The sequence below is a fragment of the Amblyomma americanum genome, chromosome 10 (assembly GCF_052857255.1).
Source record: "Amblyomma americanum isolate KBUSLIRL-KWMA chromosome 10, ASM5285725v1, whole genome shotgun sequence".
In the NCBI taxonomy this organism is placed as follows: domain Eukaryota; kingdom Metazoa; phylum Arthropoda; class Arachnida; order Ixodida; family Ixodidae; genus Amblyomma; species Amblyomma americanum.
Genome location: NC_135506.1, coordinates 64,392,502 through 64,445,808, shown reverse-complemented (window position 1 = coordinate 64,445,808; position 53,307 = coordinate 64,392,502). Strand labels below are relative to the sequence as shown.

The 53,307-nt window shown below is 47.3% G+C and overlaps 1 protein-coding gene across 1 annotated transcript; it reads right to left on the bottom strand.

The window, feature by feature from the left end:
* Nucleotides 1-25,356: 25,356 nt before the first annotated feature.
* Nucleotides 25,357-37,606, bottom strand: LOC144106858 (uncharacterized). The gene is made up of 3 exons (XM_077639809.1): nucleotides 37,240-37,606; nucleotides 26,873-27,075; nucleotides 25,357-26,359 (listed from the first exon to the last, which is right to left on the bottom strand). The coding sequence occupies exons 2-3, from the start codon at nucleotides 27,028-27,030 to the stop codon at nucleotides 25,933-25,935; spliced, it is 585 nt and encodes a 194-aa protein (XP_077495935.1). The 5' UTR covers nucleotides 27,031-27,075; nucleotides 37,240-37,606; the 3' UTR covers nucleotides 25,357-25,932.
* Between the last annotated feature and the right edge of the window lie 15,701 nt (nucleotides 37,607-53,307).

Below are 53,307 nucleotides of genomic sequence, written 5' to 3'. Positions count from 1 at the left end.
GCAACAGTAAGAGAGTTTCGCAAGTTAAAAAACAATTGCCCACCAGATAAATGCGAACGCATCACGTAGTACGGGTGAAAAGTACAGAAGGCACTTAAGACTAAGTTACTTGCTTTGAAGGTGAAAGCGTGAATAATTTTTTATTTATATTTGTTTTATTCATTCCTAGTGGCGCACCTACTGTTTTCCATACAGTCGTAAACAGCGTATGTAGTATGGACCTCCTTCACCCCGCGACGTCACGAAGATGCGGTGGCGCTGATGTCAGCAGCGACTTCCGCGTGGCAGGCAAAACAGCTACGGCCAGCCGGTGCCTACCGCAGCTGCTGCAGCTACCGGCGGCTACATATCATGCCTGCGCACTGCAGAAGCCGCGTGTATTGACCAGCTGCGTCACTGTTCGATCCACGTAGTGGCATAAAAGGAAATTTAAATTAGCCCCGATAGGCTCCTCGCGATAAATACCGCATTAGTAAACTGGCTAACGGGGAATGGGCCGCGGTACTAAAGCGCGAAGTCTGGGAGTCGATCGGCACTGCCACTCAATGTACTTAATAGCATGTAAGTTACCGCTTTCATTCACCTGAACATCAGCATAGTACGCTTATAACTGCGCGAGGAAAAAAAGCACGTATCTAGCTGCGCACGCATTTATCACCTTGAGCCGGTGTGCACGGGGCCCCCGCCGGCAGGTTCACTCGCCCCCAAGGAATGCGTTCTTTTGTTAATAGCACAGCATGTTTTAATGGCACGTTTTATGGCATTTGATATTTACTAGAAAGTGTTTCCTAATATGGCACGTAATTATTTGATTCGAGTAGAAAGAAATCTGGTAAGTTCATGCGCGGTCACGTTGGCTTGCTTAGAATAGCGTAACTTAAGTGTGCTAAAAGCCACATGCTTTTTCATTGCATCATGCATGTGTCATGTTTCATGATGCAGTCCATGACCGCGAAGCTTGTTTGGAAAGAAGCAGCCGCAGGCGTGCTACTAACAGACGTGTCGAAATTGAGAGGGGGCGCGGCAATGAAAAGTATTTTCGTTATTTATGCACGCGATATGAAACTAAATTTGGTGCAAATATGAAATTGCTACGCTAGTTTCGGTAATGCCTTTTATTTTTAGCTATACCTGGTGCAGTTCTTGGGTAACTATAATTAACACCCTCGTCAAGTCACCTCAAGGTCCTAACTAATTGAGTAGAAAGTGCGCAAATTTTTTACGCCAGTATGTTTACAAAGCCTTGTTCTGTATAGGACGCTATTACTTCTTTTTTTAGATGATCATGTACTTATGCATACATAGCTATGTGAAAACGTTTCTTACAAAAATAACGGACATAATACTGCACCTATAGGAAAAAAAATCGAGAGAAATTACATTCCTCAACGTCTCAGGAATCGTTTGCGACAAATAGAATCATTCTATTTTCATGCGTTACGAAATTACGAAGGTGTGAGTGATGCCAATCGCATAAAGTGTGAAAGGTCAGAAAACAAACCTTATAATTAACGTTTATTTCCTCGTTTTTGGCCTCTTCGCTTGCGCTTTGGTCAAAGAAATGCCGCCCTGAACACAAAGAAAGCCTCAAAGGAATTACCTCACAATTTTCGACGACCCCGCATCTCGAAAGCGTACTTTAATATTTTGCTATAATTTTTCGTCACGAAACAACACCCCAGGGCTAAGAAAGAAAATAATTCCATAAATAAAAATTTTTCACCAAATCGACCAGTTTAACAAGGGGAGAAGTCGGCCTGGCTGGTGCGTGATCCTGCGGATAAAAACAGCGCTTAAGCGGGACAGCTAGAGGAGAATAAGTACACGACGCTGTCCCCACTTTTCGCACAGCATGACACCTACGTATGTCAGCAGACGGTGAGCGCACGTCTGCTCCGCCGAAATATCGCCAGCACATCCTCTCACTACTGTCCCGAAGCAAAATCATTCTGGCTAGAGCAGAGTGCCAAAAACTTCCTATTTTATTCAATGCCTAGCGTAGAAATCAACGGCAGAAACGCTTTCTGTTTACTACTAACCATATATACGATACACAGTGGCGAACTATTTCTCTGAATACGCCGCACGTGGCCAACCCGAGCTCGTGTACTTTAAGAAATTACTAAGCTGTAAACATCAACCATTGATGTGATTCGCAGAAACTGAAAACGCGCCTACAAGCCTTGAAAACCCGCGCTCAACACCTCTCCGCGACGACACTCCCTGGCCTTTTGCCTACCACGAGCTCGCTAGCGACTGCAGCGCCACCTTGTTTGTTTACAAACATGCAGGAGGTCTATACAGTAGGATTCAACAAGAACGAAGCGACTTTTCCCCCTAAAGGGTCCAGCCAATGGCGTCGGCCGTTTCTCATGAAGGTGCTAGAGTGACAATAAAAGGAGCGGTGTGACAATGCAGGGTGGGCCCTCTCCCCTTTTATGGGCCTAGGAATGAAATCATTAGGAATAAAATCAAGATACCCCCGCTCTAAAAAAACAAAAAACATGCCCCCTGTGCATCAAGAGGATAGGATAAAAGGCAGGGTTGAAGCACTTCGGTCAAGATTTGAAAGAAGAAAAGACGTGCTTTACGTTGACGCGGTCGAATTCGAAACAGGGAGCGACGTGGTATTGGTGCCATCCGACGAGAACAAGAAAGTAGACACGCCTGCTGCGCGGTCAGGAATAGTTCCATAGTAGCGGCAGAAGTGGCCATTGCACTAGCAACCACCTCGAAACACGCCAAGGTCATAGTAAGCGACTCCAAGAGCTAAATTAACAATTACAACTGGAGGCAGCAAAAATCCTGGAGGAAAACCAAGTAGGGGGTTAAATCCTCCTTATCTGGGCTCCCGAGCTCTAGGCTTGGCTCCAAAGGACCAACGAACTGGCTCGAGGTCTCACTTTCCGAGCTTGTTCCCATCCGCACTCACAGACACACAACCCGGACAAAGACAGGCTGATAGGATACGGGGATATAGTTCAGCATTATCGACTAAACCGGAAGCTATACCCGGAAGCTTACCGCAAGGTCAGCAAAAAGAAGGAAGCAGTTTGGAGGTGGTTAAAGACGGGCATATATCCGAATTCGCACATATTAAGCAAATGGAACCAGGGGCAATATGAAGCTAAGGGTAGACAGCTGGGCTAGTTGGTTGTTTGCATTATGGAACACGGTACCAGCGCAAGAGACAAGGTCCTTGTCTCCATGTTCCATAATGCAATATGAAGGTAAATGCAAACTTTGCAAGGAACAGGCAAACATAACCCACATGATATGGACATGCACGCACTTAGAAAACAATTCAGGAGCCATTAGAAATGAAAGATAGGAAGATGTGAGGCTCAGCCCGGACCCAGAAAAGTAAAAAAAAAAGAAGCCATCAATGAAGCCAAGGCAGCCGCCGGGTCCCAAGAGATCATGGCCGACTCCAAGCCTTAGCGAAAACTGGGAAGCGGCCCTGCTCAGCTGTAAAGACCTCAAGACCCACAAGGCCTGGGTTCAACGGATTTGGGCGGCGTTGACTGCCAATGGGGCCCCGTAATAGGCGCTCCACCTAGTATTTAGAGGGGAAGGGGCCAATAGGGCCCCTACCCAATCGCCCCTCTGCAAACAGTTAATGGTCAATAAATGCTTTTCACCACCACCACCTTGAATTTGATTAAAGAAATAAAGTTTTCTCTCTCTCTGTCTAGTGACTGTTACGTTGCTCCTCCCGAACAACCTGTCGCGACGAATTATTAATTTGGCTGCCACCTGCCACGGAGTGCAGTTCGCCCACAATCCTGTGGGGAGGTTTCGATGACGTCACAAGGTAATGTGACCGTTAGCCATCCCGCCGTTACCGCCGACGACGATGGTGGGTTTTTCGCTGGACGGGGCCCTGAACGCTCTCGCATTAAAACAGTACGGTTCCGCAGCTCTAACTCCAAGAACCCAGCCCCAGTCCGCGCAGCAGCTGGTGTGTCGAGGCAGCCGCGCAGCGCGTTCCCACCGACGAGTGCATTCCTGACAAGACGCTCGCGCAACTCGCCAGCCGGCCCGTCCGACACGTGCGGAGAAGACCTCGGTGTCGCCCACCTGCGCCCCTCGTGCGCAGGGCGTTTCTACGTACCGCCAAGTGTTTTATTCGTCTAGGCGCTTCTTGCTCCGGGAGCTTGCCTGCCGTTCCGCGGCTTCTTGGGTGGCCCGCCTTGACAGAGTTTGTCCCTGGCGGCCGGTTTCGCGGACGGAGATCCCAAAGAGAACAAGACGCCGTCGCAAAGCCAAGCGCGTACGCGCTTGCGGCTTGAATTCTTTTTCTGCCATTGTAAATGTGTTCCGGCGTTGGAAGGCGGAGTCACGACCGAGTGACCTGAATAGCTGCGGACGGTCGCGGGTTTCGAAATGCGCACATTTGGAGTGTGGCGCACGGCCTTACGCCTGCGGAATACAGCGCGCTGTATGTTGCACCAGTCCAACCTAGACGATTCTCCCGACTCGACGGAAGTGCCACTCGTCATGCTGCCACCGTTATATATGAAACGGTGTGGTGCACGGTACTGTATGAAATGCCACGACGTGAGCAAACGTTTCAGAGGCGGAAATGTATTTTTAGGCTGGGATTTCTCTGCAGCATAAGTCGCCGTTAATGCGGCACATACTCTGACGTTTATATCATTGGAAAAAACTTATGTCCCTTTAATAATAATAATAATAATAATAATAATAATAATAATAATAATAATAATAATAATAATAATAATAATAATAATAATAATAATAATAATAATTGGTTTTGGGGAAAAGTAAATTGCGCAGTATCTGTCTCATATATCGTTACACACTTGAACCGCGCCGTAAGGGAAGAGATAAAGGAGGGAGTGAAAGAAGAAAGAGGTGCCGTAATGGAGGGCTCCGGAATAATTTCGACCACCTTGAGATCTTTAACGTGCACTGACATTGCACAGCACACGGGCGCCTTAGCGTTTTTCCTCCATAAAAACGCAGCCGCCGCGGTCGGGTTCGAACCCGGAAGCTACTGATCCGGAGTTCCCGGGTTCGAACCCGACCGCAGCGGCTTCCGTCTTCCTCCTTGCCTGCACATCTGTCGCGCCGCTGCGTGTTAATATTTGTCCCGCGTAACGTAACTTGATCTAAACTCCTTTGCAGAGCGCCGAGATGAGAGCATGCAGGTTTGAGTGTGGCACCGCTGATCGCACTGAGCAAGTCAGAGTATGCTTATATTGTGCCTAGTAAAGTAATAAGTGAACGTAAATAGATCAACTCGTCCTGTTCAATTGAGGTGAAAATATCAAATTGGACGGTTTTAGAGCGTCCTGAAAAATGATTCACTACCCTTTGTATATTTAGTGTAGGTGGCCGTGACGTAAGGAAAGGAGAGCGGGGACCTGGAACATAACCCGCCGCTGTGGCTCAGTGGTTAGGGCGCTCGACTACTGATCCGGAGTTCTCGGGTTCGAACCCGTGCGCGGCGGCTGCGTTTTTATGGAGGAAAAACGCTAAGGCGCCGGTGTGCTGTGCGATGTCAGTGCACGTTAAATATCCCCAGGTGGTCTAAATTATTCCCGAGCCCTCCACTACGGCACCTCTCTCTTCCTTTCTTCTTTCACTCCCTCCGTTATCCCTTCCCTTACGGCGCCGATATATGAGCGCAGATACTGCGCAATTTGGTTTCCCCAAAAACCAATCATTATTATTATTATTATTAATAAAAAATAAAATACAAAAGAAATAGAAAATAGAAATAAACCAACAGTAAAAAAGAAAAAAATTAAGATTAAAAAATGAAGGAAGAAAGAGAGGAAAGGGACAGGCTTTCGCATTTCCGCTATTACGCATACTGAAGTGCAATCCTGTAATTTTTTTTCGCCCGCTGGTGGTGGTAGTGGTTTTATTAAAAATAATAATACAAAAGGAAGAAAAATATTTTTGCTAGCCCCGGCATCTGCCATCGATACTGAAGCACCTGAGCTGGGGCAGCGGAAATAAAGGATAGCAGGCAGAAGGAGAAATGAAATGAAAGAGGTGAGGGGACGGGAAGAGAGTATAGGGGGAGAAGTAATATGTACAAACTATTTATACAATAAGAAATGTGTCCAGGTTCGCCCGCTCCATTCCTCGCTTTTAATCTTTTAATTCTCGCTTCTTCTTTCCTCGCTTCTATGCTATTGCTTGCTTCGAACTGAGTTATTATTTCGTAACTGCTGCAATGTTTGCAATCTTACTTTCTGGCTATCTGTCATGCATGGAATGGGTTATTTCCAGCTCTTACCCCATAACTGTGCAATGCCATTTTTTTGTGGCGCTCCCAGAATTGGCATAACAAATAAACAAATTGACATCTGTTTCAATTTTGAAGTGCACCATATATAGCCGAGGCCTCCCGATTAATTTCCACCCCTGACGGTTCTTCAGCGATCGCCCAACTCTTCGTGCATGAGCGTTGGTGGCGTTCGTCCCACTCCATGTGCGGCTGTGGCCGTCTCCTGTCGAACCCGCGACCTCGTGCTCAGAAGCAGAGCGGCCATCAAAAAGCGAAACACCAGACATCACAAAGGTGCCAAAGTAATAATAATAATAATAATTGGTATTTGGTGGAAAGGAAATGGCGCAGTATCTGTCTCATGTATCGTTGGACACCTGAACCGTGCCGTAAGGGAAGGGATGAAAGAGGGCGAGAAAGAAGAAAGCAAGAAAGAGGTGCCGTAGTAGACGGCTCCGGAATAATTTCGACCACCTGGGGATCTTTAACGTGCACTGACATCGCACAGCACACGGGCGCCTTAGCGTTTTTCCTCCATAAAAACGCAGCCGCCGCGGTCGGGTTCGAACCCGGGAACTCCGGATCAGTAGTCGAGCGCCCTAACCACTGAGCCACCGCGGCGGGGCATAAAAGGTGCCAAAGAGAAACAGATTCTGCTGTGACTGGCAAGTGGCGACACCTGTCACTCACAGCAAAAGTTTTTTCGTCGCTGCAGTCGGTGTCGTCGTGGGCAGTTTACGGTGTTCTCGGCGAACGGCACAGGGTAGCGGTCAAACAAAAGTCACACTGTATATTGCTGCGTGGATAGGTGCCGCATGATTCGTTAAGCAACGGACTATCATCTAATAGGGGTAAAATAGTCACATTAACAGGTACTTCTTAAAGAACGCCAATATTGCGCATTCAAAAACTTCCGTCCGCTCAGAACCAGACGATTAATTATTGTATTTCTGCTGGGTCACAATATGTCCACATCCTAACTCTGCACTGCTTTAAGGGTTTGCGCTGCAAGGAGTCGTGTTGAAAACAAATCAGCATATTTTAGACCCTTTTTGAAGTACTTGCAGAATAGCAATACTATCTAGCTGTTGCATATTCTTCCAACGCAAGCAAACGGAACCACGCAGTCGCCGGAGCAATACAGAAAGCACCGTAAGACGCGAAAGCGTCTATATAAAAAACGAGTTTCTGCGCTGGTTCGCTTGGAGAAACTACTAGTGTCAAAAGAAAGGAAATGGCGCAGTATCTGTCTCCTATATCGGCAGACACCTGAACCGTGCCGTAAGGGAAGGGATGAAAGAGGGCGAGAAAGAAGAAAGCAAGAAAGAGGTGCCGTAGTAGACGGCTCCGGAATAATTTCGACCACCTGGGGATCTTTAACGTGCACTGACATCGCACAGCACGCGGGCGCTTTACCGTTTTGCCTCCATAAAAACGCAGCTGCCGCGGCCGGGTTCGAACCCGGGAACTCCGGATCAGCAGCCGAGCGCCCGGACCAATGAGCCACCGCGGCCGGTATGGAACCCCTCTGTTTCGGGTCAGCAGCCGGGTGCCATAACCACTGAGCCACTGCGGTGGCTAAGACCCTGAAGAAAAACACCGCTTGTGCGATAAGCAATAAGAATCGCTTCCTAGAATGCATGGAGAGCGCTTTGTGGTCGATTCCCTTGATATACAAGGATGCATATGACGATGCATATATATCGGTCAGACTGGTAGGTGCGCCAATGAGAGGCTAAAGGAACTAAAGGAACAGCATTACGATGTATACGAAACATTTAGAGGCAACTTGATGCTTCGTTATCGAGAATGCGGCCGCCTATCGAAATCTACATAATATGCGCCGGAATGCATATGCTGCACAACCTTTAACTGGCTCAGAGAAAGTTTCGTGCATGAGATAACCAAAGGAGCTAAAATTTCGAGAAACCGATAGTCACTGCGTGAGCACTCTTTCTCTCGCGCTCACAAGGAAAGCTCATGGTTTTATTCGGTTCATAATATTGGTTTTTATTTTCATTCCTCACTTTCACATATCTTCGTTGTGGCTATGATAATCAGCCTTTTGATTTTGTTTATTTAAAGGCAGCCCGTGCAGCTTAAAGCTGACGTGCTTTCCAATAAACCTCGTTGAAAGTAAGTGCCCCCCTGTGTAGTCCAGTTCTTTTCTTCCTCCGTGCCTTTTCTAAGCGATATCGTCGACAAATAAGTCTCACCGGGCAGACCCGAAAAGTGGTCAGCTGGCAAGAAGGCCGTCTGGGACTCGCCCTCTCCTGTTCCCAACGCTCGCCGTCTGGTTTTGAGCATCTAGATTTCCCCGGCACAAGTGGCTAGTGGTATAACAGCACTAGTAAGCAAGGTCCGCTTCCCACGGGGTTGCCAGCTGTCACGAACGCAGGGTTCTTACCACTCCTGCTCCCACCCGAACAGCAGCTGCCGGTGCTTCTGGCCTGGACAGCGGGCCGCCGTCTTTGCATTGTCGGCATGCTTGTGCCACCCCTGCCGCTGACAACTCACGCGCATTCCTCCACTCCTGATGTCCTGCTTAGAAACCATAGCGAGGGTGTTTCACGGGGGAGAGAGAAAAAAAAACTTTATTGGCGCCAAAAATTGGTCGATTCAGCGGAACCCGGGTGTCTTCATGTTGAAGTTCCGAGTCTTCCAGGGGTGGTGCCCTTATTCCAGTGCCCCACTGAGTCTTGCTACCTCATACGCATGCTGGACCAGTCCTTTTTGGACCGCCAGCACGCTGCTGGTGAGCAGGCTCTCCCACTGTTCCGCATTGGGCTCTTTTAGTTTATGGAATGAATAATTGTTTTCACGGGAACAAACAAGACATGCAGGATGGTTCAGTTTCTTTATTTTCATGGTTAGTACTGACACGCTGCAGATTTCTGTCGGATCAAGTGCAAGGCATGTCCCAACTGGTGTAACACTTGTTCACAAAAGACACTCTAGCAATCATTTTTGAAAATTAGGGGTTACTTAATTGTCCCTACGTTCGAGAAACCTACGCGCGGTGGACAGTTGCCTTCAGGGTTGCCCGTGGGTGACAGATGAGCCTTCGAATTAGTATAGTGGTTTGCTGCGCTTTTCTCGCTCACTAGCCTTTAAGTTCCGCTCACCCTCTGTAATTAAAAAAAATATTTGAACTGAGGCTATTTTTTTTAAGTGTGAGGTTGAAAGAGAATGAATTATGACTAGCATCGTGGTCCGCACGCTCTTCCCTTAATAATGAGTGGCTTTGACGAAAGTAAATGGCGCAGTACCAGTCTCACCTTTCAGCGGACACCTCAACGGCGCCGTATGGAAAGGGGGAAGGATGGAGTGAAAGAAGAAAGGAAGAAAGAGGTGTCGTAGTGGAGGGCTCCGGGATTATTTCGACCACCTGGGGATCTTTTGTGTTTCTCCCCCATCGAAACGCAGCCGCCGCGACAGGGTTCGGACCTGGACACTCTGGCTCAGTAACCGAACGCGCTAACCACTGAGCTACCTCTGCGTGCTCCGCTTTTGAGTGTGCAGATCACTGGATGCAAACGAGGTCTGCTGACGAGGGTTTTTGTTTTGAGGAAAAGCTCGTGGAGAAGCGCACCTAAAGAGTTTTACACATTGTCTTGATGATTGATAATGGCCTAAACTATAATTTGGCCACAGGTGTGTATTCATCAATCTGACGATTTCACAAAGCTTCCAAACGTGTCCCTTTCCTCTGGGCGGCAAGACGAAAATGAAAGCGGTTAATTGAGTTAAACGTCAGAGGGATCAAGGGAAGCATACTTAATATTAAAAGCATTGCAAAAAAGGGAAACGGACATTCCCTCCTTTATCCCTTCCCTTACGGCGCGGTTCAGGTGTCCAACGATATATGAGACAGATACTGCGCCATTTCCTTTCCCCGAAAAACAATTATTATTATTATTATTATGATTACTATTATTATTATTAATATTGATATGGAGATGAACAACGTGAGGATGGCAGATGCGAATTTGTGGCCTGAGCCCAGATTGAACGCCATTTTTGGGCGACAGCAAAACCAATATAAGGAAAATATATAAACATACAGGGCGCATCAGAGTGTGGAACGGCCCGGAACTTGGAAGGTGGTGTATGAGTTACTTTTGACCACGATAGTGCGTGTTCAAACATTGCTATTACGAATATAAGTATAGAGATGGAATTGGCGGAGCAGACACAGGCGTCCTAAAGAGGAAGGTTGGCGGGCCATAAAATAAAAAGAAACAATTCATCAATTGATGTAATAAACCTGCGTGGTTATCGCAAGAATGCCGCGAAGTATGCATGGGCATGCGCCGGTTCACTTGACAAGCTCTGGCTAAACTAAAGATGTGGCCCATATGCTCCTGCCTTTCAACCCTGGCCACTGCAATCTATCCCGAGGAAACTGTAGAATAGTGCACAACGTTTTCTTCAGGCAGTTAGCAAGTAAAAAATTTAATTAAAGACAATTGGACAAGAAAGTGAGGAAGACTTCGGTTTAGTTCAGGGCTAAGTACAACTATAGTTACAGGGACCGCTTTGATTGCAGTGCACCAGTGTCGCACCGCTGCGCTGGTCACACTTTACAGAGCGCCTATTGCTCGGTTCTCACAAATAAGTTGCCATCGCATGTCCAACATTCAGGAAAAAAGTTTTGAATACTGAAAAGTTGTAAGGTACTGTTATTGAATTACTGAAGTTAATGGTCCATTATTCTTACGCGCGACAACAACCTTTCTTTTAATGTGTTTCCAACGATCGCACTGAGCAGTTTAGACTGCCATTAGAAAACCGATAGGGAGGAACGCTTTTGACGATAGCAAAAAAACAAAAAAAAACAAAAACAAAATGCAACACTGGCGTCGGGTGGTCTGCGGATATATTGATTGTATTATTGAAATCTTGCATTATCTGCAAAAAAATTGCGTGCACAAGTTCATAAACAGTTTCCCGCTCAAAAATGCTTTCGTATAGAAATGTTGGGTATGGGTAGGTAACTAGTTTTCAGCTACACATACGCCAGCCGTGACGACACCTAATACCAATATATAAATCTCTTTACAACTCTGTGCGGCTGCAAAACGCCTAATCACCGCCAAATACGGGTCGCGTGCCTATTTGCAATGTTGCATCTCTTGGAAAGCGGGAGCCCAGGCGCATGATATCAAGGTAACAAACGAACGTTGCGCATCGCCAATAAGAAGGTATCAGCACCTGGCCGAATATTCTCGCTCGTCTGCGGGACAAACAACGCCCTGCGCTAGACACGAATAACGCAAAAACACGCGATAACTTCCAGCACGACGCGCATGCGGACACGTCGTTCGCAGATGGCGCTGCCTCGCCTGGGAAACTGCGTGTCGAATTTCTCCGCCGCCGTCAGTCGGGCGTGCATTTGCGAGTGCTCGCGCGTGCACGTGTTCGCGGCACCTGCGGACGAGGCCCTCGGACGCGCACCTGACAGCCAGGTGCGTCGCTGAGAGCCGTGCGTCTCACGCCGACCCGGACCGAACGACCCTTCTCCGTCGGGCGGGAGACGTGCAAGAGGCTCTGCGGCATCGCTCGCATTTCGGGCGCCATCTGGAGAGCGCAACGCGCAACTACTGCCGCCGCCGCGTGGGAAGTCCGCGCGCGAAGGCGGATCTCGAGCAGGTGTCGTCGAGGCAGATCCATCGCAGGGCGCCGAATGCTCTGGCGGCAATAAGTGCACGAAAGCGGCACCGAGCGCCCTTTTCTTTTCTTGCTTTACGTTTCCTTTCAAATGGTGTGGGGTGCCGCGCCGGAGCATTCCGAGGAGCTGCTCGCATTTTTGTCCGCTGCGTCCGCATCTTTTTTTTTTTTCTAGCTGACAGGAACATAGCGCTAGTTTGCTTTCGTATTTCGTTATGTGCAGTGAGCGGTCATATGGTATGGGTGTATTTCAGCGGGAATACAGTGTTTTTTAGCTCCTATTACGGTCGAATTCCGGCGAACATTGTCTCGAAACAGAACAGAACCCATGCCAAACATTCTTCGAGAAAAATGGGAGAGCTGCGATGTACTGTTATGAATATAGCAAAATCTTTCTTTTAACGTTTTTCCATCGTTCGCATCCCGCGTTTAAGTCTGCCTTAGAAAATCAACGGGGAACGCAAAATTTTTAGCAAAAACGATAATATCGAAGAAAAAATGCATGCCCCGCCGAGATGGCTCAGTGGTTAGCGCGCTCGGCTACTGATCCGGAGTACCCGGGTTCGAACCAGGCCGCGGCGGTGCGATGTTAGTGCACGTTAAAGATCCCCAGGTGGTCGAAATTATTCCAGAGCCCTCCACTACAGCACTTCTTTCTTACTTTCTTCTATCAGTCCCTCCTTTCTCCTTTCCCTAACGGCAGGGCACGGTTCAGGTGTCCGCCGAAATGTGAGACAGATACTGCGCTATTTCCTTTCCCCAAAAACCAACCAACAACCAACGGAAGATCTGCGTATATATTGGTTGTTATAGTGAAAACTTACTATCTATGGAAAATTGCGTTATTAAACTCTTTTTCCGTCAAAATATGCTTTTGTCCAGAATCGTTGGGTATGTCAGGCCGAACATGAGGACAACCCCTTCTTTGTGCTCGTGTTTGTTCCGGCTTGCCCGTTTTCTTAAACCTTTTAGGGACCATCGTACTTTTTAAAGTAAAGTTAAATTTTGAAAGATTTCGAAACGAAAAATTGAATGCTTCTTTTCAAAGGGCTCATACATTGGTCACCAGGGTGTAGGCCGACTTCCCTTAACCATATGAGGGTGCGTTTCTTGTCCTAAATGTGCCATATCTTCATTGAGCAAGCTCAGGATAGTTGTTTTGCAGCACCTACAGCGGTAATCACTTGCTTTTATTTTTCCTGAGGCCGGGTTTATGTACATATCATCCTAGTTTTGAGTATACAGCAGCACGAAAGATAAAAAATTAAATAGTGGATGCTTTGAATTTCCCCCATCTTTCAGTTCTTTTGGTCAATAAAGTATATGCTGCTGCACATTTTATAGTAGGCTGGGTCTTCGTGTGTGCGCAATGGTGCAGTCTCTTCCAATTCATACATCTTATGGCTCCTTCCAAATTTTTGTAAAGAAACGATTTCGTTTGCCAAGCGAGGCCGTAGTGCTTGTTGTACTTGTCGCTAGTTATCCTTGATATCACGTTGATGTGGTTTTAATTGATTGTAATAAAGAATTCGCTATAATAATCGGATGTGGTGCAGTACGAATGGTTACTGTTATGCATCTGACACATACTGTAGAAAGTCCTCGAGTTCAGTAAAGAAACCTTTGGAAGCGCGTGTTCTCCTAGCATTGCCTGAGGCCATTTCAACGCTTAGTGACCATTTCGTCTTTCTGGGAAACTTTTTACCAGTAAAGACAATCTAACGCAAGGGATTTTGTGCTACAGTAACCATTCGCCGAAACTGGTTTAGGAAGCGCCCATTCTGCCGAAAGATAAAATGAAATAGAAACAGCGAGCTGAAATTGGCTCTTGTTTCAATCGCGTAGGTTACGTATTTTTACTAAAGTGTAACCCAGGTGGTCGAAATTATTCCGGAGCCCTCCACTACGGCACCTCATTCTTCCTTTCTTCTTTCACTCCCTTCTTTATCCCTTCCCTTACGGCGCGGTTCAGGTGTCCAACGATATATGAGACAGATACTGCGCCATTTCCTTTCCCCCAAAACCAATTTTTATTATTATTATTACTAAAGTGTAAGGACAACAGTGCAGTCACTATGACCAGCAAATATGACAGCATTGAGCCAACAAGTTTTGAGAAGCGGTGGTTCCCTACAGCGCACGAGAAACTGCACTTTTGGCGGCCAAATATTTTCTTTACTTTTGACAATACTTGCAAGGCAGGCGTCGCATTACCGGATGAAACTGTGAGCTGCTAATACATTGGCATCACGGCCAAAAGTTGTGGTGGTTATTGTAGACATGAAAGCTTAACTTTGCAAATGTGGACGCCTAGACAATCAACCAAATTGCTAGAGACGAGCATGCTGACCATTGTTGCTATCGTAAGAAGGGTTTCTCGTCATTATCTACGTCTCGACATGCAGCAACCAGCCGTTCGTAGACAATCTGGCTCACTCATCTCTCATGATTTTTTGACAAAGGAGAAAATTTCGCGCTAAAATTAGAGAAACAACAGCGGTGCCAGTAGAGTAAGAAAAGAACCATGAGGTGCCTGCGAGACGTCTTATATCACGCTGTGCGAAAATCACGGATATTGAAAAAAATAATACCGCGAAGTAGGAGTGGAGCGAAATACACACTTGTGCTATGGCGAGGACCCAGCATAGTATAAAAAGTACACCTCCGTAGTTACACGCAGTGACCGAACGCTCCGCGAGTTCTACCTTGAACGATTAATAACTGGACGCCCCACTCCAGTTGAAACCAACACAGTGCTGTGCGCGTGTGTGATTTAATTCCTCTAAAATGAACTAATCACGCGCACAACCTGGACACACTTCTTATTGTGTGAATAGTTTGTACATATTACTTCTTCCCCCTATCCTCTCTTCCTGTCCCCTCACCTCTTTCATTTCATTTCTCCATTCTGCCTGCTATCCTTTATTTCCGCTGCCCCAGCTCAGGTGCTTCAGTATCGAAGGCAGATGCCGGGGCTAGCAAAAATCTTTTCTTTCCTTTTTGCTATTATTTTAATAAACAACCACTACCACCACCGCCTCCATTTACAAGTTCAGAGGAGGAGAGGAACTGCAGGTGCCACCCTAAGTGTTCCTCGAACGAAGTTCATGCCGCGGCACGCGCCTGCGATGAGGAAAACACCTGTGGCTAGCTTACGTTGCACGAGCCTCCACGTTAGCAAACGAACCGCTTGGTGCGTTCGTTTAGTCAACGAATCAAGATCCTGTATAACCACCGCTACGAAGACTATTATTAAAGAATTTAAATAAGTGTGTACGAACCAGTCTCTACTCATCAGTCGTGACGGCGGCTCGACGGTGACAGTTGCAAACCTGTAGTTTGGCTTGATGCCCACGCTGCCGATTACTCAGCGCTTGGACATACCCTACTATACCAGCCGCCTCAGCCCTCAAAAGCATCGCAAGCTGTGTGGGGTTGAGTTCGCTAAAGTGCAGGCCGCAGTTCTTGGCGAGAACTTCGCTGTCGGGATCGAGTACGGGATCCATCGTAACGCTGGTGCAAACGTAAACGATGCGATGATAACGACATCTGACGGAGGCTTTCAACGTCCAGCTTGCGGCAGTTCTCTACGGCTGCTACCAGGCTGCACCGCTCCCGCCAGCAATCACGGAGCCCACGTTTACGACAGTCTACATCGCTTTTCGGCTATTTCATGATTAGAGAGTCCCGAGTTAAAATCGTGGTGGTGGGAAAAAGGTTTGCAACTTCGAATCCAAATTCTTAGCAATAAATGCTTCTTTCGCCGCCGGACAAACGGCAACAGAGCCACGAAATGTCAAACTATCGCATTTTTCTAACAAAAAAAGAAATACAGCAGTCCGCAGTGTCCCTTCAATCCTTGCTCCATGCACGTTCACGCTGCTCTTGCTGAACTGCGCATCTCTGTAGGCAAATTCTGCAAGCGTGTAGTTGTTTTAACGCGAGAGCATTATTATCCTGATGTTAAAAAAAAAAAACCCGGCGTTGGCGTTGGCCACCTTTTGAAACGGAGGCCGGTGCAACCGGCAGCTCCGGCAGCCTAAGTGGACCACCAGGTGGTCAGGTGATCTTGTGGTGGCACTAAAACCTACCCACCAGATTCTGAACAAACTGACCACTGTGCCAGGTGGCAGTTAAATTAATCAGGAAGAGCAATTAACCTGGGTCTCGCAATGCCCACTAGTGGCAGCACCTGCGATCGCTAGTCAGTGGCGGTTCGCTTAACGGCTGCACTGCTACGCCAGGAGCGGTGTGAGGACTCCCAGGGATCTATGAATGTGGAGCGGAGAATTACGAATTCTGCACATATGGGCATTAACCAACAACGCCATCGCGTCACTCCGTTAAGGGGCAGCTAAGTGTCCCCTCCAGTTTTTTCCGACTTTAAGGCCACTGTCTTCTTCAGGCTGTACAAGCAATGGCTCCTCATAAACTACAAATGGTAAAGGGATTGCTATTCTTTGCCGTAACGAAGCACCTCCGGACTTCTTACCCACCTCTTTGCCCGAGCGAATAAAGTGATAGCAGGTATAATTTTACTACGCTACCCTTCAGACCACTCCCCTTCCTCGCTTACTCGTAAGCCCACGCATCAGCCATGCCCACCTGGTAGATCACGTGACGCCACGGAGCACGCACTCAAGATCACCCACTCTCCCGCCCACCTGGAGAACATTCTGACTGGCCAAAAAGTAAAAAATAGAGTATTCGTCATTGGGTGGGTTATTTTTCACTTCCTGAACGCTATCTAACGAGCATACCTCTTTTATACAGCTGTCTTCGCAAAAGGAATTGAAAGCTCACTCTATGCCCTAAGGGAGGAACAGATGGAATAAAAAGAAAGCAGTCTCACTCGGTACCAAGAACCAGCAGCAACACAGAAAGCATGGTGTAAGTCATGGATAGCGACTCGGCAGCACATGAGACTAAAATCAAATTGAAAATCACGCTGTGTATCAACTTCTTCCTCCGTCTGAAATGAAATGGTGTTGTTCTTATAGATGTCTGGAAAAGGCCAATGTTATTAGCTGTACTGCGAGTCCCAAATGGACCCTTATCAACCTCGATTCGTGCCTGGCCTGCAATGAACTGATTTGACGCTTCTGAAAAACGTGCTCGAAATTACTTATGCGCATAAGGTACTAATTGAGTCTTAAAAAAGGGCTCTTTTTTAAGATTAGATTATCACATGCAATAGAATTCTGTTCATAAAGTGCACTTCTATCTAAAATGTGCCGTGGTATAGAATATCTTTCCAAAGGTTTCCGCTTGTTCGCCGTTCTTTTGCATGAGCGACGGTTGTCTTCTTAATTCCTCCTTCAGGCCAACTGATGGTGGTCCCGATAACGTCCCATAGACGTCTCCATTCAGAGTGTAGGGTTTCTCTGGCGCCGAGTCAAAAAAAGGGAAACTGATAACTTTTGGTCCTCGGAGGAAACATGACCGTTTTTCAAGGAAGCACCTTCGAATGAAATAAAAACCACCTGGTAAGCAGACATCGTGTAGCATGTAAAATTAGAAATACGCAAGCGTAAGGACTACTGCGCTTCGAAATGGGTGAGGTTCTCTTTTATAAATGCTGTGCACGAAGGCATAAGCCCCGTCAGAGGAGACAATTTTGTACCTTCCACGATCCCTCCTCTCTGCGTTTTTTTTTTTTTGGGACACCCCGCTACACTCTGAACAAAAAGGAGCAAATATGAAGTAAGTTGTCTTCTAGCGTTGAGCTGGAAGACAGCTTACTCCCATTTTCCTACCATATAGACGTATTAGTGTACAGAGTGTAATTCCGATTCTTCCAAGCTTTTGTACCCAGTAACACTTTTTTGCCCAGCTAGGAATTTTTTGGAAAGCTTCGGAGATTTTTGTTGGTTCAGTATGCTTTCTATTTAGGGGCCCATCTTCGCCAAAGAGAGCTCCCCTCTGTAAGGTTTCGAACCCTTGAGGGTTTGTTTGCATTATGACTTATGGGGGTTTTTACATCCCAAAGCGACTCAGGCTATGAGGGAACGTCTCCAAAAATTTCGACCACATGGGGATCTTTAGCGTGTACTGACTGACATCGCACAGTACATGAACCTCTAGAATTTCGCCTCCATCGAAATTCGACCACCGCGGCCGGGACCGAACCCGCGTCTTTCAGGTCAGCAGCCAAGCGCCATAACCAAGCGTAACCAGCATGAAAACTTACTTTTTTTACAGCCTTTAGCTTGCAGCAGAAAAATAATTCGTCTCAGTCTTTTTCATAAATTGTACCATCCTTCCACACCACAGAACGCACTCATTGCTCCTCCCCACTATGTTTCAAGCCGCACTGATCATCGCCACAAGGTTGGAATTTAAACATTTAACAGCTTATCAGCATTTCATTCCTTCTTCCCTTGTGCTTCACGTGAATGGAACCACCTTTCTGCTGAAATTATCAGCATCAATGATAACCAGCATTTTCGAATCGCAATAGCTAACATTTTATAAATAGCAGAAATTTCTTGTAATACTCATTTCTTTGTCTATGTATTTTTTGTATCCACTCCCCTCTTTAATGCCTCTGGCCCTGAATGTTAAATAAATCAAATGAAATTAAATTAAATTAAACCACAGAGCCACCGCGGCGGCCCCTGAGGGTATGTATAAAGGAATAATTACACATCTGTATCTAGATACTTTCCGTAGGATAAATGGGGCTGACGGCGTCTGCTTCGCAACTCAGAACGATATCTTTCAGCTGCTAACCAGTAATGTTGGTACCCAGGTCTGCCATGTCAGGCCTGGTTCATTTGTGCCAAGTGATCCGCGAAGTCCAGAATGTCCGGACGCTGGGGTGGTAGCGACGTGCCTTCGAGATTTCTTTTTCTCCATGAAAAGCGCATCAGTAACGTTATGCAGCCGGTTTTACACCGCTGTAGTGAAGGAGCTTGTAGAAATAGCCTAACTTGAGGGGGTCAAGAAGGCAGCGGCAAATCGTCCTCAAAGGAATCCCTCCAACCAATAAGGTCGACCTACTTATCGGCCTCGTATCTGAGATCGACCTGTACCAACTCTGCGGTAGCTGGAAAAGAGACAGTTTGCCAGAGTCCGGGCCCTCCAGGTCACAGCCTGGACCCAAATGACCTCATAATGACCCGTGTATTTTTATGCAAAAAAACTCGGGTCTGTGTTCGGGTCTCCTTCCTGAAAGAGCTGGTTATGGCGCCTTTGACGGCACCATCGACACATTTTTTTTACTAGGTCCACTGAATTCTGTGCTGCTGTCTGGCGCATATTCAAAGAATCCCCCCGAAACCGAGCTCGGAACAATGCTCTTGTTGGTTATCCATGCGCTGCACAGTGCACATTCCAACCTGTCGCAGCAATTACATTGAGCTTTTCCAGAAAAAATAATCCTGGCTACGGACGCGGTTCTATTGTTTCTCGAATCCAAGTGTACATTGGAAAGAGTTCGTTCAAAAGGTGGTGGATGGCATGGGGGTAGCAAACTGCGCCCTTCTTCAATTGCATACCTTGTCTGCTCGAACCCATCGTATAATTTATCACATGGTTCGCTCGTCTAAGCCTTACGCGCATATCACACCTTTGAGGACATCATTGCCATCAGCCTAACTAAACTCTATAAACGAGTTGTATTACTTCAGGGTGTCGATAGGCAACGGTGTGATGAAGGATGCAGTAATGATGAAAACTAAGCTCCTTTAGACATAGGACAAAGACCTCTCCCGTATCTCTCCAATTAAACCGGTCTTGTGCGAGCTGCGGCCATACTTGCTGCAAATTTCGTCCAACGCAGCAGGCGTACGATGTGACATTTAACAGTGAACTTGCATTATAAAAATTCATTTTATCTTTCCCTTGTTAGCTTCCTCCGCCTCCTATCTTTGCGTGTGCGCTTCCCTGAAGTCGGCGCAATTTTCACCCGTCCGCCTCTCCGCGGTCGAACGGGATTTCAGGATAACAATGAAGCGGTCACCTGGATACCAATACGTTGCGCAGACGTTTTTAAATGTGCCCACTGTATATGCACGGCCACGTAAACAGCGTACACTGCACAAGTTCCTGCGTGAGTATGAGGACAGGCTATCCATGTTACATCCCAGTGATATTTAGAGAAGATGAGGAGCATAGTGGCCCCCTACATAACAGTACAGTTTTAAGCTCCCCTCTACAACAAAGGAGCAGTAGCGTATTCATAAGCATGCATTGCGGGCACAGATACGGGTAGCGAACGCTGCACACCTGGCCGCATAGGCAAGACGCGCGCTATAGGTTATCCATTTCATCCAGGTCAGCTTGGAAGAAGATTAACTACTAGACGAAGGCATATATATTCTTGAGGGATGTATGAGCCTTTATGAAATATCTCGTAAGTGAAGCGCAACCCTATCGCACAAAGGAGTCACTCTATTTCATGCATAGTGCTTAATCCTTTTTCACTCTTGTGCGAGCATTTCTCATTACTATGCTCTCTTGAGCGTCTAAATCGCATCTGAACAATGTACTTCTTGTGTTTAATGCTAATCCATCTATTTTCCACCAGGGAGCCGCCGCTGTAGCATTCGTCGTAAACTTCGGCTGCGTCTCGATTGCACCATCTAGGTCGTTATATGTGCACACACTACCTGTCGCGATTGCATCTGTCCTCCCCACGGGACACTTGTGTCGTGTATAAAAAAAATGGCGGGATGCTACCGTGTTACGCGACAAGCGCACAGAGCATAGGTGAGCTATAATGCTTTATGTTTCTCTCCGAGGGCCGAGGAACAGCCTCGGGGCTTCGTACTGGCGCTTGCACCTGCCTTGCTACAGCGCGGAGGAAAACCAGCTCCGTCGTAACCCGACCCCCAGCATGCAGTCCGTATCGCGACGTGCGCGTACCGACTGCTAATCGCGGATGCCGGACACCACGCGAGGACGGGGTCTTCGGTTACGCTCGCCAGTACTCGTGGCCATATGTTTCAGAGCTGGGCCGCGGCGCTGGATTCTAGGCAGACGAAAGTTTGCAGGCTGGCTCGAGCAACGCCCGGACTATAACCCTCTTCTACATGCGCTCGCTGGACTGTTGTGCTCAACTGTTCACTGGACTGTCATGCTCAGCTGTTCGCTTCACTTTCATGTCCAACATTTTCGGACAAAAATTGCTAAAATTGGAAAATGTAAGGTATTGTTATGGAAATATTGAAGGTAATTGTCCATTCTTCTGATACATAACAAGATATCTCTTTTAAAATGTTTCCATCGATCACGTCGAACAGTTGAGACTCGCATATTGAACCAATGGGGAAGGCTTTTGAGAATAACAAAAACGATAACAAAAAAATTCAAGACTGCCGTCGGGTAATCTCCGGATATATTGATTCTTATATTGAAATCTTACAATACATGCCGTCGCCTATCGTTTTGTGTCAGTACCATGTAATAATTAACAAAAAACGATGACAAACTCCAAATTTGTGGCAGCGCTCCCGTATGCAGGAATCTGAGCGTTTGTAAACAAACCCTGCATCTGATAATCATAGTGACATCCGATAACGCTTCTTGATTCTAGGTGCTGCTTTTGAATTTGGGTGAGTGCCGATGAGACCATGCTTCAGGTGTTTATGTTTCCTATGTTCATCACCTGCTTGCAACGTCGAGCGAATCTTACAAGCATCTTACAATCTTACAAGCAAACCAGAAGTATATAATAGGGATATAACTGTGACCACGTGAAGGTGGCACATTGTAATGCTGACGGCAAGGCTGCCTGTCCTTATAGGCCAGCGTCGCTTGTGTGCCGTGAGGCCAAATTTTAACGCTGAGTGCACTGAAAGCTTCATGTCCGCTGTTTTCCAGCAGGAATTTAAAAATTAAAAAGGTTCGCATTTCTAGCCCTTACAATAACAACAAAAAAATGCACATAGGGCTTCGTGATTGGTATCCCAGTAAAGTTAAAGTTTTGTCAAAATCCAAAGATACAATTTTCAAGGCGCTAACTGCAGTTTCCCTACATGAACCGGTTAATTAGGACGCGCTGGTGTGCCATATTTTAAGATCCAGCTACATGACATATATAAGCTGGTGAACACGTGGTGAACATTCACGACAAAGCCAGTCAGTCCCCTGCGCCTTTTGTTCAGCCTTGTTCCTGCAACGTTTGCCACGTGCAGTACCATGAGAGTGGAGTTCCCTATTAAAAAATCCCTAACGGGCGTTATGGAGCTTGCTACACCACAGCAGCAAGTGCGCTTGGGGTTATAACTGCTGTCAGTATGCTATCATAGTCATTCAATGCTTTGCTACTAAAAACGAGCCATTCAAAATTTCTCGTCGAAACTCAATTTGTCTCCCTGCCGCACACATCCTCCGCTGCTGCACTCTCGACCGCACTGTAAGCTTAGTGTGGGTACCTGCGCACGTGGGGAACTTTGGGAACGAAGGGGTTGACCGTTTTGCCCGAAGCCTAACCAACCGGGCAGCCGGCCCCTCAAACCCGGATGCTCTCGCCGAGGCCCCCTTATCTTATGCGGAAATCATCAACTTCTACAAGGAGACAAGACGCGTGAATCCGCTTCCCTACTCCGACCTCGACCGAGCGCAAGCCACCATGTTTCGCAGACAACCAATTCCATTCTTCGTCATTCTAGATACGACCCCGTCTGTCCAAATTGCGACCCCGGAGTGTTTGCCACTCAGGCACACATCCTCTGGTGATGCGAGGGTAACCCGGCAACACTAACATTACTGCCAGCTCCCTCCTTGGAGGGTTGGATCAAACTTCTTGCGACACCAGGCAAAGAGACACAACTCGCACTCGTCTCGTGGGCTCATGACGTCGCCCCCACCTGGGGGCCACACTCGCCCCACCTGCCTTAACTCGTAATCCTCAAGTGGCTAATAAAGTTGGTCTCTCTCTTACTAAAAATGGCACGAGACGACTTTAAAGCGCCTGCACGCCAAAAGAACTGTGTGCCTTGATAGAAAATTGAAAATAGACCGCCAGGCGAGTTCCTATCCTCCCTTCACTCATTTCTCTTCTTCCCCTCCCGATTCAGCCAGACCACATGAAAACTTCAGATTATACGGTGCCGAATTTATTGACATCTACTTACAGTTGAGGTCAGAGCTTTGCTGTCAGGATGCAGCCTCTCTGCACGGTGTCCAAAACCGTTATCTTCTGTCCCTCCGGCCGTGTCCTCCTCAGCCTTTTCTTCATACAGCTCTTGGCCGCTCTCTCCTGGTTCCCGGAACCCTGCGGCTGTTACCGAGGCGCCCGCAGCTCCCAAGCGCAGACCGCGGCGAGGTCGGATGACACCCTGTCCGGGGCGGCGTGCCTCGCAGAGCCCAGCGTCCCTCCGCGGCTGCGAGCCGCCTCTGCGGCGCCAACTTGGCGCCACCTCGGACAGTGCATACGGCTGGTTCTGTGGCACGCAGAATCGGCCCGCGCGCGCACACACACCCACGATGCCCTCGTAACTGCTGTTGAGAATGTTGCTCGCAATGGAGAAATAACAACAGCCAGTGGAATGCGAGCAGACGACATTTGTAATGAACTTTCTGGAACGTCTCATGTACCAACAGCATGTCTGAATGCTGAAATGGACTACATCTCATTGAAATCACAGCCGCCTCAATGTACATGGGACTGCACCGGACAAAAAGAAGCGCAAGGTCTGAGGAAATCACAACAGTGAAGAATGAGCTGAAAGTTACCGAAGAACAACTCCGACATGCTCATGTGGAACTTCGAAGAGCAAAACAAGAAGCAATAGAAAAGAAAGAAGAAATAAAATCAGTAAAAGGAATGCTGTTTCGTACCAGCAGAGAACTGGAGCTCACCAAAGCAACAGCAGAGAAGCTTGAGAAGAAATTTGAAAGAGAGTTTTCTATTGACCGATTCAAGCACAGTGATGATGGCATGAGATTTTATACCGGTCTGCCATCGTATGGAATCTTTAAAACAATTTTACATTTCTGTAATCCAGGGGAACAGGAAGAAAACAGACTCACAAGCACACCCATCGCAGGCAGGTAGGTCAAGAAGCCTCACAGTCGAAAACGAGTTTTTCCTTTTTCTTGTAAGAATGCACCTTGGAATTTTTGAAAATGACCTTGCTGACAGGTTCTACGTGTCAACTGCCACGGTATCAAGAATCTGTATTACCTGGGCCAGTTTTGCTTTCACTAAACTAACACAGACACCTCTGTGGATGTCAAAGTAACATGTTCAAAAGGAAATGCCTGTTTCCTTCCAAGGAAAGTATTGTGCAACACGAGCCATCCTGGATGCAACAGAAATTAAATGTCAGGCAGCCAGCTCACTTGCACTGCAGTCGGCAACATACTTATCGTAAAAATCAGCGAACACCTTCAAAGGACTGATTGGCATCTCACTCGATGGAACAGCGACCTTTGTCTCCGATTTGTTTCCCGGCTCCATTTCTGACAAAGAATGTGTGAGCAAGAGTGGTTTCTTGGCACTTCCTTTCAATGATGGTGATGTTGTCATGGCGGACAAAGGTTTCAAGATTGAAGAAATGCTCGAAACAATCAACGTGGCTTTGAACAATCCGCCTTTCCTCAGAAGAGGTCAGTTTAGTGAACAGGAGATAAAAGAAACGGAAGAAATAGCATCCCTGAGGATACATGTTGAGCGACGCATACAGCGCATCAAAAGTTTTCATATCTTTGATAGGCTTGCACCGCTTTCTCTGGGCCCCTTCATAAACTAAATGTGGATTGTATGTGCTATACTAACTTCCAGTCTCCACTGGTGCAACCATCTGATGAGTGAATATTTGACAAATCTGCTCCTGTCATAATAAAAGGCATGCTTTGCTCTCCCTTTTCTGACAGCAAATAAGCGATGCTTGAAAACTGACAATGAACTATGTTTATAGGGTAGTTGTACAGCCCATTACCCGTTTCCACACAACCATGACATTCTTTATTTACACAGACATGAAAGAGGAAGACAAAGGCTACAGGATGCAACGTTCAGAATACAATGTGTATGCCAGAAAATCTGAGTTATCAGTAAATGCACCATGCACTCAATACACATTACAAATTGACGCAAGAACGGAGCAATATAAATGTCAGTGCTCGACTTGGTTATTCCCTCAGGTAAAACAATAAGGTCTGAGTGGTCTTCATCCCTTGTGGCTTGGTTACCAGAGAAGCACACTAAAGAAGTACGGTATGAAAAACCCAATTTGGCACACTAGAAGCTTTACGACATAACAGTGCAACAATAAGCAAGAACAAATAGAAGGATAAAACTGTATAGACAGGCATATGAAGGTTGAGGTCTCAACTGCTACAAAGAGAGACATGAATGTCAGCAGTGACTTGTACACTCCAAGCTGGTTGCTGGACATCCATTGAACCGACAGAACAAGTATTTGTGCAGGCACGGGTCACAAATGATTATTTGGAGTGATTCCCACGTAATTTCCAGAGTTTATTAAATATTGTGACATGCTTGTCATCTCCTTTACATAACAAAAACTATTCTATTCTCTGTCACATCAGACATGCCCCAAAAGAGTACAGACACCAAACTTTAGTTGCTAGGTTTTCTTCATGGTTGGTACCGCACTAGTAAACGCAGATCACCATGTGGTACTCGCCAACTCTTTCTGGCTGTTGAGGCAGGCTAGCTTATGTGTTACAGAGAATGAAGATGGCAAAGCAATTATACTGAAGTTTTCATGTCTCACAAGAGCTATCTTAACTCACACATGACGGAGCAAAAAAACATGTAAAAATTTGGTGTCTACATTCCTTTAATTATATTGATACGGGGTGGCAAACCAAAGAACAGTACAACAAAATGGCCGAAGAAATACAATTTTAATGGCCGTGGGACTAGTGCGATCCTTCCGGCCCGTGCCACTGGGCGCTTTTTCGTTGTCGTCTTCGTAACATTATTGAGAGCAGAATAGTTAGTTTGAAGGCATTTTGCATTTTTAAGGGAGTCTCAAGGCCATGTATGGCAGCAGCAAAGATAAAAAGAAATTGTCAAGTTACTGTCTTGCAACAGCCCATTCTTGAGCACAAACCTTGACGCGGTCAATGATCAAGAATTGATCAGAAACAACAACAAAATTGGTCCAGGATAAACCAGATAAAGCCATCTGCCCAAGGAGCTGGTAGTAGTACTCATGGCTGCGGTCCAGCATAAACACACCCATGCGGTCCTGCTTGAGGCACTGCCCTTCCCCCATATCGTCGGGAGTTTTTCCCTTCCAGCTGTATGGGCACTTCACCTCCAGAAGCCCATGTGAAGGAGTTTCGCACGAGTCGAAGATTAGCCTGTCCGGTGAAGCTCCCAGCCACGGACACGAAGGGTCCACAACGAATCCACTCCGAAGGGCTTCGACATCATGGCCCCTGGCTTTCATCACAGCCATGTACCGCTGCACAACCGACTGCTCATTCGTAATGCCGTACCTGAAATAACAGCATAAAAAAGACAGGCCAACATTGCTCGCCTGGTCTACAGCAAATAAAGAACCGTTCGCATTGTTTTGTAGGGCAGTCGGCTAATCAAATAATGAAGATAAAGGAAAGAACAAATGCTGCTCTGAACCTGACTTGGTGCATAGCCACAGGAAAGAAGCAAATCTGGCGACACACTTCGACCTCTTTTTGAAAAGGTCTATAAAGGGCAACAACGCTTTCTGTTTTCAGACGTCCACATATTTTGCTGAAATTATGATGAGCTCTCCAGGCAACCATCTGCATGCCATGTCATATGCTCCATACCTGTTGATATTCATTCTTTATTTTCTGAAGGAAAAAAATTTGACCTTTATTCATTTCAAATAAACAGTGATTAAATTTACCGCTTGTGGTCACCTGTTGAGCTATCCGACGTGCACATAGGAGGCATCACAGCACTACCCATGACGCCATGTGTTTGAAATTCATTTTCCGTACTTAGTAAAGCAAGACCTCACTTACTGAACAGCCCTGACATGGGAAAGTTCTTTGTCTGCGGCCAGGTTCTGCAGGCCTTTTTCTCTCCACGTAAGGCGCTTGACCACAACCCCAAATGACGAAGCAGTCAATCGATGGACGCGGGCTTTCTTCCACATCTCACTGCCAGACTGCTGCCTCATGTTTTTTTCAAGGTCGACGGGCTCCTGGCAGGACACTTGAAATCCCTGGGAAGAAAACATATTTTAGATAGTTATTGATATGACAGCTGCTCACCTGTGTAACCTGTAACCTCACACTTATATTGGCAGTGCTGTTGCTATGGCTCTACCAATTTGTGTAAATAGCTTGAAAATATTTCTCTGAAAAAAGGGACAACTTTTTCAGGCCACTTTTGCGCAAAGTGGTCTAGCAATCACACATCAAACTTTTTCTCACCACCGAGGCAGTGGCTTGTATAAACAATTCGTTCAAAATCTGAGAGACTATAATGATGCTTGAAGTCAATGTTACTGTTCTGTAACTGAAATAATGAAATCGTTATAATGGACACCTGCTACTTAAACTACCAGCTGCTAGTTGTTGCTTTTTGTGTTTTTTGTCATTCATGTGTGACCATCTACTTTTATTTCTTTCAGCAGTTGCGAAACAGACTGCTGTGCGGTTTGGTGCAGCTAGGTTCTCAAGACGCAAGGTATGAAAGAAACACCACAACATGGAAGCCGCACTACAGTCGGATACAACTCAAGAAAAAAAGCGGCATTTCCCCTCAAATGATCCCACACCAGCCAATGGTGTCGACCGATTTTCATTGCACCGCGGTCAATCTGATTAAGTCATTGTTAACTGCCTTCCATTTGCCAAATCTTGCAGTGACATTGAGCGAATGCCACCCAGTGCGTCCTCGGCCTCATTGAGACATGCACGAGGTGGATCAGCAGACCATTTACTCGGTTATTTCCAGCCTCCAGGTAAAACGTGCACACACCTTAAGGATGGCTGCTTCAGCGGCAGTGAAATCCCCATCTTGTATGTGCCACTTGCGACGCGACTCAAACAGTCGTGGTGGAGTCGGCATTTCTGCAGTGCCAGCAAATGTGCACACTATTTATGGTGCCACATGCACTTGAAATCCATGTGGAACGAGAGGCATCAAATACTTTAAAGGACTGTCAACTGGTGTCGGCCCAATTTTTGAAGACGTTTCAAAGAGTTGAATGCTTTTAAGGTGTCTTGAAAATAACGGACACAATTCACTAATGCCTGTCCCAAGTGTCCTTATTGTTGAAGAAAGGTCCTCAAATGGCTGGGTGTGCTGTATTGCATCATAAAACCTGGTGCTGACCGGCTTTGAAAGGCCACCTTGTCGCAAACTCCTCCAGTCCACAAACTGCAAATGTAGCGGTGCAAGTGGGCTCCTACGAGGGCGCCTCCCCTGCTGAGGCAGCTCGGTGCACGCTACCTCTGGTGGAGGTTCCTTATAGCAATTGCTCTTAAGTAGCAACACTAGCTTTAATGCGGCTACACTGTGGCTACACACTTCACAGGCACCAGCTGGGCAATCGCATCTTGCAGACGCCACACGTCCACAGCAACAGAGAAATAAGGGGAAAAATTGGCTGTTGGGGAAAGGAAATGGCGCATTATCTGTCTCAAGTGTCGTCGGACGTCTGAAAGGCGCCGTAAGGGTAGGGATAAAGGAGGGACTGAGAGAAGAAAGGGAGAAAGAGGTGCCGTAGTGTAGGGCTCCGGGATAATTTCGACCGCCTGGGGATCTTCAACTTGCACTGACATCGCACAGCACATGGGTGCCTTAGCGTTTCGCCTCCATCGAAAACCGGCCGCCGCGGCCGGATTCGAGCCCGGGAAGAAATAAGGGACATTCCTCGTACCTAACGCGGTGGCTCAGTCGTTAGGGCGCTCGGATACTGATCCGAAGTACCCGGATTCGAACCCGACCGCGGCGGCCGCGTTTCGATAGAGGCGAAGCGCAAAGGCGCCCGTGTGCTGTGAGATGTCAGTGCACGTTAAAGATCCCCAGGTGGTCGAAATGATTCCCGAGCTCTCCACTACGGCCCCTCTTCCTTGCTTTTTCTCTCAGTCTCTCCTTTATCTCTTCCCTTACGGCGCGGTTCAGGTGTCTGCCGAGATGCGAGACAGATACTGCGCCATTTCCTTTCCACAAAAACCAATTTTTGCATACCTTGTGTCTGTTCCTGGTTGGGCCCAATTTTCTTGCGCTACGCAAGTATTCGCAACCTAAATGCTTTGTGCCGCACGCCAAGAGTTACCGCGAAAGATTCCTGCACTGCGATTGATGGCTAAAATTTTTGGTAAGAATTTTGCGCATTCAATGAAAACGTTTGCAGATGTGGGACAGATGAAGCTGATGCGGGTGATTACGGAAAAGATAATGGTTGTTGCATCGTGCCAAGCGGTGCAGCCTTGCATGCTATACATCATGACATGCGAGCACTGATGCGTTATTGTTGTGGATATCAAGCGCTGTGCTTTCGGGTCTGGTTTTATATTGGGAATCGATAGATGGAGCTGCATTTTAACCAATAAAAAGGAAAGTGTCAGCGAGGGTGAGGTGACCCTCATCGTGCTTATTGCCGTTAGCCCCTCCCCCCCCCCCAAGAAAAAAATTATTATTAATTAAATAGGTCATCGTGTTTGTTGCCGCTACACCCCGGCCCGCCCAAGAAAAAAACAAAATATCCGCCAACACATCCTCAGTGTTCGACTTAGGAGCGTTAGCTACAGCAACTTCAAGTGTTTACATCGGTGTGATCAGCAAACGTGGAGAAGAGCAAATCCAAACACCCGCGGATGTTCCGTACAAATGTCCGCGACGAAAAACCCACACTATATCGCATCACATGGGCCTGTCAAAACATAGTCGTGGTCCCCAAAATGCAAAACCAAAGTGCGGAGCAATGGGAGACCCTGCTGTCCAGTGACCGCTGTGAAGACCAACAAGATCTTTTACAGCGAGCTCAACGGGCGGCAGTGGCCAGTGGTGCCCTGGACTGAGTACAACCGACCATCGAAAAAAATTGGACGAGCTCGACAGAGAAGACTCCTGGGGCTACAGCCAAGGAGAGAACATCTTTGAAGATGCCTCAAAACCACAGAGTACAATAAAGTTCTCTCCTCCTCCTCCTCCTCCTGCGCAAACATCGCTTCTAAGAAACAAGCAGCACTATCTACCTCATGGATATGTCCGAGATGTGTCCAAGATGGACATATCTCGGTGGACTGCCCAACCGCGCCGTAACGGAAGGGATGAAGGAAAGAGTAAAATCACGGTATCTAATAAGGCAGTGTTTTGTAAAACACAGTGATTATGCGCCATCTTTACCCGCCGCGGTGGCTCATTGTTTAGGGCGCTCGGCTACTGGTCCGGAGTACTCGAGTTCGAACCTGACCGCGGCGGCAGCGTTTCGGTGGAGGCGAAACGCAAAGGCGCCCGTGTGCTATGCGATGTCAGTGCTCGTTAAAGATCCCCAGGTGGTCGGAATTATTGCGGAGCCCTCGACTACGGCACCTGTTTCTACCTTTGCTCTTGAACTCCCTCCTTTATCCTTCCCTTACAGCGCGGTTCAGGTGTCCGCCGAGATGCGAGACAGATACTGCGCCATTTCCTTTCCTCAACAACGTATTTGTTAGGCCCAATCTTTCGCTATAGGCCTCGTAGGTTTGCGGTAGCCTCATTTAATAATAATAATTGGTTTTTGGGGAAAGGAAATGGCGCAGTATCTGTCTCATATATCGTTGGACACCTGAACCGCGCCATAAGGGAAGGGATAAAGGAGGGAGTGAAAGAAGAAAGGAATAAATAGGTGCCGTAGTGGAGGGCTCTGGAATAATTTCGACCACCTGGGGATCTTTAACGTGCACTGACATCGCACAGCACACGGGCGCTTATCGTTTTTCCTCCATAAAAACGCCGCCGCCGCTCGTTGCGAAAAATTTTAAATTGGTTTTTGCGGAAATGAAATGGCGCAGTATCTGTCTCACACCTCAGTGGATACTTGAACCGCGCAGTAAGGGAAGGGATAAAGAAGGGAGTGAAAGAAGAAAGAGGTACCATGGTGGAGGGGTCCGGAATAATTTTTACCACCTGGGGATCTTTAACGTGCACTGGCATCGCATAGCACACGGGCGCCTTAGCGTTTTGCCTCCATCGAAACGCGGCCGACGTGGTCGGGTTCGAACCCGGGTAACCCGGATCAGTAGCCGATCGCTCTAACCACTGAACCACCGCGCGGGTATATTTGCTTGCGGCTGGATAAGAATCCGACATCTAATACGAGGCAGTTTTTTGAACAGTGAAGTTTATTTTTCATAAAAATAAAAAGTTAGAAGTTGTTTTCGAATAGCTTCGAATACACTTTAGAGGCTTCGCATTTTTTTCGTGTTTATTTATAGCATGTCATGTAAAATACCAAATGGTTATAGACCCACAACCACTAGCTAGTCGCAGGTGTAAGCGAAAACATGATTCAAATTCAAGCTTCAGCAGGGAAGGAAATAGAAACCATGCATCACAAATAGTCCATGTAACGTCCAGTACAATAAATGAAATGAATACGAAACCAAAATATCAGTGTTGCAAATTTTTTCTCACAACAAAATAAAACAATCTTCAATTTATTATGTTCAAGGGGCTTATTGTCAGCCTGCGTTAATGTGTCGTAATTACACGGTGATAATCGCATCATCAGGAAATGAATTCGGTGCCTGCTGCAAGGAACCGTAAGATATGCCCTCCTCTAAATAAAAAGTAATTGTCAAAACTATTTCTTTCCTGCTTATTTGAAATTTGGGGCTTGCCTTATGTGTACTAGCAGTGAATTCGAAACTATAGTGCCACATAAAACTGTGCACCAGAGGGTTATTGTCAAGCGCGTTGGTCACGCCATACTTGCGTATGACGACCGCTGGTCGTTGCTGAGACTCGAACCTAAACAGCCCTAAACACTATTTATGCGCCGAGTGAGGGGAAATATCATTGGTGTTCGCACATTCACGAGACCTTTAATTAATGCGCCGGGACCTAAAGACAAAATGATGACACCTAAATTCCTTAAGCGTTGGTAATGCGATAGAATTAGACGCTGTTCATGCCTTTACCTGAAGTGGCGTCATTTCCGGTCCCGTGACGTCACTTCCAGCCAGCCAATAGGAATTATCAGGTCCGGTGACGTCCCTTCTCGCCAGCCAGTAGCTGAATTTTATGACCGATGACACACATTTTATTCTCCTGATGAGGCTTCTAACGCTGCCACAAGAACAAACAACACGATATTATTATATGTTATTATAGCCCTATATGTCAAGGTACTCTAGGGCCTCAGAAAACCTGAAGGCTGAAAGTTCAAGCTTCATAAAGTCAGCAGATCGAGCAGTTCTCGCATGCCACCGAAATCTCACGCAGGGTGGAGGGAGCCAGAGTGCTCGCCAGCTGCTCGTCACGCGACTCAGCACCTTCCCACCCTAAATGCACCGATATTTCTGGGTTCCGGAAATGCCGAGCTCGGGGGGTGCGGTTCGGAAGCCAGGTGACCGGGCCAGCCTATCCGGGCCAAGATCAGTGGCTCACGATCACCGATCGCGCCTCTCGCTTTTGTATATACGGACCCCCACTGCTTTCCTATGCGGGAAGCCGTTCCCGAAGAATTCAAAGTAAGGTAAAAAAAGGAGAATCGCAAAGACAAGAAGAAAGAGGATGCAAATTTGTTTTCTTCGCTTTCAGTCTCGAAACGCGCGGCTCATAGTTCCGCGTGCGGACGTCAGAGGGCAGACCCGTTCCGGGAGCGGTCGTTAGTCTGTCAAGCTGCGTTTGTGCTGGCGCTCTTGACCCGCGCCCATCTGTTGTTGTGCACGGGAACGCGTATTGTGTGGTACCTTAACAGGGGGCGCCCCGTCTTTTCGACACCCTCCTCCAACCCCTCCTCTCCCGCTTTCTCCTGCAAGGCATGCGACTCCGGCACGCGACCTACATTCGGTCTCGGGACTCCCCATGCCCGCTCCCCAAAAAACCCAAGTGTGTCATGGGAAATGGAACAAACTCACCTGCCTATAGTGATGAACTGAATAATAATAATAATAATAATAATAATAATAATAATAATAATAATAATAATAATAATAATAATAATAATAATAATAATAATAATAATAATAATAATAATATTTTTATTGCACAAAAGAGTTCAAAGTACAAGAAACGGGCCTGTCAAAGCCACCAATGGCTTGAAGGACTTGGCCCGGCAAAATCAGCGGACGAGTGTGCAATATTCACTCGACGCATAAAAGGGTGAATGCAAGGGTATTAACAGTTAAGAGGCTAAACACAAACAAGGAGCAAATCACGAGACAAGAATCAATACACATAAGATAAGATGAACATATTTCAGAGGTGATGACCAATACTTTTTAGAAGTATTGAAACAACTCGTTACAGGGAACAAATAATCTTTTTCAATGCCCTTTTTGATTGAATCGAGAATGCCTCATTTGGCAAATCGTTCAGAATTTTCGGCACGTAAACACAGCGTCTAGCTTCACCATATCTTGTTGAGGATCACGGCACTACATAGCGAACACTATTACGAAGGCCTCGGGGGGCTGTATAGCATGTTTTAAAATCACTGAACCAAAAATGCCGTAGCACCACAGTTTGTACAAACAAAGCCCAGAAGCAAGGCAAGCCAAGCGCCGAGAAGATGTTATGATTTTTGAATGACGGATTATTGTAGGCTAGATTTCTCAGTATGTTCGTTAACAAAGAGTCCACGCGGTTTTGCCATCGGGTAGGGCAAAAAGCAAAGACGGTAATCCCATATCGAAGGATGCTGTAGACCAAAGTATGTGCTATCATTTTTTTTTACTGGAAACGGTACGAGAGACTTGATGTTGAAAAACAACCATGCAGCGCTCCTGAGCTTATCGCAAACATGTGATAGTTGAGTGTGCCACGACATATCACTGTCGAAGAATACTCCCAGGTATTTTACCGAGTTCACGCAGGTAGTTGGCACGCATCGACAGGAATGGCAGTTGTGACTGTGCAGAAAAACTGGCGCGTTTATAGCGGTTAATTTTAAAGGGGATCTAAAGCAAACGAGTTGGGTTTTTGAGGTGTTCACCTTTAAATGGTTATCAGCGAACCAAGTCATTGTTTTGTGTATATTACCTTGGAGATTCGAGACAGCCATGCTGTAAGAAATATGTTTTGAGAGCAGAACAGTGTCGTCAGCGTATTGAAATATTAAACCTTTTGAAACAACCCTAGATAAATCATTAATAAATATATTGAAAAGTAGAGGTGATAATATAGAACCCTGAGGAACTCCGGCGTTCAGTGGAAGTGTACCACTTGCGTTTTTAATTTCGTCTAAGACAATTACTTGTGATCGTTCGGCGAGATAGCTTTTAAGGACACCGTAAAATGGCCCTCTAAAACCGCTGGAATATAATTTTTGTAAAAGAATCCCGTGATGAACTGTCTCGAAAGCTTTTGATATGTCCAGGAATAAAGCAACGCTAAACAAATTTTGGTCAAAACCCGAAAACAGTTCATCAGAGAACTCTTCTAGAAGGGTTACCGTACCACGACCGGACACAAAACCAAACTGTCGAGTCGACAGAATTGAAAATTTCTCAACGAAAGACGACATGGATTTCAAAAGGAATTTTTCAAGAATATGAGGCAGTATGAGTAGGATTGAAATAGGCCGATAGTTTTTGATGTCATCCCTTTTTCCTCCTTTATAAAAGGGGTTAACAATCGCAGTTTTAAGCTCCTTGGGGATAAGCGCGGTATCAAGAAAACCGTTTAACATGAAGAGCAGGATATTGGATAATGCTGCAAAGTTCCTTTGTAGCAGGTTCGCAGATAAGCCGTCGATTCCAGGAGGCTTATTGCGCTTAAAGCTGAAAATTATTTGGTGAAGTTCATTTTCTGAAAATCTAGGTAGGAAAGCGGACGCTGAAATAGATTCCTTAAGCGTGTATTGGACGGCCTGGCAAGAAGATGCATTCTCGGAAGCCAGTGCAAACAGTTGATTGAACTTATCTGCAACCTCGACCGAGTCGGCTGGAAAAAACGAGATTGGGGAAATGTATGCAGCGTTCTTGCCACGAAGGTAATTTATCAGTGACCATGTTTTTGCGGGATTCCTTGACGACTGATAAAATTTTTCGAAAAAGTACTGGCGCTTCGTGCATCTTATTAAGGCAACTACCCTATTTCGTGCGGTTTTGTACTCAAGACGTAGGTGTTTATTTTTTAAGGCATGCTTACACCGTTTCCAGAGCATATCTCTATAGGAAATGGCCCGCATTATATCTGCAGTCAACCAGTTGTAATCCTTCCTGCGCTTGTTTATTACGACGTGCTTTGAATTATTTTCGAACTTTTTTATTTGGTCGCAGAAGATACTGTACACCTTCTCTGGTGGATTAGATTCAGTTATTGCCATCCAATTAAAACTGTTAATCAAGTTATCCAAGGTCCTTTGGTCGGTTACGGTGACGTAGCTTAAATTATTGGATGTGGTGGATCTAAGAGCAGCTGGCGTAGGAAACGATGGAGACGAACGACGAGCGACGAGATAATGGTCCGAAAAACGTTGCAAAATAACACAAGAAGCAAATGAGTAGTTAGGGGCACGTAAGGCGATATGGTCTAGACAAGATGTTGTTAAGTGGTCTGCTAGTATTTCTTCACGGGTAGGAGCGGTAATTGTATTTGAAAGACCGTGCGAGGACAGGAGTGACAGGTAGTCGGATACAGAGCCCACCGTAGGACACAAGGTATTTATTTAAGTATCCCACTAAACATAATTCTTCCACTGAATTCCATAAGGTCAACGTTTCTTCGAGTTCCAGTAAAAAATGAGTAGTACTGTTGCAAGGTGGCCGATATAGAGCTACCAACCTTAAACACCGAGCACCACAAGATACCTGCAGCGCTAAGCATTCCGCATGAGCGAGGTTCACGACAATGGGTGCAACGTCAAACGTGTCTCTTATAAAGATGGCGATTCCGCCCCCTCGTCGATGAGGCCGCGTCACAAAATGGCACTGATAGCCCGGCACTGACAACGTATGCATGCACGCATCTGTAACATTGATTTCCGTCAAGACGAATACATCAACAAACCCAATTCCTGATATGGCAACTAACTTAAATTCTTCCCAGTATTTACGACAGTAAATTCATTCTCTGAGCTCTGATGAAATGTGTCCTTGAAAGACCTAAAGTTCGGTACCTGGCAGAAGGTGCTGTCCATGGCAATTATATGATTAGATCCAAGTCTGCTGGCTTAGTTATTCGGAGAAGGGACGAGCTTTCAGATTTTTTCACAAATATCTTGCCCCGTTTAACCCAAGCAAACTTGTACTAATTTAGTTTTGCCTTGGTCCTTGCATGCCAGAATAGATCTCGGTTCAGCTTTGTCAGGTTCTCGTTGAAAAACATCGTTTGTCGCTTTCCAGGTTCGCAAAGACTCCCAAGCTTCCCGCGGGCTTCGAACAACTTTTCTCTGGAAGCAGAGGAAGTGAAGCGCACAAGAATCCTAGGAATAGCGTCGCGCCTGCCTGGTAGCCGATGTATTGCTTCAACCTCTGACAGAAAAATTTTGGACTTGTAGCCTTTCAGCAATATCACTCAGGAATTCCTTAAGATTTTCATCTGCTTCCTCTTTGAGTCCATGGATTTCCATGTTCATGTTACGACTGTACTGTTCACTGTCGTTTAGATCGGCTTGTATCCGGTCTAGCTGTTCGGCTTGCGTCTGGACAATTGCTCTGAGGGCGGATACTTCTGCATCTCGAGAAGACATTTGTTCCTTAGCTGCTTTCATTTCTTTGAGAACAGAATCGTACTGTTGTGATAAAAATGTCACAGAGCTTTCCAATTCTTGAACTGTTTTGGTTAATGTGGTCACCTCTGTTCTCAGAAGGAGCAGCGAATCAACCTTCGTGTGAAGGTCTGGTAAGCATTGTAGGCCCTTTTTGATATCCTGCAGTTCCACAAGCAATGCCGATGCCATGCCCACACTCTTATCGACCTGGGCAGCATCATGTTGCGAGTTGGAATCGCCTGTGCGTTTTCTTGCCACTCTGCATGTCTTGCATACCCACACATCTCTTTTTGCTGGGCCCATTGTGTTAAATGTGTTAGGGGCAATTCCAGAACAATTTTGACCCAAATGGTAAGAGAACTTACAATCTGTACAGGTCATGAATTTTCCATCATCGGGCAGTACCTGGTGGCAAGTAATACACTCTGTCATTGTCATACAGGGAAAGCGTACACAGTGTGCAGTAAGCGGCAAATTCAAGCACGAAAGATAACAGCCAAAATGAGACACTACCTGTTGGGGTACAACGTGTTAGCTTCGGCCAACGCACTCGCCGCTGACTGCAGGGGATTTCCGCTGTCCGCAGACTTAAGTAGCCTGCCGTTGATCCCTGGTTTTCAGACGAGTAGCCGCTTGCCGCCAGAATCAGCAGAACGGTCTGCGCCGATGAAGGTGATAGCACGGTCCGGGGCGTCACGGTGGCCGCAGCCTCAAGATCACCGCCGCTGATTCCTGGTTTTCAGGCGAGTTAGTCGCTTGCCGCCAGGGTCAACAGAACGGTCTGCGCCGATGAAGGTGACAGCACGGTCCGGGGCGTCACGGGGGTCGCAGCACCAAGATCACCGCCTGTTGGGGTACAACGTGTTAGCTTCGGCCAATGCACTCGCCGCTGACTGCCTATTATTATTATTATTATTATTATTATTATTATTATTATTATTATTATTATTATTATTATTATTATTATTATTATTATTATTATTATTATTATAGGTCTTATGGGGAAAGGAAATGGCGCAGTATCTGTCTCATATATCGTCGGACACCTGAACCGCGCCGTAAGGGAATGGGTAAAGGTGGGAGTGAAAGAATGGAAGAAAGAGGGGCCGTAGTCGTCAAATAAATCCCTAAGCACGCTTTTAGAGTCGGGGGCTTGACAGTGAAGTAGGGACATTATTTCCGGCGTTAAATGATTGTTGGAATGAATTTCTCGTAATGAAAAACGAATAATGTAATTGAGTAATCTAACATGTTCGTAATTTTGCGGCGAAAAGCAGCGCTTACACAAGACAGAGGAGACTGAGGACACGATGCTGACTAACAACCACACCGCGTGCTCGTCAGTTATAGACCTCTCGATCGTACAGGAAAGGGAACACATGCAAAGATCATAAAAAAACACACTGAATAGTAAAAACTGTTAAAAGGGCATGCTGTATCTCACAGAGAAGTTCAATTTTTTTTGTCAGGAAGTGCCATTGAAGGCATGCTAGCGCATGCGTCGCTTTATATATATATATATATATATATATATATATATATATATATATATATGGCTTCAATAATTTCCTTCGTGCAGGGAACCAAACTGCTGACATCCTCTGGCACCAAGCTTTGATTCAGCTCGTGGAAAAGGAGCAGCACCCTACCAAACCTTAAGGCCAGATGGTGATCCTCGTCGAAGGTTCAGCACCATAAGCAACAAAAAAGTTGTTGAACATGGAACCCAAGTTCTGTGTTCCGCCACGTCCCGACAAAACTTGCATTTCGGGGCCCGTGAGGAGTGTCGCAGGCAAGGCAAAGAAAGACAGCGTATACAGGTGCATAGACAAAGCTGTGGAATGCCTCCGTGTGGCAGCCTTACGTCAAGCCTACCTGCGGCGACTGCAGTCAAACAAGAAAGGAGGATTTGTCCTAGCGTCAATTCCAGTGCGCAAAGAAAAAACTGACAACGAAATAGCAGATAACTTTAAACAGCCGGTAGGTGCAAATTACGCCAGAATGAAAAAAGAAGCAACGCGAATGAGCGAAGACGCGGGCCTGACAAGGAAAGCGTCCACCATAAACAATTGCGAAGAGACAAGCGTGTCCATCTCGTTTTTCAGCCAATACCCACAAGAAACAGGGGCCATTCAGAGCCATTTTATTAGAAAAAGGAACCTGGCAGCGGGTTGTGGGCAGTTTTCTGCAAAGGGCTTTGTCAGACCACTGGATAGACGACCCGTGTGCCTCATACGCAAGCCGCAAAGCATGGACGACTTTCTTCAAGGAGCCTGCCCGCACAACGTGAGTGGCTTTTGGATACATGCGAAAGATCTGTTCGCTTCCACGGAGACCGGTGTTTGACAAAGTCGCATCTTGAATTGACTGACGTGGAGTACTCAAATTTCAAAATAACAGTGTCCTGTCGAAACAATTTACTGCAACTACTAACTAGCTACCTGCCTTCCACCGGAATCAGCCATAATGGTAGCCTGTACATTCAATGGGAAGGGATATTCATCGGGTCACCTCTAGCACCCGTTCTAAATGATCTGTTTCTCGTGCGATCTGACAGATGTATAATCAATGCACTTGAAGCGACAAGTACTGTATTGATGCTCCGCTATGTGTATGACTAACTAGCGATATACAAACTCGACTATAGAGAACGACAGCAACAGCTCATCGATCACATTTTTTTTTACATCTTCGAAGAAGAACTAAAAGGACTACATATAAATAGGGAAATACAAGAAATCAACGTTAAACGATTTCTGGACTTATGGATTTCTGGAAACCGCTGACGTTTTCAGGTAGTCATGTATGCTGGCAATACGGAGAGCAAAGCAAGAACGGACTGCTCCCGTACACATCTGCGCACTTTCAAGGTTATCAAGGGGTGAATAGCGAAAGCAGGAAATAGAGCCTCCTGCACAAGATCGTGCTGCCATGATGTTCAGGCTAGTTTCACATCGAGAACTGGCGGCTGGAAGCGGCTGGCTACCAAACGCGGCTGTTATGCAGCGTCGCAGAGCGATTACTGCAAGAATTTAGGAACATAAAAGAAAAGCTGGCAACTTCGCAAAAAGAAAAAAAAGCCCTACGCAGTCATACCATCCATTCGCGGCATTTCACACAACCTGAAGAAGACTGGCGCAAGATCAGGCCTGAGGGTGCTTATGTCCGCATCAAATGAACTGAGCCTCCGCGGTGGCTCAATGGATATGGTGTTCGGCTGCTGTCGTGAAAGACGCGAGGTCGGTATCGGAATTCAAAACACGAAGACGGTAGCGTTGGCAGAAGCAGAATTTTAAACATTCCATACATGCGCCTTGCCAAACACAATATCTATTACGAAAGGCAGAAACGTGCAACTACAAGCAGGGGCGAGCGGAACAAAATCCCGTCCGGGAGATGCCAAATGTATCTGACACTATATGAGAACAAATGGCCGCTACGCGGGGAAGATCCAACGCTTTACCGCGTTACATGTGCCTGTCAAAAACAAAAAACAGGCAGCGCCAAAAAACAACACACCAACACCGGAGCAGTAGGAGGATGCGCTGTCCTGCTCGAAGAGTGAAGAGCACTCAAGCCGATCGATAGAGCACGCAAGACGGCAAAGGCCGCGGGGACTCTGTACCTGGACTAAGGGCCCCACCTTTGCCAGTGATTCCCTTTACGTCAATAAAGTGTTACCCTCACTCACTAACTCACTAACCCACTCACTCAATTACTCACTCACTCAATCACTATCTCACACACTCATCCACTATCGCACTCACTCACCCACTAACCCACTCACTAACCCATTCACCCACTCACCAACCCACTCACTCACTCACTCACTAGCCAACTCACTCACTAACCACTCACTCACTCACCCACTAAACCACTCACTCACCCATTCACTAAGCCAAACACTCACTCACCCCCTAACTCACTCACTCATTCATTAAACCACTCACTAACCCACTCAATATTCCGCTCCCTAACCCACTCACTCGATCACTCACCCACTAACCCACTCACTCACTCACCCACTCACCAACCCACCCACCCACTCACTCACTCACTCACTCTCACTCACTCACTCACTCACGCGCGGTAAAACGCAAAAGAGAGCGCATCCTGCAATGTATTCAAGGAGTTTATTTTTAAGAGCATTGGCTCTTACTACTTACGCTTGTCAAGGACGAGTCTGTCTGCAATGTAGGTCAAATTGCCTAAACAGACATATTAGGAGCAGCGCTAACACAGGAAAAAGCGAGAACACAACACAGGCGCTGTTTTCATCGTGGTACACAGAGAAGGATTGCTGATAACGTGAAGAACGATACAAGCGAAAGGGCCCGATGTAGAAATGAAACTAATGGCGAATTCCACTGGTGGATCCGAAGCGATGCGCTCGAATCGCAAAAGAGCGCCCCAAACCGCCTCGGAGCACAGCGACCGTTGTCTACCAGTGGAACGTGCAGAGGGTGCAGCGGAAGTCCTGGTTCCGGAAGTTGAGGTCTGTCAATTCCGGCGCCAAAATACGCGTAAGCAGACGACGAGATGCGGCGAGTATAGCGGTGAGCAGGCACTTCTTTCGCGATGGAAGCTACCATTCGCTTTGTTCATGTCACGCCTGAGGTTCACCGAATTTTGGTTAACCTAGTAGGCAACGAGGAGCACAGTCATGTTCTAGGTAAGTTCATAAATGAATATATATCGTATGTTTGCAGAGTGCTTACGGTGCGGTACGGTTTGCGGTGCGACGGTTTATCAACTCGCCCAGCTAGATTTTTTACGCAGTCTGATGTTGTCAGCCGGCATGAAGTGTGTACCCGACTGCTATCCTCGCGCAACGTTTGCAAACAGACCCTGCATGTCAGCTTCTTTTTGGGGCAACGGCCGGAGCAAGGTAGCCGTTGCGGCTCTATCCTTTGGTTTGCTTACGTCGTTGTGGTACTGACAGATGCAGCCCCTTATCTGCGGCGCTGCTTATATTATCAGCGGTCACAAACGAAGTACTTGCCGGTAAGGCATCTTCATATTACTATGGACACCCCTTCATATTGCATCGTGGCGTAATATATTTGGACCGTCCAGAATACCCTCTCAGCCTTATTCTGTGAATATTGTTGCAGAGCTTGGTAATGCGGAGGTGTCACCAGAAATTAGTAAGTGTGCTCTAAACTACTTTGGTTGAAGGTTGCTAACTGAGTGTCTCACTGCTTGACGCGATAGATTTTATGGATTAGTGCCTTGTACCAGATTCCATTCTTTAATTTATAAGTTTACAGTTGGTGAGTTATTTGATTTAACTTTAAGTGCAAACATAGAACTTTTTTATTTGGCACTGTTTGTGTCCTTCAATCTTTTAGCAATCTACTATGTTTGGCCAGTAATAGACTGGCTACTATATATCTTGAAGCACCCAACCTCTTGCTAGTTCATTTAAGATTTGCACTGTAATCAACAGCAAAGAAAACTTCTTGCACCACTGCAGCTCCTGGTGTGGAAGGACGGCCTGGCTCCTTGCATGGCCACACTCAGGGGGCAGATCCAAGTGGCATTCAAAGAACACGTGGTATGTGGACATTGTATTTCCTTCCATTAATAATAATACTACGACTAATAATAATAGTTTATTTCCAGGCAATTGTACGTGATAGTAGCGAGCCTGCTTAAGCATTGATGCTTGTGAGTGTGGCTGGGCATTAATTAGTGCCTCCTTTTCCAGCTCATACCTGCGAATGGACAGGAGGAGAAACTAAATTACTTTTTGATTTATACGCCACATACTTTGGACAAGTTAGGCCTGTGAAGAAATTCAGGAAGAAAAAGGCAATGTTCAAAAAAATTGCCATGGAACTAAAAAAAACTCGAGGAATAGTGAGAACAGGAGAGCAGTGCTGCACCAGGTACAAGACCGTGTGCAAAAGAAAAAGAACTGCCGTAGCCAGCAACAGCAAGACGGGCAATTCACCGCAAGATGTGCCCTTTGACGATGAACTGGAAAAAATTAAGTGGCTCGACCACAGCATTGAGCCCGAGGTTGTCAGAGATGCCCAAGGCATTGTTTCCCAGAAATTGCTCCTTGAGCCCTCAAAACCGACCTATGTTGACACTTATAAACAAGGAGCGATACAAGAAGATGAGGTTACTGAGAAAAGACGACACAGGCTGAGCATGGCTCGAATGATGGAAATGGAATTATTTTTTCAAAAAATTCAAGAAGTAGAGGAGCAGAAGGCCAAAAAAGAGCAGAGGGGGAAGCAGCAAGAGAAGCAGAAGCAGAGAAAAAAGAAAAGTAAGGAAGAAAGAAGAGAACAAATGCACAGAGAAAAATGGAACTACTCCGCAAGACATTCGCTTTATACTGAGAGTATATTTGCAAAAGCTTTGACAGAAAATGCGGGAAAAGGGTTGTATTTTTTTCTTGTTCATAGGTTCATGGCTCGCATTACTTCCTCTCGCTTCAGTTCTCCTTGACGGCGGAGTGCAGCTTCTGTGGCTGTAAATGGACTGCAGTTTTCACTGTCATCAGGAGGCATACTCTTCCACTCTGCATTCGATGACCAATCATCCGTAATCGGTGGCACAGTACTGTCTCCTGAGTCGATGCAGAGATTGTGCAAAACACAGCATGCCAGTATGAACTTGCTCATTTTGTATAAAACAAAAAAGTCAACATGCAGCAACTTGCGGAACCGACCCTTCAAATTAGCGAAAGCATTCTCTATCCGAACCCGCGTAGCAAACAACTTCATGTTAAATGTGTTTTTTTCTCTGTCAGGTTTCCATAATTTTCTAAAGGAGTCAATAGAAACTCTCTGAGCGGGTAGGCAGCATCACCGAGAGCACGAAATCCTCCATCCGCACAGACATGTGTAAGCTTTTTTGAGAATCTTGATTTCTAAAATATTTGGGCATCATAGATCTTGCTGGGGTTTCCTACGGTAACCTCCACAAATTTCTTGTTGTTGTCACAGCATGCCTGTGCCGTCAGTGAGATGGTCGTGTGTCTGTTGATATATGTTTACTGGATATTGTTCGCCGGGCAGCGAATGCTAATATAGGAGCCGTCCATGCAGCCAATGGTATCAGGCACACCAAACACCTGCTTTAAAAATCACAAACTTCAGGTCAAGCTCAGTTTACCTCTTCAACCACGCATAGGCATATTTTTCGTGTATGTCTCTCCTTACCAAAAATGTAATAACAAGGAGACGCAACTCTGAAAGGTTCATATGTTACTCATCTTGGTGAATTGTTCGATATGAGGCCATATTTTAAACCTGCATTATTTCCAGACACAACCAACTGGCTAAAAATGTGTTTTCACATGCAATGATAAGAACTCAATATACATGCCCTAACAGATTTGCTTCCCCAGGGCTTTCCACATTAAACTGTTATTATACTGTGGCCACCAACCTGGCACTTTGAAAGCTAGTCTCCATTTTTATCACCTTGCTGAAGTGTTAATTTGTGATTTATTATGTTTTTGCACTCAGTGGTATTTTTGTTTGCCTTTGCAATATTTTTTTATTTTCTCACTAGTGGCATGTATATGTAATGTTTTTGTAGCAAATAATATGCAAGCTGCATATTATTCACAGCATTTTCAAGCTAGGTGAACAACTGCAGATCGGGGTACGTTACCTGTCCGCTAATTTCATCTGCTTGACCATGTTTCTGTCCGAGTACAACTTCATAGTGCTATTGAGTGCTTATATATCTTGCATTATTTTTTTGTTTTATGCTCAGTCATTGTTTACATACTTCTTTCATGTCGCTTCACTTTACTACTTGTACCTGAATAGTGAATAGAATCTCGGACGCATTTGTTACTGAACAATGCATTTACCTGACTGCTAACTGCAGTGTGATAGCTGGAAATGAACAGTGTGTGGTAATAACTATTTTAAGCATATGCCATTCTATTGTACATGCATTAACCTAGTATTCTGTCTGCAGTTGATTACAGTTAGCAGAAGTGCAACTTGTTTTTGTGCTACTGTTGAATATTTTTGTTTTCTTGGTGTGGAGCTACTGGGGAGGTTGTGCGAATAAGTTGTGGTGTACACAATGTACCTGCAATAAAACATTCTAAAAGACATTCTGAGGAGTAGTCTTACTTGCTCAAAGTTTTTTGCCAGCTGCTCCAAGTCGGCTGGAAATGAATTAACTGCCTTGGCCACTTCTCGCAGGTACTCCACCTTGCGCTCAATAATGCGGAATGCGGCCGTCTCGCCAAGCTCTAAACGCCCAGCAACGTTTCTTAAGCAGGTCTTATTTGCCGCATACCTGAAAAGCAGGGAAAAAAAATTCCCCTTATGATATGAATGCTAAATGTACAAATTTCAGACAATTGCCGGAATTTCAAAAATCAGCTTTATAGCAGTGAAGTTCACAATCTTAATTATGCATGCATGTGCAGTTAATTTCAGATAATACCTATGGTTGAGAACACAAACGCGTGTACGATTGAAATAGTCACAGGTGCAACATATCGTAATTAAATCACTGCCGCGCTTTGTTCACTTCGGACAGTGAGGCTGCGGGCACAGAAGCTTTTTTTACTGTTACTTGGCACAACGTTTATATCGCGAATAAACATGGTTCACACTGCATTTAATTGCTAAAGCTGGTTATACAGTTAACTGAGCTGAAGCGCGCGCTGGTTAACCACAAGTGCATCTGAATTATAAAGTTCGTCGCGCACTTACCAAAGGAAAGTCAGGACGAGTTCCTCAGCTGTTTTGGCCGGCGAACCACTGTTGTCGGAACGAGGGTTTACGGGCGACGCCTCAAAATTTTCGGTGAGTAACATCGCCACTGTCCAGGACACACTTAAGTTCCTGCGGAACTGTACAAAAACATACATATAAATTGCTGTACAAGGCCTCAGTGCATATTCGCCGCATATTTTTTTTTCATGTACATAACAGCGTACGGACTTACCTCTCCGTCAGTGTACAGGTGCACCACATTAGTGATGTAGTCCATCACTTTAGGGCGCTTCGCAGGGACCTCTGCGAAATATTTCTCGAAAAATGCTTCGAAGAGGTTCTTTTCGTTGTCGCTGCTGCTTTCGGAGTGCGCGGACTCAGATTCCGACGAGCTCTCATCAGACAACGCGAGAGCTATTGCCATTCCATACTATGCCATAATGGAGAGTTGTAATTGATGTGATGCAGATGATGCAGACGACATACGCGCGCGCGAAACAGCTAGCGCTCAGTGTTTCCCGCTAACATTACTGCATGCGCTAAAAATAGCCAAAAATCACTAGTGTGTTTCGGAAGTGACGACATTGCCGACTACAAGTCCCGGTGAGATCCACCGCCGGTCGGCGGATCAACCTAGTGCGCTCCGTGCGGAACGGAGTTGCTCCAAACAACCAGCGGAATTCGCGCGGTCGGTCCAGGTCGACCACTGGAACTCGAATTCGTCGTCGCGGAGCAAGAAAAGCTCCTCCAGCACGACCATGTGTTAGCGCTCTTCCTAACATGACCGTAAACCAGCAAGCCTACTCTCCACTCTTCTGACCTAAGCAGTTCCTGCGTGTCCGCATTGTATCAAATAGCAACGGAGGGCGCGGAGCGACTCAGCTGATTCCTATATTTTAGATCCGTTAATATATACCCACTATAAAGGCAAGCGGGGGGACATTGCAGATTCCCCCGGGACCAGTATTTGCATAAAATTTGGGATCCACCCCTTTGACGCAGAATATTCGAAGTATGTCGAATGACACACTTCAAGTCACAAATGACAAAGCCATGGAGTCTGAAAGAAACGAACACACATATGCACGCGGATGCACATACATGTGGCGCTCAATCCGTAAGCAGAGTTCGTCTAGTAACGACCACGACAAAGCAGGTTCGCGACAGACCCCAACACCGTTTCTAGAGCGTAAGCTCTTACTACTTTCGTTTGTCAAGGACGCGTCTTTACGCATTGAAGGTCAAATCGACCACAAGAGTTAACTCATGACCACTCTGTATCGCATAGCAGCAGTGGGCGAGTAGCGCGTCAGTTGATACCTATACTTTCGGCACATTATACATATGCCAGTATAGCGGCCATTGAAGCGGGACCACCACCACCCAACCCTCCTTGGGACCGCCACTTGCATAAAATTTGGGGGCCACCCGTTTGACGCGGAATGTACGAAGTAGTGTCAAATGACTTGACATGTTAGTAAGGATAAAATTACTAATTGAGACGAAGCCGAGATAGATAGAGAGAGAGAGAGAGAGAGAGAGAGAAACTTTTTTGTTGGAGAGGAAGTCGGGGCACGCCCTTGGGTCTCCGCACGACCCCACTGCACTCATGTGTTAACGTCCCTAAGGTCCATAAGACTGGCAGCCCGGCCGGTGGCGATTGTCTGCACGACCAGGTCCTCCGAGCGCAGCAGGGTCTCCCAGTCCTCCCAGGTCTTGAGGTCCTCTAGGCCGCGCGGGGGAGGGTCCGCCGGGCAGAGGGAGAGGATGTGGAGGGAAGAGGCGAATGGTTCTGGGCACAAGGTGCAGGCAGGAGTGGGGAAGGAGGGGTGATAGTGGGCTAGGGTCAGGGGTGAGGGGAGTGTGTGTGTCTGTAGTTTGCGCCAGTGTTGCGTGTTTGTTATCTAGGGAGGGGTGAGGCGGGGGGTAGAGCTGGCGCGAGGCTCTGTAGGCCTGCGTCATCTCGCTGAACGAGTGCATTCGCTCCCTCGCGAATCCCCGATCCGAGGCCACCTGAACCCGGTTTAAAGAACCTTGGGCTAAAAGGTTGGCGGCCTCGTTTGCGGGATTCCCGGAGTGCGCAGGCACCCATATAAGCTCTACATGGCGGGGTGGGGGTGCATCGGGCGAGCCCAGTATGCCAAAAGCAGGGACGTGGACTCGGCCTCGCGCAAAATTTAGAATTTCAGTTTTAGAGTCTGTTAAAATGTACTGGGCTTCCGTGCGGGTGATGGCAATTGCGATGGCGGCTTCCTCTGCAGCCTCTGGGGTGGTGTCAGGGCGGAGAGGTAGTGTGAGGAGGGCGGATGAAGAGCAGTCCACCACGGCTGTGGTTGCTTCGTCACCCGTGCAGGCGGCGTCCACCCACACGGCGTCCGGCTCGGAGCCGTACACTCAATGGAGTGCCTTCGCACGGGATCTGCCGCGCTGCTCATGGTGGGAGGGGTGCATATTTTTTGGCAGTGGCTTGATGACCAGCTCTCGGTGAAGGGATCGAGGAATGGGGAGGAGGGTTGGGTCGTTGGCCGGTATTCTGATTCCGAGGGAGTCCAGGATATATTGGCCTGTGGAGGTTTGTGTAAGCCTTATGTATAGGGCCTGTCGATGGGTCTCCACGAGTTGCCCGATCGTGTTGTGGAGTAATCTGTCTGTGGGGCTGTTGAGGGGAAGATGAAGTGCGACTTTGAATGACGAAGCCGAAAATAAGTGTGGGATTCGCAACGACGACCTTTCCGCCCCCAAACATTGAGACGACCATTACGGCCGAACCGGTTGTCGCAGAGGTTCCGGATGGTGACAAACGAGTCGTCGTGTTGTGATGCACACGTTCAGGAATCAATTAACAGATATAACGAGGAAATATACCTGATCTAGCGAAGGTGGGTGTAAATCGCAATATTAGTGAAACATCCATGAGGTATATGGCGCTGCTTGTTTCTTAAAAGCAATGTTTCCGGAGGAGGAGTAGTAGAAAACTTTATTGTACTCTGCGGTTTTGAGGAATCTTCAGAGATGTTCTCTACTTGGCTATAGCCTCAGAGGTCTTCTCTGTCGAGCTCGTCCACATTTAATAAATGGTCGGTTGCCCTCAGTCCAGAGCTCCGATGGCCACTGCAGCCCGTTGAGCTCGCTGTACCTTGGTCTTCAGAGCGGTCACTGGACAGCAGTCTCTCCCATTGCTCCGCACTAGGGTTTTGTATTTTGGAGTCCACGTCTATGTTTTGACAGGCCCATATCATGTGATACAGTGTGGGTTTTTCGTTGCACCAGGGACATTTGTCCGGAACATCCGCGGTTGTTTGGATTTGGTCTTCTCCACGTTTGCTGATCACAGCGATGTAAACACTTGAAGTTCCCGTTGCTAACGCCCCGAAGTCGAACAGTGAGGATATGTTGACGGATAATTTTTATTTCTTGCGGGGGGTGTAGTGGCGGGTATAACGGCAACAAGCACGATGAAGGTTACCTCACCCTCACTGAAACTTTCCTGCTTTATTGGTTAAAGTGCTGTTCCACATGTTCGGCGGATAATTGTTTTTCTTGGAGAAGCAGCGCTTGAAACTTTTTTTTGTATTAATTGAAGTGTAGTTCCGCCCATCGATTCCAAATGTTAATAACAAGTCATCAAGAAGACTGGACAGCTTGAAATCCCAAGCAGTACTCATCCGTGCTCACATGTCATGATGTATAGCACGCAAGGCGGCACCGGTTGGCGCGAGGCAATGGCCCTTATCTTTCCCGTAATTACCGGAGCGCGGCTCCACCTGTCGCACTTCTGCAAACCTTTCCGGTGATTGCGCAAACTTCTTAGCAAAAATATTAGCAATCAATCACCGTGCAGGAACCTTTCCGCAGTAAGTCTCGACGTGCGGCACAAAGAATTTCGGTAGGTAACGCTAAGCGCAAGAAGATTGGGCCCACCCAGGAAGAGAGACAATGTATGTCTCCTTATATATCTCTCACCCCTCATGACTTCCATCATCCTCACAGCTCATCACCCTCATGTTCAGCCCGCCGTGGTGGCTCAGGGCTTAGTGCGCCCAGCTAAGCACCAGAACTCACATGGGTTCAGTCCCGGCGGCGGCGGCCGCGTTTCGATCGAGGAGAAACGCTAAACGCCACCGTGTGCTATGCCATGTTGCTGCATGGTGGTGGTGGTGGTGAAGATCTCCATTTTTTCCAGGTGGTCGAAATCAGTTTTGAGGAAAGTAAATGGCGCATTGACTACCTCACTTCAGGATGGACACCTCTACTGCAACGTGAGTGAAGGCAGGAAAGTGGGAATGAAAGAAGAAACAGGGTGCGGTAGTGGAGGAAAATGAAAATTGGTTTTTCGGGAAAGGAGATAGCTCAGTATCTGTCTTACATATTGGCGGACACCTGAACCTTGCCGTAATGGAATACATAAAGGAGGGAGTTAAAGAAGGAAGAAAGAGGCCGCGGTGGAGAGCTCTGGAATAATTTCGACCACCTGGGGATTTTTAACGTAGCCTGACATGGCACAACACACGGGCGCCTTAGCGTTTCGCCTCCATCGAAACGCAGCCGCCTCGGTCAGGTTCCAACCCGGTATTTCCGGACCAGTTCCCGGTGGAGGGCTCAGGAATAATTTTTACCACCTGGTGATTTTTAACGCAAGGTGACTTCGCACAGCACAACGGCGCCTTTTGCGTTTCACCTCCATCGAAACCCTGCCGCCGAGTGCGCTATCCACTGAGCCACCGCAGCAGGTAAAATTATTCCCGAGCAATCCACTACGGTACATATTTCGCTCTCTCTTCTTTCACTCCCACCTTCCTCCCTTCCCGAACGGCGTGGTGGAGGTGTCCACACAGAAGAAAGAATGTTACTGTGCCATTTACTTCCTCGAAAACCACTAATCGGCACCACGCCTCTATTTCCTTTTTTCCTTAGCTTCGTTCCTTCATCCTTTACATCATGGCGATTGAGGTGTCCACCGAGAAAAGAGATCTACCGCACAGGTTCCTTTCCTCAAAACCGAAAAATTCAGGGGGACACTTTGTTGACCTACAGTGCGGTGAGGCGAAAGCCTTTGGCGTTATAATATTGTTACAGTGCGGGATGCCACGGGGTGGCCACGGGCCCGCCCAGAGAAATATAGCAGCAGTACGGAGGAGAGCCGGCGAAGCACGACCGGCGGCGGCCAGGCTTTCTCGTTCTATCTCCCTCGTGCTAGAGCCGCGCGCTCACCGCTCGCGCTCGCTCTCCGCCTCTTCTTTTATTCCCGTATCACCTTTCCACCGGGGGGTGGGGGGGGGGGGGGGCGGAGAAGTCAGGCCGTGCTTTGATGCAGGGTTTCCTGGGGCGATGCAATGTGGGCTCGCAGATAGGAAACGGTCACACTCTTCGTTGAATTCGAAGTGTGTGAGCTGGGCGAAGGTGTCTGCAGTCGCCGAAGAAGGTCCCACACCGGTTAGGCTAACTTCAGGGAGTTTTATGCATATTGAGCGGCGATCCGTTTATGGGACTGCATTGCGTGGGGAAGGCATGGAGCCAGCAGGCGACGACGGCACTGATGAGGACCCGGTAGCTAAGTCGGAGTCACCGCAGGCGCCGTAGATATATCGCTTCATGTTTGAAACATGCTCTGGGAAAATGTGGTGCACACCGCATGGTCGATGCTCTGGCAGGTCTTCGAGGCGGTATGTCACTGGGCCGAGTCGGGCAACGACACGGTAAGGGCCGCGGTATCGGGGCAAGAGCTTTGCGGCACGGCCAGTCGCACGGATAGTGCGGCGAACGAGGTCCAAGTCACCGGGCCGGAAGGGGGGATGTGGTGGTGCTGCCGCGTTGGCCGCTTGCACACGCGCGTGAGCCGTGAGGAGGTTGCGCTGGGCGTCGAGGCGGGCGGAATGAAGTCGTTGAGCAGATTCAGTTGGTGACGCAGTAGGATGGGGAAGGCCCAACTGCGCGTCGAGAGGGATGGAGGGCGTTCTGCCATAGACGACTGAGAACGGCGTCACATGCGTTGTTTCTTGCGCTGCAGTGTTGACTGCAAAAGCTGCAGCAGAAACAAAACGATCCCAGTTTGTGTGGGACGGAGCGACGTAGGATGCGAGTATATCCGTGAGGGTACGGTTAACACGCTACACGAGGCCATTGCACTGCGGATGATTGACGGATGTAGTGGAATGCGCAATGCCGAAGGAGCGGAGGGCTAGCTCGAATTCATGGGACATAAAGCAGCTCCCACGGTCCGTGATGAGGCGCCGGGGAACACCGTGCCGAAGAACGAGATGCTGTTCCACAAACGCGACAGCATGAGCGGACGACGTGTCTGGAACGGGCAGTGCTTCGACCCACTTGGAGAAGTAGTCGATCGCAACCAGAACATACCGGTTGCCGGCACGCGTCTTCGGAAACGGGCCCAAATGATCCAGTCCAACCAGCTCGAAAGGTGAACTTGGTGGCGAAAAAGCCTGCGGGGGTGGCTTGGTTACACCTGTGGACGGTTTTCTGTACTGGCATGTCTGGCAGGACGCCACGTGTTCCTTGACATCTCTGGACATATTAGGCCACCAAAACCGCTCCGACACTCGTGCGTAGGTCTTGCCGCGACCAAGGTGACCAGCCGTGGGAGCGTCGTGTAAGCCGCGCAAGATTTGCGACCGCAGTGTTGCCGGCACAACTGGCAACCAGACGGGTGGTCGACCACGGAGCCGCTTCACATGACACAAGAGGTCGTCCTTCATTCGATAGACCCGGCGTAGTTGGCGGAGGCCTGCGCCGGCGGCGGTGCCAAGGGAGTGGATTATGGCAGCAATGGCGGGATCTTGCGTTTGTGCAGTCCTGAGGTCCGTCAAAGCCGCCACGGAACAAGGGTGGCGAGAAAGGAAATCGGCATCTTGATGGGCAGAGCCGCGCCGATGCACTATTGTGAAATTGTACTCTTGAAGTTGCAGGGACCAGCGTGCAATCTTGGCATTCAAATGTTTGGCGGACTGCAGCCAAGTGAGAGCGCTATTGTCCGTGACTATGGTGAAGTGACGGCCGTACAGGTAGGGACGGAACTTCTCGACGGCCCAGACAACGGCGAGGCACTCGAGTTCTGAAGAGTGGCGGCGGCGCTCAACGTCGGAAAGCTGGCGGCTGGCATAAGCTAGGACTTTGTGGTCACCAGACTCGTCTTCTTGCAGGAGGACAGCGCCGAGCCCATCTTGGCTGGCATCCGTGTGGAGGACGATGGGGGCCGATTCGTCGTAATGGGCCAATGTAGGAGGCTCGAGGAGGGCGTGCTTGACGTCAAGAAACGCGAGCTGTTGGGCCTGCGTCCAACTCCACGGTGCATTCTTCTTCAGCAGGGCGGTCAATGGAGCGCTGCGCTTGGCAAAGTCCGGAATGAAACGACGGAAATACGAAGCAAATCCAAGGAAACTTTTGAGCTCCTTGGCGGTGGTGGGAGCTTCGTAAGCTGTAAGCGCTTTTAGCTTTTCAGGGTCGGGACGGATGCCATGCCGGCTCACAACGTGACCCAAGTACGTCACCTCCGCGAAACCGAAGAAACATTTTTTTGGTTTTAAGCGAAGCCCAGCAGAGGTAAGGGCTTCGAGGACGAGTTTGAGGCGTCTCTGGTGTTCTTCAAATGTAGCCGCGTAGACAATTACGTCATCCAGGTAGACCAACGCCATAGACCACTTCAAATGGCCTAAGACTCGGTCCATGAGACGCTGGAAGGTGGCTGGAGCGTTCGAGAGACCGAAGGGCATACGGTTGAACTGGTAAAGGCCGTCGGGAGTCACGAAAGCCGTCTTTTCCGCATCATCGGGGTGAACAGGCACCTGCCAGTAGCCCGAGAGCAGATCTAGCGTGGAAAAATAACGGGCCCCCTTCAGGCGGTCAAGCGCATCGTCGAGGC

What these genes read in the sequence shown, in the direction of transcription:
- LOC144106858 (XM_077639809.1), bottom strand. Translation starts at nt 27,030, where the DNA reads ATGAGGCAGCAGTCTGGCAGTGAGATGTGGAAGAAAGCCCGCGTCCAT. An exon ending in TCCCATGTCAGGGCTGTTCA is followed by an intron (nt 26,360 to 26,872) that starts GTAAGTGAGGTC and finishes CTGTTATTTCAG; the next exon opens with GTACGGCATTACGAATGAGC.